The 72,089-nt window shown below is 36.7% G+C and overlaps 1 protein-coding gene across 2 annotated transcripts; it reads right to left on the reverse strand.

Annotated features, from left to right (window-relative positions):
- Positions 1 to 41,907: 41,907 nt before the first annotated feature.
- Positions 41,908 to 46,160, reverse strand: UBQLN2 (ubiquilin 2). Of its 2 annotated transcripts, XM_069462925.1 has the most exons (3): positions 44,689 to 46,132; positions 44,474 to 44,604; positions 43,859 to 44,341 (listed from the first exon to the last, which is right to left on the reverse strand). In XM_069462925.1, the coding sequence occupies exons 1-3, from the start codon at positions 45,906 to 45,908 to the stop codon at positions 44,034 to 44,036; spliced, it is 1,659 nt and encodes a 552-aa protein (XP_069319026.1). In that variant the 5' UTR covers positions 45,909 to 46,132; the 3' UTR covers positions 43,859 to 44,033. The 2 variants fall into 2 exon arrangements, with proteins under 2 accessions (XP_069319025.1, XP_069319026.1); XM_069462924.1 differs by having other exon boundaries at positions 41,908 to 46,160.
- Between the last annotated feature and the right edge of the window lie 25,929 nt (positions 46,161 to 72,089).

Consider the following 72,089-nt stretch of genomic DNA (forward strand, 5'->3'; position numbering starts at 1 on the left):
TTTTTCTGACATATGTAGTGCCCAACTTTGCTATTATCTTAATCTATCTGCCTGCATAAGCTAAATATTTTTCTGTGACAAACTTATATTCAGTTTCATTTTGTGTATTATTAACCAAGAAATCAAGGTTTCTCTTTGAGTTTAACATTTGTGGTAATGGAGTCCTCAGGGATTCAAAGATTCATCTACTACATTCTGCAGGTACTTATAAGAAAGCATACATAAGTTTTCCCACGTTAGGGTTCATGCTAATCTAATATGTGGAAGATTATTTTGATGTCTGCTAACACCTCACATGCTGTAAAGAAGACATGTTAGCGTTACTTTGTCTCTCAAAGACATAAAGTTTCCCTAAATAAATTATAATACTGTCAAACTGAAGGCTCGAATGAACTTGGGACAAGTGTTACCAACTGGAGGATGGAAAATAGTTCCATTTGAAAGTCAGTCTATTTTACAAATGAAACAGCATACCACAAGAAAATAACTCCGCCAGTTTGTGGGGGGTGGAGGGTTGGTTGGGTAATACAAGCAATGAATCTCTGACTTTCCTGAAAAGGTGTTACATGATACATCACCAGAATCTGCATTGTGGTCAAAAGAAGCCGAAGAAGACTTTCAAATCCTTAAGGTAACTATTGTTTCCCCAGTTGTATTAGGCCAACTTTGACAAACCATTTCACCTTTTCTGTCATGAGAATAAAGGAGCTACTAGTGTGCTTACTCAAAAATTAGGCCCTGATATAGGTCTTAATTTTCTGTTTTATTGAATTCTGTTGCTCTGGGGATACCAGGATGTTTACAAACTGTAGCAGCCTCCACTCTTTTGATTGAAAAGGCTCAGCCTTTGACTCTGGAATATTTCACTTACTTACATATACCTCATGCTATTACTGCTATTTTACAAGTTCAGAAGACAAAATCTTGTTAGTATGCCGACCAGACTAGCTTTATTGTCTAATGTTAACATTGTGTTAGGTGGTATAACCTTTTGAACCCAGTTATTCTTTTGCCAGCTCCTGACCAAATAGGCGAACATGAGTGTCTCACAGTCATAGAAGAGATGGTTGACCTCAGTCTGATTTATCTGATATTCTTCTTCTTCTTTTTTTTTTTTTTTTGACAGAGTCTCACTCTGTTGCCCAGGCTAGAGTGAGTGCCGTGGCGTCAGCCTAGCTCACAGCAACCTCAAACTCCTGGGCTCAAGCAATCCTCCTGTCTCAGCCTCCCGAGTAGCTGGGACTACAGGCATGCGCCACCATGCCCGGGTAATTTTTTCTATATATATTTTTAGCTGTCCATATAATTTCTTTCTATTTTTAGTAGAGATGGGGTCTCGCTCTTGCTCAGGCTGGTCTCGAACTCCTGAGCTCAAACGATCCGCCCACCTCGGCCTCCCAGAGTGCTAGGATTACAGGCATGAGCCACCGCGCCCGGCCTGATATTCTTCTTCTTAATTCTGAAAATATTATTCATTGATGAACCTTGTGTGAAAGGCACACAGGGAAACATAGAAATATTTTATGCAGTAGTCAGTCCTCATAGGGTTGTAGAGGCTTATGTTCTCAGAAATATAAAATCAGCTGAAATAGTGAAACTCATAACTGTATGTGAGCTGTTTTAGTTTAGACACCAGTTTCAAAGTGAATACTTACACCGACAGTAAACATGTTTGGGGTCTGTCATAGGCAAAATTAGAAAGAATAGATGTTTCTAGTGTCAATAGCAACTAAAATATCCATAGGAAACTAATTACTGATTTATTACAGTTGTTACAACTTCTCCAACAGATTTCTACAATTTGTTCTAGAGCTCATACTAGACAGCAACATGAAATATTTAAAGGTAATTAATTTGAAGATCAAGCCATGAAAAGACCTATTAAGTTTTATAATGGGGAAATTGAAGCCCATTATTTCTAGTCATAGTTTTATTCAAAGTTTCATAAATATGCAACCCTCCAAGAATTATAAATTTGGAAATCATACATGCTTAAGAGGATCACCAAAGGAATATGGGAACTAACCTATGGGATTATTTCTGCATGTCAATTGTTGTATGCTTAAGTGGCCTTTAAATGTCACCAACAAACTCAAACAAAAAGAATGCATTGAAAATCTTGCAATCTTACCACACTTGTAATAAGAATCAAATAATTCAGGAAGTAATACAAAGGCGCACTGTTTGTCATAATTTTTTTACAGGGAACGTCTAAGGTAAATTAAGAAAGCTCATTGAGGACAAAATTATCTGGAATCTGGTGGCAAATGGCAGATGGAATTTATAGAGCTTCCACCATCAGAAAATAAGACATATTGTTTAGCAATGGTGTGTATAATATCTGGATGGCCAGAAGTGTTCCCATAGGCAAAAACAGACGCTCAAATGGTGATCAAGGCCTTACTGAATTTTAGCAGTTCAACATTTGGAATTCGTGACCATCCAGAATCTAATAGGAAAGTTATTTTTTATGATAATTCAAGGGCTCTGTAAAAACCTACAAATAACAATAACTTAGTATATTCCATATCATCGCTTATCTTTTGGATAAGTGGAAAAAATGAACTGTACCTAAAGAATTCTTTGGCTAAATTATATTAAGATCAACTCTTGGTTCTATTAAAAATAAGGTCATTTCTCCCTTTGCATTAATGTTTAGGAGATTTGTCAATTTAGGTCTTACACCTAGCCTCTTATCTGATACAATGGAAAACATTCATGATAAAGAGTTTGTTTGTTTCCACAGGCTTATTGTGTGGCCAAACGATGAAAACATCTTCCCGAGGAGATGTATCAGTTATAAATATAAATCAGGATACAAAATCTACATCAAAGTATTCCAACAATAAACTGGATAATCACTGCATTGGGAAGGACCCTATCAGCTATTGCTGATCAGTCATACTGCTACCAAAATTAGGGAGAAATCCAAATAGATATATGCTTCATATGTGGAGACTAGAACCTATGACTGAATGGACTGTAACTTCTATTAGAGACTGTAAATGCTTGCAGTAACTTACATTAATATGCAAGCTACAGAAAAGAGATTCTCTAATGGACAAACAGCAGGAGAGATAAACTGTTTAAAAATACTTACTTTTTAGTTATCCTGACCATTATAATTTTGATATTTTATTTCATGCCAGTTTATACAAACTTGAACATAGAGCTTATAGTATTACTCTTCCTCATTTTAAGTATCTCAACCTCACACAATTTTGTATCAATTACAAATTTTCCTGAATATGGTTGAAGTTTTGAGAAACCCATTTCTTTGTCAATGATACCCCAGATTCACTGATTGGATGGTTCATATTTAGGAAAAATGAAAAATTCAATAAACATTACCTAACTATTAAATAATACAATCTTAATATCAACATCCAATCTTAAATATTGCCACTTCTTATGCTACAGAATATAATGGAAGGAATTATTAGCCAATAGAATTGAATATACTCAAATTGAAAGTTCCCAAGCAACACCACAGGACTTTAGTTGTTCTTTATCTTTTATAACTGTAGAGTTTACCAAAACTGAAGATGGATATAAAGATGAAGAACAAATATCCCATCCTGAATGGTAGTGTTGGTTTCTCCAAAAGTCCTGAAATATATCATCCATAAAAATGAGCCTACTCTGTTTAGAACCTAGTGATTTCCAGTTCTCATACTTCAGACCCCTAGGATAATTAAATATTAGTTAATATTACTGCTGCTAATATGAGTCAGTTCAATTCTACTTGTACAAAATGGATTTTACTACCACAGAAAAATTTTACATAGAGGCCAAAATGGCGTCATGATTGAACTAAAAGTCTTATTAAATACTATACTGAGGGAATAGGAACTGGGATTGGTATTGCAAACTCTTATGATATTAACAAATTTATTGCCTTGGGGGCAATTGCAGGAACATGAAATTCCAGTGTAAATAGGATGGACTCGAACCTAATATAGAATATACCAGTAGGAGCAAACTTAGAATGAAAGGGAAGAATTCTGAATTGGATAGCTTGGTATGAAATCCTGTTGCAAGAAAATATAGCTAAAGATTTCTCACAAGCCCTCACACATATAACCAAACAACTAGCTGTTCAACAACTATAGGATAGTACTGAAGTACAGTATAGAATTGTAACTACTTATGAGAACCATTAGGTATTGTTCATGGTACTATCTTTGGAGAGAATAAAGGGGGTGCATAAAGGTTGATTATATAATACACAGAAAAGATGAAACTTTGCATTATTGGATAGAAATTGCTGAACACTGAACTGATATAACTAATTTGACTGAAGGATGTAAATTTTCTCCCACATCAATATGAAACAATATGTTAAATGGGTGCCTGTCATTCAAGGAGATTTAATTGACTGTAATTTAAATGTTGCTACTGACATCGACAGATGTGAGAAATGGCCAGTTACATGGGTTTATTCCCAAGATTTGGAACAAACTAAACACTTGCTTACAATTTAATTGTTCTATATTTACTCTCCAAAGAGTACCCCATAATGGAACTTTAAAAATGGATAATGGGCTTGGTATAAGGTGTGTCTTATATTGCAAACATGACTTGGAAACATGAAATTATTTCTATTGGCTGTGGATTAATGTATAAAAATAATATGACTCACATAATTGATGCATATTTACAAGAAATATACTTAGCCATGCAAGAAAAACTTCAAATCAAAACTTTAGACTACCAAGCCCCACATGATGATTATATATTAGGTATGCATTGGGAAAAAAACAAACTAGAACTGAAGAATAACTCAAATTGTAAAGCACTTAGAAAAACAAGCTATTAAAACCAATCAATGAATCATCTAAAATTGTCATATGATAAAGGATAATTTTTGTGTATTGCTAATCAAGAATCTTCTCTAACTATCCATCAGTGGTATGTTTTCAAAGGCTATTCACCTATTTACATTTTAAAATCCACCTTGTCATAATATTAATCATTGGTTTATTTCAGCATGTTGCTTTGGATTTGTTGAATATACAGAAAATTAAGAAGAGCTCAAAGAGAAATCATCTCTGTAATGCAAATTGCATGGAAAATCTGATATTATCAAAAGGGGGAATGATTATGGGAAAACTAAACTAAACTTACTGAGGAATGTTGAAGGATATGACTAATCATATGTGCTAAATACACTGTCAGGAGCAACTGTAGGAGGTACTGATAAAGAATTATGAAGAACAAAATGTTAGCATAAGCCTGATAAAGAATTATGGAAAACAAGACATCAAAGTAAGCTCAATATAACTTGTGACACAAATTGAATACCTGCTGTTAACTAAAAGTATGAATGATATATAACAACTGTAATTTTAATTCTATATAAATAGAGCTGAAAATCTATTAAATACTACAGCTTTGTAACCACTTGCTGGCTACCTGCATACATTCAGGGTATTAGTTTTGCTAAAAATATAATTAGCTTAGTTAAAACTATTTTTTATTTCTCTCGAGAACCCTTCTTTTACCCAAGGTTTATTTATTTATTTATTTATATTCTTATTTCAGCATATTGTGGGGGTACAAAAGTTTAGGTTACGTATATTGCCCTTGCCCCTCCATCCCCCTGAGTCAGAGCTTCAAACGTGTCCATCTCCAAATTGAAATTCAACTTATAAAATTTATGGAATGTATTAATAGCAAAAGTTGTGCCAAGCAAAATTTGTAGCATTAGATGCATATGTTAGAAAACAATAAAGATCTAAAATTTAATAAAATAAAATTAGCTTAGTTCTATATCTATGAATTGGCATTTCCTTTAAGTCTCGATTTCTTTTCTTTTCTTTTCTTTTTTTTGCAACAAAGGAGAGGTCTACAGAACAGTTTGGATATATTTCCTCAGGAATCTATTTGCAAAGTTGAGAGTAAGAGATTAGAGAAATAGGAGTAGACAGTTATATAGCATTAATAACACTATTACATTATGCTCCTTCAGCACAATTGAGTTGGAAATTTAAGAGTGAAAATGTTTTGTGTAATAACTTCATTTTATCCCTGACATGTTAACTTAGTTTAAAATTACTTATTAGCTTTGCAGAGTGATAAATAGGCTAAATAGGCTACTGAGATGACTAGGCATTTCTAGATTGTATGCACCTTTAACCTCTGAAAATTTCCAAACTTTGTCTGTAATTAATCCTGCTAAGGGGCCCTGACTCCTAAAGCTGACCCACAAGACACTTCCTGCCAGGTGCAGCTGTCATGGTTAATAGGAGGTGAAGTTGGAGAATAGTTCAGAGGAGATATTTGCAGGTCTCTTCAGGGAGTCAATGCAGTGGAAAATCAAAACACTTGCCTATCACAATGGAATAAAGTGTTCTTCAGGATGGCTTCCCTGCTGCTGCTCCTGGCAGATAAGCAGGAAGATACCAAGCAGAGGATAATACTGAAGGGCAAACTGGAACTGATTACCATTTGGGTTCACTTAATTAGGCCTTATTTCAGCTGATAGAGATTTCCCAATCTCTCTGCCATCACAAATGTTTTCCACCTTGGATATGCACAGAAGCATTCTTTTGTGGCATGGTCAAACTGTGGAATAATAGCAATCCTTATAACGTACCTCTTATGGGCTCCACGCACTTTATATACTTTATTTTTCATTTAATCCTTCAATCATCCATTTCACCCTGTAAGACAGGTTTTATTAACCACATTCTACAGATGCAGAAACTGAGGCCAAAAAAAGGTATAGGAATTTGGCTAATGCCATACAATTAGTGAATAAAGGATCCAGAATACACACCCAGATATCTGACTCTATATAAATGTTTCTCTATGTGGTTACATATTAGAATCAGTGAGTGGAGCTTTTTAAATATTCGGGTGCCCAGACCAGCACCCAGATCAACCAAATCAGAATGGTTGTGGAGGGTGTGAATTGTGGGTCCCAGGCACCAGTTTTTTTTTTTAAAGCTCCTTAGATAATTCCAATGGGCAGCTGAAGTTGAGAATAACTTTTGTAAAACTGCTCTTTCCACTACACCTATTTTCTCCAAATTTGCCCCATCATAAAAATCACTTAAAGTGTTTATTAGGAATACAGATTCTTATTCTCTTTACTCAGATATTCTGATTTACTAGGTCTAGGTGGGGCCTGCCAGTCACGTCCTAGTTTTAACAAACACTCCAGGTGATTTGTATAATTAAGAAGGTTTGGGGAACTTTACAAAACACTCGCCTTTCTCCTAGCACAGGTGTTATGCACACTCACAGTTAAGAGAACAAGGGACAACCATTTGTCACACCATTAAACAAACAAGGACATTATAAATTCTGACTTGTGAGGTTCTGGATTTTTTTTTTCAATTTTTTTATTTCAGCATATTACGGGGGTACAAATGTTTAGGTTATGTATATTGACCTTGCCCCCCCCAGCCGAGTCAGAGCTTCAAGCTTGTCCATCCCCCAGACGGTGCTCACCGCACCCATTAGGTGTGTATATACCCATTCCCCCCTCTCCCTTCCCATCCGCCCAACACCCGATGTATGTTACTAGTATATGTGTACTTGAGTGTTGATCAATTAGCACCAATTTGATGGTGAGTACATGTGGTGCTTGTTTTTCCATTCTTGAGATACTTCACTTAGTAGAATGGGTTCCAGCTCTATCCAGGATAACACAAGAGGTGCTAGATCACCATTGTTTTTTGTGGCTGAATAGAACTCCGTGGTGTACATATACCACATTTTATTAATCTACTCATGTATTGATGGGCACTTGGGCTGTTTGCACATCTTTGCAATTGTGAATTGTGCTGCTATAAACATTCTAGTGCAGATGTCTTTTTTATAGAATGTCTTTTGTTCTTTTGGGTAGATGCCCAGTAATGGGATTGCTGGATCAAATGGTAGTTCTACTTGTATCTCTTAGAAGTATTTAAATAAAAATTTAAAAATTTAAAAGCCTGGGACAACACGTCTGGGAGCCATTCCTGACCTCACGGTAGGAGAATGTTCAAAATGCGAGTCTTCCTCAGGATGGATGTGACCTGAAACTGATGTAATATCAATAGATTGGGACTTGGCTGATGCCACACACCTATTTTTGGATTTCTAATCTGTTTAAAGGAATGAGTGAGTGAATTGGATCTCAAAGTATCATCAGAATAAACAAAAGCCATACCACGATAGTCTCCCTCCAACACCCAACTTGGTCTCAGCCTTCTTATAGTGCTATCCCCATCACCCCACTTTACCTCATTTTTATTCACCAGATAAAGGCATGCTTCTCCCCGGTCCTTCTTCCCTAAAGGTGTTATGTCAATGGGAGGTGAGGTGTGTGGAGGGGGTGGTTGGGAGGTTTCTCTCTCATAAGCACATTTCCACCAAAGACCCCAAAAGGAGAGGGAGATAAATACTTTCTGTTATATGAATAGTAGAAATTAAAAAAATAATGTTCTGGCTAGATCATACTGGCCATATTACTTTTGATACATGGTATAGTTTGAGCCAAAACATACTCACTCTTTTAACCCTGAATTTGTTGGTATACCATTTTGCTTCAATTTCTCTAAGGGGAGAAAAACTCTATCAATATATTTAGAAAAATCCTAATATAAAATTCCTATATTACCATTTTTACCCTCCAATCCCATTGTTAGATAGTCACAAACATAATTTTAAGAAATATACTATACAGACCTCAACCCATATTAGTGTCTCCAACACAGGCCCACTCTTGTGGCTCTCCATTAATTAAGTTAGCTGGATTTCTGCATAGTATCAAGCATTCATGCATGTTACACGTTTGTGTAAGGTAGCTATCAATACAAATCCTCTTTTCAGGCAGAGACCTCAGCTGCACAGAAGAGAGTAACTGACCTTATTCCTGAGAGGAATAGTAATGAACTGAGTTGTTTCAGGTTCTCAGATTATGATTCTCTGAGTCTGTCAATTCTATGAGCCCCTCTCAGTATCCTATTCTAGGGAAAAAAAAAAAAACCCAGAAATGATGGTTGCTTTGCCTTGAAACTGCAAAAAATATCCAACCCCTTTTATGTCATACCATGCATGCCACCCACACAAATGTCTCCAGTGAAATAAACCACTCCAGTAAATCCAATTAACAGTGTGTAATTTTTATGAAGATTAAATTTAGGGCCCGGGGAATGGAATTTTGCAAAACAGTGCCCGCTAACTTGGGATCCTGAAGCACTTTTTTAAAACAAAGCATTTTCCAGCTTCTGCTGATACTGTGGAATAGTTCCTATTGTACCGTCCTAACCAGATGCTTTGAATTGCTATTTCTTACAACCTTATATGGGGCACAGAGCCTTGATCCACCAATGTCATTACCACTATCTTTGAAGCATATTCTGAGGGCTTTCTGCTGAAAGGCCCAAAACCACATCTACTCAGGTATTCACCACTGTCTCTCACCTATGCCCTCCTGCTTAACCTTCTAGCAGTGATTAGGAGTTTATATAGCCTACATTTGTAGATGGGGAAACCTAGTCCAAAGTGTTATGCTCCTCATAGGACTCTGATGAAGTCTGCCAGTTTCCTACTTCTTTCTCGCCCATCTCTACATCTTCTCTTCATTTTTGAGCATAGATTCTTACACCATTCATTTTCTCTCATACTGGAACAAAAAAAATCTAATGTCCTCTACAGAGATGGCCATTAGCTAAATGGTATATGACCACAACATTTCATAACTCTAATTACCCTTAGCCTAATATGGTTAGGTGCAGCATGTCATAAAAATACTTCTTAGATTAAAATAAGAAAATAATTTGAGATAAATGAAAAGGAAAATACAATATACCAAAACCTATGAGATGCGGCAAAAGGAGTGCTCAGAGGGCAAAGGAAACTATCAATAGAGTGAAAAGACAGCCTACAGAATGGGAGAAAATATTTGCTTTCTGCACATCCGATAAAAGACTAACAAGAATCTATATAGAACTCAAAAAAATCAACAAGAAAAAAATCAAACAACCCCATCAATAAATGGGCAAAGGACATGAACCGAAACTTTTCAAAAGAAGACAGAATAATGGCCAGCAAACATATAAAAAAATGCTCAACATCTCTAATGATTAGGGAAATGCAATTCAAAACCACAATGAGATATCACCTAACTCCAATAAGATTAGCCTCTATAAAAAAGTCCCAAAACAACAAATGCTGGTGAGGATGTGGAGAGATAGGAACTCTCTTACACTGCTGGTGGGACTGCAAAGTAGTATAACCTCTGTGGAAAATAATTTGGAGATATCTCAAAGAGCTAAAAATAGAAATACTATTTGATCCAGCAATCCCATTGCTGGGCATCTACCCAAAGGAACAAAAGACATTCTATAAAAAAGACATCTGCACTTGAATGTTTATGGCAGCACAATTCACTATTACAAGGATGTGGAAACAACCCAAATGCCCATCAACCCATGAGTGGATTAATAAAATATGGTATATGTATACAATGGAATACTGCTCAATTACAGAAAACAATGGTGATCTAGCACCTCTTATATTATTACTCTGGATAGAGCTTGAGCCCATCCTCCAAAGTGAGATATCATAAGAATGGAAAAATAAGCACAGCATGTACTTGCCATCAAATTGGCACTAACTGATCAACACTAAGGTGCTCACATGGTAGTTATATTCATTGGGGGTTGGGGGGGTGAGGGTGGGTAAACTCACAACTAATGGATGAGGCAAGTATTGTATGGGGGAAGGACACGCCTCTAATCCTGGCTTGGGTGAGGCAAAGTCATAACATGTAACCAAAAGGTTTGTGTCCCCATAGTATCCTGAAATAAAAAAAGAAGAAAACTAATACTCAAAGAAATTGAATATCTTGCCATAGGGCACCAAACTGCTAACTGCATTCAAACACAATTTGTCTGTGCTTTTTCTACTCTGTAACTCTTCACAAACTATAAAGTCCTATTCAGATAAGAAATTATAATTTTCTATTTATTTAAATCTCATCTGCTAAAATTTGAATGTTTCCACTATTAATGTATTTAATAAAAGCTAAGATTAAAAAAAGTGCTAAGAGGGCTATTTGTAGCAGTAAACACCTACAGAATGGGAAAAAATTTTTGCATACTACACATCAGATAAAGGACTGATAACAAGAATCTATTTAGAACTCGGGAAAGTCAGCAAGAAAAAATCAAGCAACCCTATCAAAAAGTGGGCAAAGGACATGAATAGAAATTTTTCGAAAGAAGATATAAGAATGGCTAACAAACATATGAAAAAGTGTTCAACATCTCTAATCATCAGGGAAATGCAAATCAAAACCACAAGGAGATATCACTTAACCCCAGTGAGAATGGCCTTTATCAAAAAAACCCAAAACAACACATGTTGGCGTGGGTGTGGAGAGACAGGAACACTCATACACTGCTGGTGGGACTGCAAACTAGTGCAACCCCTGTGGAAAGCATTATGGAGGTATCTTAAACAGATTCAAGTAAACCTGCCATTTGACCCAGCAATCCCATTACTGGGCATATACCCAAAGGAAAAAAGGTCATTCTGTAACAAAGACACATGTACCCGAATGTTTATAGCAGCACAATTCACAATAGCAAAGATGTGGAAACAACCCAAATGCCCATCAATACATGATTGGATTAGTAAACTGTGGTATATGTATACCATGGAATATTACTCAGCTATAAGGAATAATGAAGGTACGACATCTCTATGGTTCTCCTGGAGAGAGTTGGAACCCATTCTATTAAGTGAAGTATCTCAAGAATGGAAAAACAAGCATCACATGTACTCACCAGAAAATTGGTTTCCCTGAACATCACCTAAATACACATCTGGGAACGACACCAATCGGATATCAGACTGAGGTGGGGGGTGGGGGAGGGGATGGGTGTATGCCTACACAATGAGTGCATGGCGCACTGTTTGGGGAATGGTAACGCTTGAAGGTGCTGACTCAGGAAGGGGGGGTGGGGAAGGGAGGGATATATACCTACATGATGGGTGCAACGCGCACTACCTGGGGAACAGACACGCCTGGAGCTCTGACTTGGGGGGAAAGGCGGTACATGGGCAAAGTATGTAACCTGCAATTCTGTATCCCCCATAACAATAAGATGAAATAAAAAAAAAAAGTGTTGGTTATACAGCACCAGAGAGACCAAGATGGTGGACCACAGATACCACCAGCCAGAACACCTCAATAAGGAGAAGTTTTAGATAAAAGAGAAAAGAACAAACATAGATCAGACGAAGGTCTAAAGAAAGGGTGCCAGAACCTACGAGAGATTCCATGGTAAGAGGTTGGTACTAGCGACGGTTAATCCTGAGAGGCTCAGAAAGCAGCAAGAAGGGTAGATGGAGTGGTTAGTTTCTCTCTCTCCTGTGTCTTGGACACTTGGTGGGCTCCCAAACTGCTGCAGAGACTTTCTGCCCACACGAACCCAGAGACTGCTGCCACCAGTGAGCTGGGAGCTTCATGCATACAGGGGACCAGGCTCCCAGGCTCCCTGTCAGGGCGCCTCCTATCACATAGACTGGAGCCTGGATGGCAGGCACCATATTGCTTCTCTACCCACCATGTGACTTTGTCATCCCCAGGGGGCTTCAACTCTTCAGGTTCCATCTTGCTTCTCCCCACACAGACATTTCCCAACTCTGGCCCAGACTGCAGGAGCCTCAGGGGTCCAGTAGATCCCAGGTGATCTGTGTGACTCCAGAGCCTGGTCATTATGGGCAGACTACCTCCTGGAGAGAGGGTCAGAGATGACCAGAGTGTGGAAATTCTTTCACCTAGAATCTCTTTCTCCACTTCTTCTCCGCACTCTGGCTGCTGAGAGAGACAATTGAGCTGCCACATGGAAGCTTTCACAGGGAATAGGGCTCAGACCTCTCCTTTTGGGGTCATGCAGTAGACAGAGGGGAGCTCAGATTGTGAGCTCCCTGCCTGCCAACCCTTACTGGTGGTGTTTGCTTGTTGGCCCCATCAGAGTGGGGCACACCGTGAGGTGGAGGGACATTGAACCAGCTTGGGCACCTTGTGGGTGACTCGGAACCTGCATGCTTTTCCCTGGCATGGTCAGAGATTGATTCCTGGGGCCCCAGGGATGGGCCTGTAGACCAGATCCCATACTGCCAGGTCTCGTTCACATTGCCCATGGGCACAGAGGGGATATTTATGAATAAGACTTGGGAGGTGTCAGTGCCAAAAGGGCAGATCAGGGGGGAAAGTGCAGTGTGGGTACTAGCTGTGGCATGCACGTGGGGCACCCCTCCTCCCACAAGAGGGCCACAATCCCAGCACAGGTAGGATCCTGGGCAGGGAACCTCCCAGTATGCATCACAGTGGAAGGGGAGCTTGGCTGGCATAAAGTCCTTCCTGCCAGCAGAGGTCAAGGAAAAAACATTGAATAAGGGAGGGTGGAAAGAAAGGAGGCCAGCTCCAACTGCCGGATTGTGGGTCTCAGTGCCACCTCCACACACACACTTTCTGGTTGACTGAGACAATTTCAGCCCCTCCTTGGTAGCTTTGCCCAGAGTCAGGGAATTCACTCTGAACCCTGCTGAAGCAGATCCTTTGGCAGCATTAGTGGTGCTTAAGGGCAGGCTCACCCAACCCAGCCCTGCCCAGCCTCACCCCCCAACACTCATCTGCTGTGGTTGAGTATAAAGGACTCCTCTGGAAGTTCCAATGTCCCATCCACCACTTGGGGCATCTGAGTGCTTCTCCTGAGGAACTAGAGTGGGTCACAAGACCCAAAACCAACATTGTAGCTTGTTCCTTCTGGCAAGCACCACCTCCTGACAGGGAGGTCAATTTACACACAGTTTACAGCATTTACTGATGAAATAATAAAGGGTGTAGTTGATTCTCACATACAAGCACCACCTACAGACTCAGATTAAACTGGGCAAGTCATTATCTAAATAGAATACAATCAAAAAGTAAGAAACAACAGCTGTTCCAGATGAGAAGGACTCAGTGAAAGAGCTCTGCAAGTATGAAGAATCAGAGTGAAAGGACACCCCCAAAAGGGAACACTAGCTCTCTCACAGGGGATACCAACCAAACTCAGAATATTGAAATTATACATGAAGAATTTGGGACATGGATTGTAAGGAAGCTCAATGAAACACAAGGTAAAATGGAAACCCAACACAAAGAAACCACAAAAAATGCAGAAAATGAATGAAAAATTCACTAAAGAAATTGAATTATTAAAGAAAAATCAAACAGAACTTCTGGAAATGAAAAACTCATGCAAGGAATTACAAAAACAGAAGAAAGCTTCGAAAATAGGTTATATCAAGCAGAAGAAAGAATCTCAGAGCTTGAAGACAACACCTCTGAATTAAATAAGTCAGTCAAAGAGATAGAGCAGAAAAATAAGAAGAATGACCAAAGTCTATCAGAAATATGGAATTATGTAAAGAGGCTTAACATAAGAATCATAGGCAGCCCTGAGGGCAAAGAAGAAAATACACAAAGGTTGGAAAAATTATTTGAGGGAATAATTGAGGAAATTTTCCCTGGCCTTACTAGAAATCTAGATATCCAAATAAAAGAAGCTCAAATGACTCCTGGGAGATTCATTGCAAATAGGCAAACACCAAGACACATTGTCATAAGACTGGCAAAAATAAACATGAAAGAGGCAATCTTTTGAGACAAAAACAGCAGATAACCTACAAAGGAAAACCCATCAGAGTAACTGCAGAATTCTCAACTGAGACTCTACAAGCCAGAAGAGATTGGAGTCACATTCTCAATCTTCTCAAACAGAATAGTGGCCAGTCAAGAATTCTGTATCCTGCACAAGTAAGTTTCATATATTAGAGAGAAATGAAGATTTATCATACAAACAGACACTGAGGGAATTTGTAAAGACAAGATCTGTTCTACAGGAAGTACTCAGAACTCCCTTACATACAGATTGGCACAGTAGACACCCAACAGTGTAAAATTTATGAAAAGCTGAACTTCAAAGCCCAGATACCTCAATGGCTCAAGAGACAAAACAAGGTAACAAAGTTCTACTCAAAAAGATGAATAGAAATCCACCTCACTTATCAATTCTTTCAATAAATGTAGATTCCTTGAACTTCCCACTGAAGTCATATAGGCTGGCTGAGTACAAAAAACAAACAAACAAACAAACAAACAAAAGCAAGTATCCACTCTCTCCTGGAAACACAACTAACACACAAAGACTCATTCAGACGCAAGGTGAAGGTATGGAAAACAATATTCCATGCAAATGGAAACCAAAAGAAAGATGATGCAGCAGTACTCATATCAGAGAACATAGCCTTCAAATCAACAAAAATAATGAAGGACAAAGAAGTTCATTATATAATAGTAAAAGGAAAATGCAACAAAAAAAATAACAATTCTAAATATTTATGTACCTAACACAGGCACACTCAGATTCATAAAGCAAATCCTACTTGATCTAAACAAAATGATAAATGGCAGCACTGTAATAGCCAAGGACTTCAACACCGCTCTGAGAGAACCAGATAGATCCTCCAAACAGAAAATAAACAAAGAAACAATGGATTTAAACACAAATCTAGAACAAATGGGCCTAACAGACATTTACATAACCTGCTACCCAAAAACCAGTGAATATATGTTATTTTCATCAGCTCATAGAAAATTCTCTAAGACTGATCACATTATAGGCCATAAAACATGTCTTAATAAATTAAAAAAATAGAAATTATACCATGCGTCTTCTCAGACCACAGTGGAATAAAAGCAGAAATAAACTCCAGCAGAAACATTCATCTCTACACAAAGTCATGGACCATAAACAACCTAATGCTGAATGACAGTCATGTGAAGGGGGAAATTAAGAAGGATATCAAAAGATTCTGTGAACTAAATAATATAGAGGACACAATTTATCAAAATCTGTGGGATACAGCTAAAACACACCAGGGAAGAAAATTTATATCTATAAATGCCTACATCCAAAAGACAGATCACAAATTTGCAATCTAATGAATCATCCCAAGAAACTGGAAAAGGAAGAGCAAACCAATTCCAAACCCAGCTGGAGAAAAAATATAACCAAAATCAGAGCAGAAATAAATGAAATTGATAAAAAGAACTATCCAGAAGATTTATGAAACAAAAAGTTGCTTCATTGAAAAGATAAACAATATTGATATACCTCTTCGTAGATTAACCATAAGCAGAAAAGACTCTAATAAACTCCATCAATAATGAAAAATGAGAAATTACAAGTAACAGGAGAGAAATACAAAACGTCATCTCTGAATATATAAAAATCTCTTTGCACATGAACTTGAAAATTTGGAGAAAATGGACAAATTCTTAGAAACACACAGCCTCCCTACACTCAAACAGGAAGAGACAGAATTTCTAAAGAGACCAATGCCAACTATCAAAATTGAACCAGCAATAAAAATACCTTCCTATAAAAAAAAATCCCAGACCAGATAGATTCAAACCCAAATTTTACCAGTCGTAAAAAGAAGAACTGGTGCATATGCTGCAGAAATTATTCCATAACATAGAGAAGTAAGGAATCTTCCCCAACACATTTTACAAAGTCAACATTATCCTGATATCAAAGCCTAGGAAAGCCCTCAATGAAGTCCTCTTTGAACTTTAAAAAAAAAAAAATGAAAGAAAACTACAGGCCAGTATCCCTTATGTACATAGATGCAAAAATTCTCAATAAAATACCAACAAATTGAATTCAGATGCTCATCAAAAAAATGGGCTTCATTCCACAGATGTAGGGATGGTCCATCATACGCAAATCAATAAATGTAAGTAAGTCACCACATAAACAGAAGCAAAAACAAAGACCATATTATCCTCTCAATAGATGTAGAAAAAGCATTATACAAGATTCAGCAACATTTTAGGATAAGAATGCCTAACAATATAGGCATAGATGGGACTTATCTAAAAATGATAAAAGCCGTATACAACAAGCCCACAGCGAACATCATACTGGATGGGGAAAAATTAAAAGCATTCCTGCTTAGAACTGGAACCAGACAAGGTTGCCCTCTATTACCACTTCTATTCATATGGTGCGGAAGTCATAGCCAGGGCAATCAGACAAGAGAAGAAAATGAATGACATCCAAATGAGGGTAGAAGAAGTCAAACTATCACTCTTTGCTGACAATATAATCGTATATCCAGAGTACCCCAAAAGATTCAGCCAAGAGACTACTGGAATTGATAAATAAATTCAGCAAAGGCTCAGGTTACAAAAATCAATGTAGACAAATCAATAGCATTCATATATGCAAACAACAGTCAGTATGAGAACCAAATAAAAGTCTAAATAACTTTCACAGTAGTAACAAAGAAAATAAAATACCTAAGAATATATTTAACTAAGGAGGTGAAAGACCTCCACAGGGAGAACAACGAAACGCTGAGGAAGGAAATAACAAAGGATGCAAACAGATGGAAAACAGTACCATGCTCATGGATTGGCAGAATCAACATTGTTAATATGGTTATACTACAGAAAGTGATCTACAGAATCAATGTAATCCCTATAAAAATACCAACATGATTTTTCACACGTCTAGAAAAAATAATTCTATGCTTCATATGGAACCAGAGAAGAGCCCATATATGAAAAGCAATCTTAAGCAAAAAGAATAAATTAAGAGGCATCAATTTATCAGATTTCAAGCTATAATACAAGGCTATAGTAACTAAAACAGCATGGTATTGGCACAAGAACAGAGACATAGACCAATGGAACAGAAATGAGAACCCAGATATAAAATTATCTTCGTATAGCCATCTACTCTTTGACAAAGGAGACAGAAACATACACTGGGGTAAAAAAAAATCCTTATTCAATAAATGGTGCTGGGAAAATTGGATAGCCACATGTAGAAGAATGAAACAGGATCCTCACCTCTCACCTCTCAAAAACAAACAAACAAACACAAACAAACAAACAAACAAACACAACTCACAGTGGAAAACAAACTTAAACCCAAGGCATGAAACTGTAAGAATTCTAGGAGAAAATATTGGAAAACCTGTTACAGCCTAGGGAAAGAATTTGTGAAGACCCAAAGGCAATCACAGTAACAACTAAAATAAATAAATGGGACCTGATTAAATTAAAAAGCTTCTACACAGCCAAGGAAACTACCATGAGAGAAAATATACAACTAACAGAATGGGAGAAAATATAGGTATGCTACATATCCAATAAAAGGTTGATAACTACAATCTATATAGACCTCAGAAAAATCGGCAAGAAAGCATCAAACAATGCCATTAAAAAGTGGGCAAAGGACTTGAACAGAAACTTTTCAAAAGAAGACAGACTAATGGCCAAAAAACATATGAAAAAATGCTCAACATCTCTAATCATAAGGGAAATGCATATCAAAACCATAATTAGATATCACTTAATTCCAGTGAGAATGGCCTTTATCAAAAATCCCAAAACAATAAATATTGGTGTGGATGTGGAGAGATAGGAACACTCATACACTGCTGCTGGGACTGCAAACTAGTATAACTGCTGTGGAAAATAACATGGAAATACCTCAACGAGCTAAAAGTAGAACTACCGTTTATTCCAGCAATCCCATTATGGAGCATCTACCCAAAAGAACAACAGACATCATATGAAAAAGACATCTGCACTTGAATGTTTATGGCAGCACAATTCACAATTGCAAAGATGTGGAAACCACCCAAGGGCCCATCAATCCACGCGTGAATTAATATAATGTGGTATATGTATACCATGGAGTACTACTCAGCCTTAAAAAACAATCGTGATCTAGCACATCTTATATTATCCTGGATAGAGCTCAAGCCCATTCTGCTAAGTGAAGTATCAGAACAATGGAAAAACAAGCAGCACATGTACTCACCATTAAATTGATATTAACTAATGTACACTTATGTGCATATATAGTAGTAACATTCATTGGGTGTCCAGCAGGTGGGTGGGGGGAAGAGGGGATTCATATATTCTCACTAATGTGTGCAGTGCACACAATCTGAGGGATGGACATGCTTGAAGCTCTGATTGTGGCGGGGCAAAAGCAATATATGTAATCTAAACATTTGTACCCCTGTAATATGCTCCAATAAAAAAAGAAGTAATATTATATATTTTAAAAATATTGCACATATGGATATAATATTTATCAGGGATCAGACTGATGGGAGGGGGGAGAGGGTGTGGGTAAATTCAAACCTAATTAGTTCAGTGGGTGCTGTCTGGTGGATGGGCATGCTTGCAGCTTTGGCTGGGGTGGTGCAAAGGCAATTTATATGACCAAAGCATTTGTAACCGATAATATTCTGAAATTTAAAAAAAAATCCCAGGTCAATAACCTAATGTTATCTCTTAAGGAACTAAGAAAAGAGGGAGGAAAAAGGGGACAAGATGGCTGATCAAAGACTCCACCAGCCAGAGTGTCTCTGTAGGAAGGAGAAATTTTAGATGATAGAGAAAAAATAAACAGACAAACATAGATCGGATGAGGGCCTAAAGGAACAGTACCTGAACATACAGGAGACTCCATGGGAAGAAGTTGTGGAGGAGAAATGGAAGGAGAAAGGCACTGGTGGGGATTAAGCTGAGAGAGGCTCAGAGACCAGAGAGAAGGGTAAACGTATTGGCTAACATCCCCCTTCCTCACATCTCAGACTGGTGGTTGGCTCCTGAGATGCTGCAGACACCTTCTGCCTAAGCAAGCCCAGACACTGTTGCAGCCAGTGAGTGGAGAGTTTCTTGCAGATAGGGCACCAAGCTATCAGCCCCCCAGGGCACCTCCACCCCACAGACCCAAGCCGGCGGCAGGTGCAATATTGCTTCTCTACCCACCGGTGCCTTTGTCTTTCCCAGGAGTCCTAGACCCCTCAGATTCTGTCTTGCTCATCCCCACACAGACTTTTTCTAACTCTAGCCCAGACTGCAGGAGCAACAGGGGTCCAGTGGGATCCAGGTAATCTGTGTGTCTCCAGAGCCTGGTTACTCTAGGGCCCTGCCTTCTGGAGAGAGGGTTAGAGATGACCAGAGTGTGGAGTATCCTTCCCCTAGACTCTTTTCTGCCTCCTCCTCTTCCCCCTAAAGCTGCCAAGAGAGAAAATTGAGCTACCACATGGAGTGTACCAAATGGAGGTTTCCACAGGCAGCGGGGCTTAGACCTTTCCCTTCAGGTCCTGCAACAGACTGAGGAGTACTTGGACTGTGAGTTCCCTGCCCTCTGGCCCTCCCTGGTGCTGCTTGCCCAGCAACCCCAGCAGATCAGGACACACCCTGAAGTGTAGGGACATTGAATCAGCATAGGCACCCCATGAGAGAGACTTGGGACCGGTATCCTTTTCCCTGCCATGATCAGGGGGACGGACCCACAGGCCAGATCCAATACACCCATGTCTCGATCACATTGCCTAGGGGAACATAAGGAATATTTGTGAATTAGTCTCAGGAGGTGTGGGTGCCTGCAGCAGCAGAACAGGGGTGAAAATGCAGAGTGGGTCCCAGCTGTGGTGTGCTTATGGGGCACCTCTCCTCACACAGGTGGGCCACATTCCCATCTCAGGCTGGGATCCTGGGCAGGGAACCTCCTGACCCACATCACGGTTGTGGGGGAACTTGGCTGGCTTGAGCTCCTGCCTGCTGGCAGAAGTCCAAAAGAAACCACAGAATAGGGGAGGATGGAAAGGAGCAAGGCCTACTCCCACTGCCAGACTGTGGGTCTCAGACAGCCCTGCTTCCACATGCAGTCTTCTTGCTTAAATCTGGCCACTTCAGCCTCTCCCTGGCAGCTTTGCCTGGAGATTGGGAACAGACCTTTTTTTTTTTTTTTTTTTTGAGACACAGTCTCGCTCTGTTGCCCAAGCTAGAGTGAGTGCCATGGCGTCAGCCTAGCTCACAGAAACTTCAAACTCCTGGGCTTAAGTGATCCTACTGCCTCAGCCTCCCAAGTAGCTGGGACTACAGGCATGTGCCACCATGCCCAGCTAATTTTTTCTATATAGGTTTTTAGTTGTCCATATAATTTCTTTCTATTTTTAGTAGAGACAGGGTCTCGCTCTTGCTCAGGCTGGTCTCGAACTGCTGACCTCGAGTGATTCACTCGCCTCGGCCTCCCAGAGTGCTAGGATTACAGGCGTGAGCCACCACGCCCAGCCTGGGAACAGACCTTTGACCCCTGCTAAAAGCATTTCTGGAGGTTGAGGGCAGGCTCACCTAACCCAATCCTGCCCTGCCTCACTCCCACTACCTGCCTCTGCTGTGGTGGAGAATAAGGACAAACCTGGAAGTACCAGGGCCTCACTCAACACCTGGGTCATTAGAGTGCTTCTCTTGAGGAACTAGAGGGGGTCACAGGACCCACAAACAGCAGTGCAGCTTGATCCCCCTGGCATGGGCCACCTACTGGCAGGGAGATCAATTTGCATGCCCTTTTACTGTATTTACTGACTCATCACACAGGGTGTGGTTGATTCTCACCCACAAGCACCACCTACTGTCTCAGATATTAAACTGGGCCTGTCATTATCTAAACAAAAGAAAATCCAAAGGTAAGAAGCAACAGCTGCTCCAGATGGTAAGGAATCAGTGAAAGAACTCTGGAAGTATGAAGAAACAAAGTAAAAGGACACTCCACAAAGGAAATACCAGCATTTTAGCAATGGATAATGCCAATGAAAATCAGAACATTAAAATGACATATGAAAAATTTTGAACATGAATTGGAAGGAAGGAAGGTCAATGAAATGCAAGATAAAATGGAAAGCCAACATAAGAAAATCACAAAAACAATGCAGAAAATGAATGAAAAATTCCCTAACAAAATTAAAATATTAAAGAAAAATCAAACAGAACTTCTGCAAATGAAAAATTTATTCAAGGAATTACAAAACACAGTGGAATTCCTTAAAAATAGGTTAGATCAAGCAGAAGAAAGAATCCCAGAGCTTAAAGACAACACCTTTCAATTCAATGTTGGTTAAAGCAGGCCTGAGAGGAAAATTCATAGCCTTCAATTTCTACATCCAAAAGACAGAAAGATCACAAATCAACAATCTAATGAATTGATTCAAAGAACTGGAAAAAGAAGAGCAAATCCAGCAAAAGAAAATAAATTACCAAGATCAGAGCAGAACTAAATAAAACTGATAAGAAAAAGAAAAACCATAGGAAAGATTAATGAAACAAAAAACTGGTTCTTTGAAAACATAAACAAAATTGCCATGCCTCTGACTAGATTAACCAGAAGCAGAAAAGAAAGGAGTGCAATAAACTCAGGGATGAAAAGGGAGAAATTACAACTGAAGTCACAGAAATACAAAATATCATCTCTGAATACTATAAAAATCTCTGTGCACATATACTTGAAAACGTGGAGGAAATAGACTAATTCTTTGAAACACATAGCCTCCCTAGGCTCAATCAGGAAGACATGGAACTCATGAAAAGAACAATATCAAGTACCAAAATTGAAGCATCGATAAAAAACCTTCCAAAAAAATAAGTCCCAACCAGATTGTTTCACACCCAAATTCTACCAGAGCTACAAAGAAGAATTGGTACCTAACCTGCAGAAATTATTCAACATTGAGAAAGAAGGAATCCCCCCTACATGTTTTATGAAGCCAACATCACCCTGATACCAAAACTAGGAAGGGACTCAACAAAATGAAAACTATAGGCCAATATCCCTTATGAATATAAACACAAAAATTCTCAATACAATCCTAGCATATCAAATTCAGCTGCTCATCATAAAAAAAAATAATAATAATCCATCATGACCAAGTGGGCTTCATCCCAGAGATGCAGGGATGGTTCAACATATGCGAATAAATAATATAATTCACCTCAAAATCAGAAGTAAAATCAAAGAGCATATGATCCTTTTGATAGACACAGAAAAAGCATTCGACAAGATTCAGCACCCTTTTATGGTAAGAACGCTTAACAAAATAGGCATAGACAGGACTTACCTCAAAATGACAAAAGCCATATATGAGAAACCCACATCCACAATCATACTTAAAGGGGAAAAATTGAAAGCATTCCCACTTAGAACTGCAACCAGACAGGGTTGTCCTCTATCACAACTTCTATTCAACATAGTGCTGGATGTCCTAGCCAGAGCAATCAGACAACAGAAGGAAATCAAAGGCATCCAAATGGGGGCAGAAGAGGCCAAACTATTGGTCTTTGCTGATTATATGATCTTATATCTAGAAAACCCCAAAGATTCTGCCAAGAGACTACTGGAATTGATATATAAGTTCAGCAAAGTATCAGGTTACAAAATCAGTGTAAACAAATCAATAGCATTCATAGACACCAACAACAGTCAATCTGAGAAGCAAATAAAATACTCAATACCATTCACAATGGCAACAAAAATAAAATAAAATACATAGGAATATATTTAACTAAGGAGGTGAAAGACCTTTACAGGCAGAACTATAAAACATTAAGGAAGGAAATAGCACAGGATGTAAAAAGATGGAAAACTTTACCATGCTCATGGATTGGCAGAATCAACATTGTTAAAATGTCTATACTACTCAAAGTGATCTACAGATTCCATGCAATCTCTATCAAAATACCAACATAATTTTTCACAGATCTAGAAAATATAATTCTGTGCTTCATATGGAACCAGAGAAGACCATGTATAGCTAAAGTACCTTAAATAAAAAGAACAAATTGGGAGGCATCAATTTACCAGACTTCAAGCTATACTACAAGACTATAGTAATAAAAGGAGCATGGTACTGGTGGAAGAACACAAACATAGACCAATGGAACATGACTGACAATCCCGATATAAAACTATCCTCATATAGCCATCTCATCTTTGACAAAGCAGGGAAACATACACTGGGGAAAAGAGTCCTTATTCAGTAAATGGTGCCGCGAAAATTGTATAGCCATATGTAGAAGACTGAAACAGGTCTGCACCTCTCACCTCTCAAAAATATCGACTCAAGATGGATAACACTTAATCTTAAGGCCTGAAACCATACGAATTCTAGGAGAAAACATTGGGAAAACTCTTACAGACATCAGCCTAGGCAAAAAATTTATTGAGAAGACCCTGAATGCAATCACAGCATCAACAAAAATAAATGGGACTTGATCAAATTAAAAAGCTTCTGCACAGACAAAGAAACTACCCCTAGGGCAAATATACCACCTACAGAGTGGGAGAGAATATTTGCATGCTATACATCTGATAAAGGGCTGACAACTGGACTATATGGAACTCAGGAAAATCAGCAAGAAAAAAATCAAACAACCCCATTAAAAAGTGGGCAAAGAACACAAACAGAAACTTTTCAAAAGAAGATACACTAATGTCCAAGTAACATATGAAAAATTGCTCAACATCTCTAATCATCAGGGAAATGCAAATCAAAACCACAATGAGATATCACTTAACTCCAATGAGAATGGTTTTTTTCAAAAAGTTCCCAAACAACAAATGTTGGCATTGATGAGGAGAGACAGGAACATTCATATACTACTAGTGGGACTGCAAACTAGTACAACCTCTATGGAAAGTAATATGGAGATACCGCAAAGAACTAAAAGCAGAAGTACCATTTGATCCTGCAATCCCACTACTGGGTATCTACCCAGAGGAAAAAAAGAGTCTATAATAAATACATTTGCATTTGAATGTTTCTAGCAGCACAATTCACAATTGCAAAGATATGGAAACAACCCAAGTGCCCATCAATACATGGGTGGATTACTAAAATGTGGTATATTTATACCACAGAGTAGTATTTAGCCACAAAACCCAATGGGGAACTAATACCTCTTATATTACCCTGGATGGAGTGGTAGCCCATTCTCCCAAGTGGAGTATCACAAGAATGGAAAAACCAGCAATCTATATACTTACCATTAAATTGGTACTAATTGATCAACACTTACGTGCACATATGGAAGTAACATTCATCAGGTGTCAGGCAGGTGGGGGGGAGGAGGTCATGGGTATAGTGTGCATTGTCTGGGGGTTGGGCATGCCTGTAGTTCTGACTCAGGCGGTGCAAAGGCAATATATGTAACCTCAACATTTGTTCTCCCATAATATTCTGAAATTTAAAAAAATAAATAAAATTAAAAAATTAATAAATAAGAAGAGAAGAAGGAAAGAAATTTTGAAGATTATAGTAACAAAATAGTTAATAAATTAATAAAGAAAATCAAGGGAAGCAAAAGTTGATTCTCTGAAAAGGTTAACAAAGTTTAAGCCTCAGCGTTAACATTAGGAAAATGGGACTAGTACTAGTATCTGCTTTGTAAAATTTTTATGGTGATTAAATGAAATAATGCATACACAGTGGTTGATACAATGTTTGATCATCCAGTAAGCTCTCAATGAACATTAGCTTTTGTTAGCGTCATTATGTTATTATAGATTCAGACTATTATCTCCCAGCCAATAAAGAGAAGAAATAACAACAACAAAAAAACCTTAGCTATACTGACTAATAAAAAAGAGAGAAAATTTAGGTATAAGAAACAATGGTGATATAGCACCTCTTGTATTTTCCTGGCTAGAGCTGGAACCCATTCTACTAAGTGAAGTATCCCAAGAATGGAAAAATAAACACCACATGTACTCATCATTAAATTGGTTTCACTGCTCAACACCTAAGCGGGGGAGGGGATGGGTGTATACAGATGTGGAGGGGAGGGGATGGGTATATACATACATAATGAGTGCAATGCGCACCATCTGGGGGATGGACACACTTGAAGCTCTGACTCGGGGTGGGGATGGGGGGAAAGGGCAATATATGTAACCTAAACTTTTTTACTCCCATAATATGCTGAAATAAAAAAAAGAGAGAGAAAATTAAAATTGTTAAATCAGAAATGAAATTGTGGATTCTGCTCCCAACTTTAGAGAAATAAAAAGGATTATAACAGATTACTATTAATAATTTTATGACAAAAATTAGATAACTTAGATGAAATAGACTATTTACTGGAAACACAGGAGCTACTACAACTTAGGAAGAAATAGAAAATTTAAGTAGATCTGTAACAACAACAAATTAATCTTCACTGTTAGTAAAGATTATAGGTACAAGATTTTATGTCAAAAACCTATAACAAGGAATTAAAACCCTCACGACAAAATGAAAAAAAAAATTAAACACAGGATCAGATGGCTTTACCAGTAAATTCTGCCAAATATTTAAAGAAAAATTAACACCAATTCTCAAACTATTATAAAAATTGAAGCAAGAAGCATACTTCCTAATTCATTCTGAGTCTTGCATTACTCTGATACCAAGGCCAGGCATATATAGCCCAAGGAAAAAATAACTATACCAATATCTCTGATGAATGTAGATGCAAAATATCTTAACAAATTACTAGCAAACAAAATCCAGCAGCACATTAAAATAATTATACATCATGACTGAGTGTGATTTATTCCAGGAATGCAAAGGTGTTTCAACATACTAATACCAAAAAACAAATCAATCAATGAAATATACCATTAGTAGAATGAAGGGAAGAAAAGATACATGGTTGTCTCAATTGATACAGGAAAACATTTGACACACTTCAACACCATTTGATGGTAAAAACACTCAATAAATTAGGAATAGATGGGAATTTTTTAATATCATAAAGGGTATATATGAAAAATCCACAGGCAACATCATACTCAATGGTTAAAGTCTGAAAGCTTTTCCTCTAAGATCAGGAACAGGACAAGGATGCATGCTTTTACTACTTCTATTGAACATTATACTGAAGCTCTAGCCAGACAAATTAAGTGAGGTAAAAAAGACAATGAAATTGGAAAGGAATAACTAAAACTATCTCTATTTATAACAGCTAAGAGCCTATATATAGAAAATCATAAAGAATTCACATGCAAAAAAACCTCTTAGCACTAATAAACCAATTCAGCAAAGTTGCAGAATACAAGATGAACACAAAATAACTGGTTGCATTTCTAGAAATTAGTAATGAACAATACAAAAAAATTAAGTAAAAAATGTCATTTACAATAGCATCAAAAAGAATAAAATACTTAATCCCAAGGTTTTTTTTTTTACAGAAATGAAAAAGCTGATTCTAAGCTTCAGATGGAATTGCAAGGTAACCTGAAGAGTCAGAACATTCTTGAAAAAGAGGAACAAAGTTGGAAGACTCAAACTTTCCAACTTCAAAATTTACTACAAAACTATAGTAATAAAAACCATGTGATACTGGCATAAGAATAGACATATAGATCAATGAAATGGAATGAGAGTCCAGAAATAAACCAATTTACCTATGGTCAATTGATATCCCATAAGGGTGCCAAGAGAATTCAACAGAGAAAGAATAATGTGAATGAACGAATAATTTATTATTGGTGCTGGGAAACAGCATATCCACATGCAAATAAATAAAGTTGAAACCTTATCTCACAGTAGAAACAAAATTAACTCAAATGAACAAAAGACTTAAGTATAAGAGCTAAAACTATAAAATTCTTACAAGAATACATAGGGGTAAATCTTCATGACTTAGGTTTTGGCAATTTTTAAAAAATATGGCTCAAAATCACAAATAGTAAAAAAATACATAAATCGAACTTCATCAAAATTGAAACTTTTGTCCAACAAAGCACACTGTCAAGAGAATGAAAAGACAACCCACAGAATAGGAGTAACCATTTGCAAATAATTTTTTAATTTTATTTTTAATTATTATGGGTACATAAATGTTATATATCTTTATAGGGTACATGTGATGTTTTGATGTAGGCATACAACATGAATTAATCAAATCAGAGTAATGGGAGTATCTATCACCTCGGACATTTATTATTTCCATATACCTGATAAGGGTCTAGTTTTTAGACTATATTTTAAAGCCCCTTTAAATTCAACAAGAAAATCACAAACATTCCAACAAAAAAAATGGACAAAGAACTTGAAGAGATACTTCTCTAAAGAAGATATACAAATGGCCAACAGGCAATATGAAAAAATGCTAAATGTCATTTTTTATTAGGGAAATGCAAATCAAAACTACAATGAGATACCACTTCACACCCAGTAGGATGGCTAAAACTTAAAAAGTAGAAAATAACAAACATTGGGAAGATGTGGAGAAATGAGAACCCTTGTACATTGCTGGTGAAAATGTTAAAGGGAAACTATTTTGGTGGTTCCTAAAAAAGTTCAACATAGAATTTTCATATGAGCCATCAATTCTACTCATATATACAAAAATAATAAAAAATAAGTGTCCAAATAAATGCTTGTACATGAATATCCATAGCAGCACTATTCACAATAGCTAAAAATGGAAATAAGCCAGATTTCCATCAATGGATAAATAGATAAACAAAATGAAGTATAACTATAAAATGGAATACTATTTATTTATAAAAGGAATGAAGTACTGATACACGCTGCATGAATATCAAAAACATGCTGAGTGAAGAAAAGCCAAATCCAAAAGGCCACCTATTGTATAATTCCATTTATATGAAATATTCAGAACAGGCAATTCTATAGAAACAGAAGGAAGATTTCTGGTTTCCAGGAGCTGAGGGAACAAGGAATGGGGAGTGACTACTTAATGATTATGGGGTGATAAAAAAGGTCTGGAACTAGATAGTGGTGATGGTGGCACAACATTGAAAATGTACTTAATGTCAATGAATTTTACATTTTAATATGATTAAAATAGTAAATTTTATGTTACGTGCATTTTACCATAATAATAAACAGTACAGTAGAGTACTTCATTTTTCTGCAGTTCACACCTTAGGTTTAAGTCTGTTACCCACCGCGATTTGATTTTTGTGAGAGGTGAAAGGCGTGGGTCCTCTTTCAGTCTTCTAAATGTGGCTATCCAGTTTGCCCAGCACCATTTATTGAATAAGGATTCTTTTCCCCAGTGTATGTTTTTGTCTGCTTTGTCAAAGATGAGATGGCTATATGAGGATGGTTTTATATCTGGGTTCTCAGTTCTGTTCCACTGGTCGATGTCCCTATTCTTGTGCCAATACCAAGTTCATTTAATTACTATGGCCTTGTAATATAGTTTGAAGTCTGGTAAATTAATACCTCCCATTTTGGTCTTATTGCCTAAAATTGCTTTTGCTAAATGGGGTCTTCTCTGGTTCCACATGTAAGCGTAAAATTATTTTTTCTATATCTGTGAAAAATGATGCTGGTAATTTAATAGGGATTGCATTGAATCTGTAGATCACTTTGGGTGGTATAGACATTTTAACAATGTTGATTCTGCAGACCCATGAGCGTTGTATGGTTTTCCACCTGTTTACATCTTCTGCTATTTCCTTCCTCAGTGTTTCATAGTTCTCCCTTTGAGGTCTTTTACCTCCTTAGTTAAATATATTCCTAGGTACTTAATTTTCTTTGTTGTTATTGTGAAGGGTACTGAGTCTTTGATTTGGTTCTCAGTTTGATGATTATTGGCATATATGAATGCCTCTGATTTGTGTGTATTGATTTTGTAACCTGAGACTTTACTGAATTCATTTATCAATTCCAGGAGTTCTTGGTTGAATCCTTGGGGTTTTCTAGGTATAATATCATATCATCAGCAAAGAATGAGAGTTTGATCTCTTCTGCCCCCATTTGGATGCCCTTAATTCTGCTCTCTTGCCTGATTGCTCTTGCAAGGACTTCCAGCACTATGTTGAGTAGAAGTGGAGATAGTAGGCAACTTTGTCTGGTTCCAGTTCTAAGTGGGAATGCTTTCGATTTTTCCCCATTCAGTATGATGTTGGCTGTGGGTTTGTCATATATGGCTTGTATCATTTTTAGGTAGGCCCCGTCTATGCCTATTTTGTATTTTTGCATATGGTGTGAGAGAAGAGTCTAATTTCATTATTCTACATTTGGATATCCAGTTGTCCCAACACCATTTATTGAGTACTGTCTTTTTCTCATCATGTGTTCTTGACACCTTTGTTGAAAATCAATTGACCATAATTGCATGGATTTATTTCTGAGCTCTGTATTCTATTCCATTGGTCTATATGTATATTGATACCAGTACCATACTGTTTTGATTACTGTACCTTTGTAGTACATCTTGAAGTCAGGCAGTGCGATGCTTCCAGCTTTCTTTTTGCTCAAGACGGTTTTGGGTATTTGGAGTCTTTTGTGGTTCTATGTAAATTTTAGGATTTTTAAAAAAATTCTGTGGAAAATCTCATTGGAATTTTGATAGGGACTGCAATAAATCTGTAGATTACTTTGGGTAGTATTGTCACTATAACAATATTAATTATTCTAATTCATGAGCATGGGATATCTTTCCATTTAATTTTTTCTTCTTGAACTTCTTTCATTAGTGTTTTATAGTTTTTCATGTATAGGTTTTTCACTTTCTTGGATAAATTTATTCCTAAGTTATTTATTTATTTTTTATGTTTCCAGCTATTAGAGATGGGATTGTTTTCTTGATTTTTTGGATAGTTTATTGTTAATGTACAGAAATGCTTCTAAAATCAATTGTATTTCTATACACTATCAATGAAGAATCCAAAAATGAAATTAAGGAAACAATTCTTTTTACAAATGCATCAAAAAGAATAAAATATTTAGAATAAATTTAACCAAGTTGGTATAAGACTCATACACTGAAACTACAAAACATTGCTAAAAAAAATATAAAGAAGACTTAAATATATGGAAAATGTTCTATGTTCATGGATTTAAAGGTTTAATATTAAGATGTCTATGCTACCCAAAACAACCCACAGATTCAACGTAATTCCTATCAATCCCAATTACATTTTTTAGCAGAAATAGGAAGACTCAACATAAAATTCATATGTAATCTCAAAGGAATGAATAGCCTAAACAATCCTGACAAAGGATAACAAACTTGGAATCTCATAGTTTCTGATTTCAAAATTTACTACAAAGAAACAGTAATCAAAATAGTGTAGTGCTGACATAAAGACCCACATATAGACCAATGGAATAAAGCATAGAAGAGATAAATAAAGCTGACACATATATCTAATGGTTTTTGACAAGGGTACCAAAATAATTTAATGGAGGAAAGAATAATAATTTCTTGTGCTGGGAAAACTGGATTTCCCCAGGCAAAACAATTGACCTTAAACTTAGACCATATGAAAAAATTAACTATTAATGGATCATAAACCTAAACATAAGAGATAAAACTATAAAACTCTTAGAAGAAAACATAGATGAAAACTTCTTGAATTGTACTTCATCATATTTTCTTAGATATGACATCAAAAGCCCAAGCAACAAAAGAAAAAATAGATAAGTTGGACTTTATTAAAATTAAAACATTTTGTGCATCAAAGGACACTATCAACAGATGGAAAAAGCAATCTATGGAATGGGAGAAAATATTTGCAAATCATATATCTGATAAAAGATTATATTCAGAATACATAAATAACTCCTACAGGTCAGCAATAAAACAACAAATAACCCACCTGAAAAATGGGCAAAGGACCTGAATAGACATCTCTCTAAAGATACATAAATAGCTAATAAGCACATGAAAAGATGGTCAACATCCCTAACCCTTAGGAAATGTAAATCAAAACCAGGATGAGGTACTATTTCATACCCATTAGGATGGTTATTATCTAAATAACATAACATAACAGATGTTGATTAGGATGTGTTGAAATTGGAACCCTTGTCCATTGCTGGTAGGAATGTAAAATGGTGCAGCCACTGTAGAAAACAGTCTAGTGTATTCTCTAAAAATTAAGCATTGAATTACCATATGATCTAGCAATTTCACTTCGAGGTGCATACCGAAATGAATTGAAAACAGGAATTCACAAATATTTATACACCCATATTCACAGCAGTATTATTTATAATAAGTAAAAGGTGGAAGTAACCTAAGAGTCTATCAACAAATGAATGGATAAATAAATGTGGTATATACATACCATTGAATATTATTCATTCTTATAATGGAAAAAAATCTTGACACTTCGTACATGAATGAACCTTGAAAATATTATGCTAAGTGAAATAAGCCAGTCACAAAAGGACAAATGTTATATGATTCCACTTATATGAGACACATAGCATAGTCAGATTCATAAAAACAGAAAGTAGAATGGTGGTTGCCAGGGCTGGAGGGCCGAGAAAATGGGGAATTATTTTTTAATGGGCTAGGAGTTTCAGTTTGGGAAGATAATAAAGCGCTAGCAATGGATTGTGGTGATGGTTGCACAACAATGTGAATGTACTTATTGTGACTGAATTATACACCTAAAATAGTAATAATGGTAAATTTACATTATCTATATTTTATCACAATAAAAAAGAAACTATGTGCATGTATAGGAGAAAAATGAGGACATGAACCTACCAAGAAGGGAACTATGTTAATGAAACAGATATATACTAGGAGACAAGATATGAGACTTTTATAAAGCAAGGTTTGGGATTATGTACCAATTAATATCATATAATAAAGCCATGACATAAACAGAGCTTGTTTAACCTTCTACATCCTGCAGCTTCACAGAAGGTGATATCTAATCTCCAAACTGAAATAGATGATCATGCTTACTGCAGCCTATTACATTTTAGGCTGAAGATTTGTATTAATATGACCTTGCCTTTATACATGGCTTTACAAAAGAGAAGGAACCTTTCTGTTAATAAGGAAAAATAAATGCATTATCAAAAAGTCTAGGCAAACAAACAAACTACTAAAAATACACAGTAACCAGAACATTGTAGCACAGGTGTAAAGAGAGACATTTAGACCAATGGAATAGAATAGAGAACCCAGGCACCTGGGTTGTTTCCACATCTTTGCAATTGATCAACACTTAAGTGCACATATAGTAATAACATTCATCGGGTGTCGGGCAGATGGAGGGAGGGGTATATACACACCTAATGTGTGCGGTGCGCACCATTTGGGGGATAGACATGCTTGAAGCTCTGACTCAGGTGGGGCAAAGGCAATATATGCAACCTAAACATTTATACCCCCGTAATATGCTGAAATAAAAAAATAAAAAAGAATAGAGAACCCAGGAAAAAATACATATATCTTATGCATAATTGATATTTGACAAGTGTGCCAAAACCATTTAATTGGGAAAGGATTATCTTTTCAACTAATGATGATGGGATACCTATATGTTAATATAAAAAGAATTAAACTGGACCCTTACACTATGTATAAAAATTAATTCAAAATGGATCCAAGATGTAAATACAAGAGCCACGACTATAAAACTCTTAGAACAAAACATGATGATAAATCTTCATGGAGTTTGGCAATAGAATTTTAGATATGATACCACAAACACAAGCAACAAAAGATAAATAGAAAAATTTGACTTTATGAAAATTAAAATCTTTTGTACACCAAAGGATTCTATGAAGCGAGTAAAAAAGACAACCTATGGAATGGGAGAAAACACTTGTAAATCACTGTGATGGGCTTGTGTCCCTCCAAAATTCACATGTTGAAAACCTAATCCCCAGTATCTCAGAATGTGACTATATTTGGAGACAGAGCCTTTGACAAGGTAACTGTGTTAAAACAAGGCCCTTTGGGTAGGCCTTAATCCAGTCTTGACTGTAGTTCTTATAAGAAGAGGAGATTAGCATACACAGAGACACCAAGAATGCCTATACAAGGGTGGGGCACAGCAAGGAGGTGGCCATCTGCAAGTCAAGGGGAGAGGCTTCAGAAGAAACTGGCTGACACCTTTATCTTGGACCTCTAATCTTGAGAACTGTGAGAAAATAAATTTATGTTGTTTTAAGCTACTCAGTCTGCAGTATTTGTTATGGTAGCTCTAGCAAGCTAATGCAGTCATATATCTGATAGGAGTCTTGTATTCAGTAAAAATATAAAGAATGCTTACAACTCAAGAACAAAAGACAAACAATCCAATTAAAAAAATAGGCAAAGGACTTGAACAGCATTTCTTCAAAGACAGAATACACATGACCAATAAGCACACGAAAAAATGCTCAATATGATGCAAATCAAAACCACAGAGATACCACTTCACAACCACTAGGATGGCTATGGCTATAATCAGAAAACAAAACAAAAAAATAACAACTGTTCGTAAGAAATGTGGAGGAATTGGAACCCTCTTACATTACTAGTGGAAATGTAAGAGGGTATAGCCAGTGTGGAATAATTTGGCAATTTCTCAAAAAGTAAAACACAGAATTTCCATATGACCTAGCAATTCCACTTCTAAGTATATATTCAAAAGAATTAACAGCAGATGTTCAAATAAAAATGTTCATATCAGCACTCACAATAGCTAAAAGGCAGAAGCAATCCAAATGTGTGTCAGTTGATTGATATATAAACAAATGCCATACATCCATACAGTGGAGTACTATTCAGCCATAAAAAAGGAATCCATGCTATAACATTGATAAGTCTCAAAAATATTATGGTAAGTGAAAAAGCCAGATATAAGAGGTCACATACTGTATTATTCCATTGATATTATATTCCAAAATAAGTAAGTCTATAGAGACAAGATACACATTAATAAATGGTTGCCAGAGGTGAGGAGAGGGGAAGGCAGAGAGACTGGTTCATGGATACAGGATTTCTTTGGGGGCTGATGAGAATGTTTTGGAATTAGATAGGGGTGACGGCTGTATAACACTGAATAAATACTAAATGCCACCGAATTTTACAATTTAAAATGGTAAATTTTATGTTATATGAATTTCACCTCAATAAAATAAAGGCAGCAAATTCCAACAACATAGATGAATCCCACAAACATAATGGTGTGTGAATGAAACCAGACACAAACGAATATACAATTGATTATTCCATTTATATGAAGGTCAAAAACAGGCAAAACTTCTATTCTGTTAGCAATCAGAATAATGGTTACCCTTGGGAGATAATTACTGGAAGGGGACATTAAGAGGCTTCTAGGGTGCTAGTAATGTTTTGTTTCTTTATCTGGGTGCTAATTACACAAATCTGTTCTTTTTGAAAATTCATTGATTTGTAGAGTTAGAATTATGATATATATACTTTTCTGTATGTATGTTATACTTCTATTTTAAAATGTACCTAAATAAGGACTGTGAGTTACTTGAAATTAGAGATATTCAAGTTGTGTGGCATAGAATTGAAGCATCAGGTGGATATTTTAAGATGATCTTTCTTAGCCCAAGGAAGCTGTGAGTCTATGACTTGCTCCAAATCACAAAAATAGCAAGTGTAGCAGTTTGACAGAAAGAATTAGGGCGAGGTATGCCTGTCTTGAGGGAAGGCCAGTTGGTCTGCTACCACAAGGCTTCCCAGATTCGCATTATCTAGGTGAACACTCCATGCTCAACAGCCTCTTCCTTTACCATGTAAGTTTAGATATTTGACTGAATGAGTCAAACTTATAGCTCTAGGTTTCATGATCCTTAGAAACCATACCAAGCTGACAGAACCTAGAAGGTAGTGATGTCTATTTTTAAATTTACTGTGTGCAATATAGCTCACAGGAAAGCATACCTTTTGCTCCAACATGATCAGTACATTTTTTCCTAGTAGGAAACCAAATTATCTGAAAGCTTCTTCCAGAATATGAAGTCAGGCCGGGCGCGGTGGCTCATGCCTGTAATCCTAGCACTCGGGGAGGCCGAGGCAGGTGGATCGTTTGAGCAAGATCCCATCTCTACTAAAAAAAAATAAAAAGAAATTATATAGACAACTAAAACTATATATAGAAAAAATTAGCCGGCCATGGTGGCGCATGCCTATAGTCCCAGCTACTCGGGAGGCTGAGGCAGGAGGATGGCTTGAGCCCAGGAGTTTGAGGTTGCTGTGAGCTAGGCTGACGCCACGGCACTCACTCTAGCCTGGGCAACACAGTGAGACTCTGTCTCAAAAAAAAAAAAAGAAAAAAAAAAAAGAATATGAAGTCAGAGCTAGGGGAGTTAACTACAGACGGTCCCCAACCTATGATGGTTTGACTTTATGACGATGTGAAAGTGATATGCATTCAGTAGAAAACATACTTACAATTTGAGATATTCAACACTTTATTCTAAAATAGGCATTAGATGATTTTTACCAACTGTAGGCTAATGTAAGCATTCTGAGCATGTTAAGGTTGTACTAAGCTATGATGTCCAGTAGATTAGGTGTATTAAATGCATTTTTTGATTTAACAATCTTTTCAATTTACAATGGGTTTATCCAGACAAAACCCCATCATACGCTGAGGAGCACCTGTATATGATTCTAACATCCCATGGCATTAGGGTCAAATATTAATAACATCAAGTGCCAAAACAGAGATTTACAGATGAAGGTACTGTCGGCCCCTGATGAACAATGTCTTTTGCATCAGTACCTCTCTTTTTCATGCTTCTTTCACTCAATAACCCATCTGAGCAATATGTTACACATTCTCTTTATAGACATGGTAAAGACTTCAGTTAATTGTAGCCTTGGAATCTTTAATCCTATTCAATCTCACCCCTTGTGTTTAAATATGATAGCTTTATCCCTTAGAGTAACTGTTTCCCAAGCAGGGTGCCCTAGTACCCGGGCTTGGATCCTAGGGGGTACAGCTGAGTAACATAAACCATTTACCCAGTAAGAGCAGAATTGTGATAAGCCATGATTAAGGAAACACTACAAGTTAAACTGGGGATGTCAACTTCTTTCCTCAATAAAAATGTTTTATACAGGGTAGGAAATGGCAAAATAAGAACCCCTCTCCACTTGATTCCTATTGGAAAAAAAACCTGAAGAATTCAAAATAGAAAGGAAAATTATATCTACTGAACTACAGAAGGTAATAAATGAAAATACTATTAAAACATCCCACTGATTTCCCTAAGTGAGAGGAGGGAGAGCTGGAAGCATGAGTAAGCTTCCAGAACAGAAAGAAACACCTCATTTGATGTCTGACAACATTTTCCCCTATGCCCCTCCTCAGCCCCAGTGATGTTTTCCAAGAAAAGTTGAGAATAGAGGCTGGATAAGAGTTTAAAAGAGAAAGCACTCCACTAATCAGAGACATATTTTTGCCTTCCCGGAACTAGCCTGGGAACAAGTCAGGGAAGAAAAAATCTCAGGACTCCAGGAACACCATTAAAACACCACATGCAGAGTAGCAGATCATGGTATACTCTCCTTTGGTCTCAATTACTTATGTCGAGTTCGTTGCCTAGAATACTGCTGCCTAGATCAACTGGCTGGATTCCAGGGAAGGAGGGAGAAGGGTACTAAACACTGACCTTTGTCATTTCTAAGTTCCCCATACCAGCTACATACTGATCAACCTGGATGTAAAAATATAAGAAGTTGTTTAAAAAAACGCTGAACATGTTTTCAAGAACGATTAAAAACCAAACAAAAAATTCTAAATAAAATATTAGCAAATCAAATCCAAGAGCACAAGGATGAGTCAACATACTAATAATGTAATTCAACAAATTAGTGTGTCAAAAAAATTTAAGAATGGTTATTCTTATAGCTGCCAAAAAGCATTTAATAAAATTCACTATCTATTCCTGACTTGAAAAATGTAACTCTGGAATTAAAAAACTCAATTTTCTTAATTTGAAAATTAAACAGCATTTATAAGAAACCAGTGGTAAAGATATTTAAAGTTGAAACATGAAATCCAGTTCTAATAAAGTCAGGAACAAGACAAGGATGTCTCCTATTTCCTCTGCCATTCAACATTATTCTGAAAGTTCTAGCTAATGCAATACAAAAAGGAAAAGAAATAAGAAAGAGAGAGATTCAGTAACTGAGCATCAACTTTTCTATATACTAGCAATAATCAATTAGGAAGTGTAATAGGGAAGAAAGTTTCTATTAACAAGAGCTATAAAATATCTAGAAATAAACTAAGAAAACTTAACAACAAAGGTACCATATATAAAAATATTATAAAACTTAACTGAAGGACATCAAATAAGACAAATGGAGAAACATACCACATCCTTTGATTAGAAAACCCAATTCTGCAAAAATGTTTGTTCTCCCTACATTAATCTACAAATTTAATGTAATTCCTCTCAAAATCCAATGGCATTTTAGGTGGTGTATGATATATTTGTTCTAAATTTATTCTGGAAGAAAAAATGCAAGAGAATGGCCAAAAGGCTTAGCAAAAGAACTACCACTACGAGGGGGCTTCCCCTACAAGATATCAAAAATACTATTACAGTACTTATAATGGTCTGCAACTGGCAGAATAGATATCACTGGAAAAGAACAGAGACTGAAGAAACAGACACAAGTAAATAGAGGACAGACACATGTAAATAGAATTTTGTATAAGATGATTATAAGATTTCAAATCAATGGGGAAAAGATAGGTTGTCCAAGAAAGGATGTTAGGAAACTTGGATATCTGTTTGGAGCAAAAATTAAATCCCCACCTTTAACCGTAAACAAAAACAAAATCCAGATGAAGCAAAAATTTAAACATAATAAAGTACTAACCTAAATGTAGAAGACTATTAATATTGCTACAACTTGGAGTGGGAAAGGACTTTTGGAATTTTTGTTTGGTTTTTTTAATGTGATATAAAACCTAGAAGCTCTAAAAGAAGAGACTGAGGGATTTGTACACAAAAAACTAGAAAACTAAGTGGCAACTTTCAACAAAGTTAACAGCCAGTTGATTAACTGGGGTAAACAAGGTATGGAGCCAATATGAAAGACAAAGAACTGATACATTTAATACATGAAGATCTCTTTGTATCAATGCAAAAAAAAATCTAATGTAAAAAAAAATCTAATGCCCCAATAGGAATATGGACTAACTCTGAACAGTTTATTTATATAACAAATAAAAATAGCCATTAAAGATGTAGGAATTTTTAACCCCACACATAAAAACATGGAATATAAAACAATAAAGATATATTTTTTTGCATACTAAATGGTCACAGATGGGAACAGAGACAATTTTGAGAAAGAAATAGGAATTCTACATTTTTTGTAGGGGTCTAAATGGATACAACTTTTCTGGAAGGCAATTTAGTATTATCTATTTATATTTTAAGTGTGCAAACTTTTTTACCCAGGATTCCACTTTTAGGAATTTATTTTACAAAAGTAACTGAATAAGTGAACAAAGTTAAATGTACAATTATGATAACCAGAGCAATGTTTATAAGGAAAAATAGAGAACAGTCTAAAGACCATTAATAGAGATTAATAAATTATAATATATACATACATTGTAATGTTATGTAACCATTGGAAAGAATAAAGTAAATCTCTGTTTACCAACTTGGAAAAATTATACATATATATTAACTAAAGTGTTAACATGTTCCCTCCACCCTCCCTTTGTCCTGGGAATTGAAATGTGGGTGAGGAAAGGGCTTTCATCTTTACTTTATACATTTCTGAAATTATTTTTTGTTTTTATAAGAAATCTATGCCACTTTTTATACTTGGTAAAAATCTGGGAATGAAAAATAAAATGTTTGTAATACAGAGTTAAATTTAAAAGGAAAGATTTAAAAAAGAGTATTTACAGTACATTTTTAAAATGTATATATGAAAAATGCATCAAACTGGGGGAAAATGCCATATTTATAATAGTAGTTATCTCTGGTTATGAGTGTTTTTATTTTCTTATGTTTTACATTTGAAATTTATTTTATGAGTATATATTGTTTGTATAATAATTATCATGAATTGGAAAATGGAAGATCAAATCAAAGAGGCTACCTGCATGTGAACATTTATGGCAACTTCATTCATAATCTCCAAAACTGGAAGCAACCAACATGTCCTTCAATAGGTGAATGGATAAACAAGTTGTAGTATACCAATAAAGTGGAATATTGTTCAGTGATTAAAAAGAAATGAGGTATCAAACCACAAAAAGACATCAGTGAATCTACCATCCCCCCACTACCCCCAGTCCATGGAAAAAAATGTCTTCCATGAAGCCAGTCCCTGGTGCCATATAGGTTGAAGACCACTGCTATATGATACTGGTAGATACATGATACTATGCATTTATCAAAATCCATAGAATTTTACAGCACAAAGAGTGAATCTTGATACATACAATTTTTCAAAAAAATCATTTAGGAGACTGAGGGACACTAGGGATGGAATGTAGAATATGACAAAACTATTTAATTGTATTAATATGTATAAACAACCTCACTAAAGGGTGTGGGAAGAAAGGTGCTGACCTAAGTAACTTTGGAAATCAGTGGAGTCTGTAAGACTAAAGGGAAAAGAAACTGTACATAAGCTCTCTACTTTATTGGATAAAGTTGTTTCCCATGGGTAACAATTCTTATACTGTCATTCACATGTACTGGAATTGAACAATTAAGTAAATGGATGGCAGATGGTGGAAGCCAGGTTTCTCACTGCTGCAGGTGAGAGGTTACAGCTAAGTAAGGGCAGGAAGCTTGTATGAGTCCCCTGGTAAATGTGAGACACAGGCCAAATGGACCTCCTAACACCCCAACCCAAATCTGATCCTTGGGCTAGGCCCTGACAGGAATTACTCCATTTATTCCTATTTTGAAAGTGCAGATCAACAGAATTTGGAGCAGGCTGCCCCCTCTCAGAGGGCAAGCTCAACCACACCCAAATAAATACAGGTGTCTCCTGATCATGGTTTCTCAACTAATATGTCAGTCTCAACCTGAAGCAAAAGTCTCCTTTAATGAAACAGCAGGGTTTGTTTCAATGTTGTATGTCTGCTCCCTCTTCCCCCCACCCCCACAAGTGGTAAAAGTATATATGATACCACATACCTGAAGTAGAGGCCAAAAGAGCAAATGAGGAAAGCCATCTTGGGGGTGAAGTTCTCCTGCTGGGCTTACCCCTGGCCCTAGCTCCCTTCCCACTACCTCATCCTGTTGGCTCACAAAGCCAGTGATATAAACTTACCCCACTCAGCCGTCCAGTATAAGTTTAGAGAGAGGACAACAACCCACTGAACAGTGAAAGGATACATGAAATAGCTCCACTTTTATTAGAGGGGTTGAGATAGCAGGTCAGGGTATACCCTTCTTGATTCAATGATGAATAAATGGATAAACTGTGGATCAATAATAGATGAAAAAAATCCAAAACAAAACAGAGCCTGTAAAAGCAACGTGCAACATAATAGGAGGAAATTACATCACTAAGAGATTGAGGAAGAACAGTTAAAAGTAATAAAAGAGGCCAAAATAGTTATAAACACCTATTAATAAATAAGAAAGCAGAGAAATGGTAGACTTAAAAAAATTAAAGACCTGTATCTTTTCAGAGAGAAAACAAAATATATTAAAAAGTAGATAAACGTTTGGCAAAGCTAATTAAGGAATTCTCTTCCTTGAATGCTGGAAAAATTCATCTGCCAAAACTCTCTAATCCAGGCCTTAGACAGTACCCAGTTTCTCCTATGGCAATTGATTTATTGCTATTTTCTATGGTCCAGTTTTAGTATTTATTTTCATATCAAATCACCCATGTTATTAAAAGTCTTAATTTATGATGGCAGATATTGTCTTTGTGATTATGTCAAACAAGCAGCATCATACAACAGTAAAATAATAAATCACCATTTCCTAAATTAGGGTTCTGAGGAACAATAATAGGCCAAATGCTATTGTGTTTAATAGAAAAAAAAAAGTGGCTCCTTACTCAAATAAGTTTGAGAAATGCTGAGTTAGACAAAGTTAGTATTTTTTTATAACTGAAGAATCTACTCTTTTTAAAAAATAATACAAGCCAACATTTATTGCACACTGAGTCTCCAAGAGGGATTTTAGTATACAGCATTTTGCAAACTTATTTGCCGATCTCCCAGAGGAATATTTTTTCACAAAACACATTTTTGAATTGCTACAGCAAACATATTCTGGTTAAAATGAGAAACAAGACAAAAATGCCACTGCCACTTTTATTACTTAGCACTGTTGTTGAAATATTTAACCTATGTAGTCAGAAACTATGGTATAAATTTTGAAATGAAGGAGAACATATAATTATAACATCATTGATACGATTGCTTACCAGGAAAAACTCAAAAGGATCAACTGATTATCTCTGAAATAGATTTCAATAAATTGCCAATTTAAAATAATCTTTGAAAATAAATTCTTCTCTTACATAGCAAAAACGACCACATAGGTAAAACACTTAAGAGCTCCCATTAGCAGTATCAATGTGTTCCCTATATGTATTACCTAGAAATACATTTGTTACAAAGTATATAGGATTTAAATAGATAAAATTCTCACGAAGGATATAGAAAGTTTTTTTTTTTTTTTTTACAATGCCACAACATACCATGTTTCTGGAAAGTAATGCAATTCTGTAGTTCTCACCATCATACCAACTTAAGACAATCCCAATCAAATTCCCAATTTATTTTTGGGAAAACCCTATTAATTGTAAAGTTCATCTGGTAAAATAAACATGTCAAAAATTGTAAAAAAATTAAAATAAAAAAGATCAGTAGGAGGATTCACCCTAACAGATATGAAATCATATTTCTAACTCAGTAACTACAGGCTGGTGTACTGGGGCTACATTGTTCACTGGAACTAAAAAGAATTCAAACACAGAATAAAGCATATATATGCATGACATTTCAAATGTAGGGGGAAGAGATAAATATTGGCTAACAACTGGCTAACGCTTTGGGGCAAAAAAAAATTTAGAATACCAAAATCAAAATAATTCCACATAGAGCAAATAAAATTTTTAAATAAAACCATAAAAGTTAGAGAAATACAAGATAACATTTATATAATCGTAGGGTGGGATAACCCTTCTAAACATGATCCTAGGGCCAGAAGGCAAAAAGGAAAAGATTTATCCATTTTTAAATTTTTTATTTTTTTTAGCCATTTTTAATGCATTTTTCCCTGTGCACAAGAGAAATAACTGATGAAGTCAAAAGATACATTTTCCTTTATACATAGCAGTTAAAAGTAATGCAAACATCACATGACACTTTCAGTGAAAGTTACATTTCTAATTACAAATCAAAATGCATATTAGGATCTCTTTATGGGAGAAGTTGAGAAGGAAGTGTTAGGTAAAAAGCACTTTCCTGGCATTACTACACTGATCCTTCAGGCTGCACAAAGATTAAGGTCATATACAGTCAATCTGCAAATGTTGACACAATATTACACTGTAAATTTTCTGTACAATTAAATGTATACTTAGAGATACCAGGATAAACATTTCTACTATATTTTAACCGAACTTGCCTAGCCAACATATTCACTGAGTTTATCAAAGATGCTGTAAGATTCTACAACATTGTTAGACATACCTAGCTCCAGAAATATTTCTTGTATTCTTTCTCGTTTTGGTTACACGTTATGCTCAAAGATTCTATTGTAATATTTTTAGATGTACAGTTCCAATTGTGCTTACTGTACTGTGTACAAATATAACAAAAAAGATCAGTGAATGGTATAAATCTTACAGCATTTTGCTAGCAAAAATACATGCCAAAGTCACAATAAGCAATATTGTACCACAAATTAGAGAGTTTCAAATAATTTGCTTCTGTTTTTAATATCTTCATTCTACATTAAATTACTATCATAGGCTAATGTTTAAAATGCAAATAAATTGGACATCTGTAGGACAAAACTTATTCACCCAACTGTGAAAGTTGATACCTGTTTCCAAAAATCACAATAAAAGCAGAATAAACAGAAGTGTTTGCATGCAACACCTTTGAGTGAAACAGCATTGATTCCCATCATTCAAAACAGAGAGGGAAGGAAACCAAAGAAAAGGAAGGAAACAAAGAGGGAGGGAGGGAGGGAGGGAGGAGGAAGGGAGGGAGGGAGAGAGAAAGAGGCAAAGGAGGGAGGGAGGGAGGGAGGAGGAAGGACTCCACCTTAAAATGCATCATATTAGATTTATAACTAGACAGATTTAAAAGAATCAAAATGAAAGTAAAGCACGATTTTGTGTGTGTGTGTTTAAAGATTTAAGAGCCATTATCAAAAATAAGATACATTTTTTTCAAGGTACAGAAATGTAATTATGATGGCTGGGAGCCCAGCAGCCTCTCAATGGCTGCATTGATGTCGCCTCCTGTTGCTATTAGGGCCTGTAAGTTTGCTTCACGGTTTAAGAACCCCATTGCGTTGAGCTGTTCCAGTTGTTGTTGAAATCTGACTTCCGGATTCGGCAGCTGTGGAGGATTTGCTCCAGCCAGAGCCTGCACCATTTGCTGAATGAACTGCTGGTTGGGTCCAGATTCTGATGTTGGACTTGTGGTTTCACTGGGTGCAGAGCTGGTCACGGTGGGCCCAGTGGGACCACCAGAGCTGGTGGAACCAGGGGGGCCTGCAGGGCCAGTGGGTCCTATGGGCCCAATGGGGCCTATGGGGGTAAAAGGAACTATAGGGCCTATTGGGCCTATGGGAGTGACTGGGCCTACAGGACCTATGGCGGTTCCCAGAACCCCCACCCCTACACCTGGAGTGAAGCTTGGAATGAGGCCAGGTGCTTCAGTGGCTAATGTCTGTAGCCCCTGCTGGATCTGCATTAAAGCCTGCATTGCTCTTGGATTTGACATGGCTGATAGTGTGTCTGGATTCTGCATCTGCTGCAGGAAAGCCGGGAGCTGTGGACGCATCTGCTCCTGCAGCTGAGGATTTGCAGTAAACAGTGGGCTATTCAGCATCATCTGTGCAGCCAAATCTGGATTCTGGCTCAGTGACTGCATCATGCTTCTCATGTAGGGCGCAGACAGCATATTCTGAATCAGCTGGGGATTTTCAGTTATCTGTTGCAGCAGGCTTTGCATTCCTGGGGTACTGAAGATGCTGGCAACATAATTAGCTGCAGCCATGGTGTTCCCAGTAGCACTGCTGGAACTACTGCCAGACCCACTGCCAGGGCTCGTGGTTGTGCTGGTGGTTGCAGGACTCTGGGTAGCCGGCGGTGGCGCCCATGGATTGGGTAGTGGATCTCGATTTTCTGTACGGGAAGGCTGTGTACCTTCCCCGGAGGAGGAACTGTTCCCCACCGAGGCAAATGGATTACCCCCAAACTGCTCTTGTGCAGCATTCAGCATCGGTTCTTGAATGTCAGTGTACATGCGCCGTAAAGCATTATAACCACCTGGGATGCTTTCGAGATTGCTAAGAGCCAGGTCTTGATTTCTCATCATCTCTTGCATCATGGCTGGATTCCTGGCGATTTCGAGGGTTTGCCTCATTATATCTGGGTTGTTGAGCAGGTGACTAATTTCTGGGTTTCTCTGAATCAATTGTTGCATCTGTGGATTGGCCATAATGAGCTGCCTCATCAAATCGGGATTTGAAAGCATGCTCTGAACAAAGGGATTTTCCATTATTTGGATCATCATCTCTGGGCTGGCCATGAGCTGCTGCTGCATCTGGCTCTGAAGCTCAGAGAAGTTGGTAGAGCTCAAGCCCAGGCTGCTAAGGCCTGCAAGTCCTCCCAGGCTCCCCAACCCAAACGGGTTGCTATTTGTGGAAATAGGTGTGGAGTTACTCCTGGGAGTTGACGCAGAGGTAGTATTAGTTCCTGCGGCATTGCTAGGCTGCGTGGACTGGCCCTGAGGTCGGTTCTGGCTTTTGATAACAAGGTGAACCGTCAGTCCATCATGGATGCCGTGCTGGATCAAGGTATCTTGATCTTTTAAGATTTTTCCAGCAAAAATCAGCACTAGCTGATCGGTTTGCGATTTGAAGCGTTTTGAAATCGCTTCCTTAAACTGCTGGACCGAGCTATTCTCGGGCACTGCGAATTCCTCTTTCTCTTTGGGGGTCTTCACAGTGACTTTGATGATTTTGGGCTCAGCTGGTGCAGCGGCTGAGCCTTGGGCCGAAGCAGGGCCGCGGGAGGGGCGCGGGGGGCCGCTGCTCTCGCCGTTCTCAGCCATGGCGGCCGCAGTGACGCAGGCGGGCAGGGAAGGCGCGGGCGAGAGAGAGCGAGCGAGGGAAGGAGGAAGGAAGGAGGCGCCGCCGCAGCGGGCTGGGCCGGACCAGACGGGGAGCGCGGAGCACTGTACCTCAGTGATGAAGACTGCGGTTCCCTGGTCCTCCAGTGAAGAAAGGGCTGGGCGTAGGCCGCAGGCTGAAATCTCCGCGCTCAGTTCTCTCGGCCGCCGCCGCCGCTGCCGCCGCCGCCTTGTGATCAGACCGCGCGCATTCCCAGCAACTCCCGCAGCCGCTCCGCCCGCTCCTCCCCGCCCCTGCCCCTCCCCCACTCCGCGCTTCCCTCCCCGCCCCCTCTGCTGACGCGGCGCCAGGCCCAGATTGATAGATTTGGCTTGGTCAAAATCAAAAACTTATGCACTGCAAAGAAAAGAGGGAGAAATGGAGACAGACAAACAAAGAGAGAAAGAAAAGAACAAAACAGTACAAGACAGGCGAAGCAGAGAGGGTGGGAGGGAGAAACGGAAGAGGGAGAGAGCCAGCTTCTGTAATCGACTTTGAAAGACCAATGGAGAATATATATTAGCAATCTGTAGGGTAGCGAAAGGATGAAAGCCTGAATGGAAGCGATCCCACGTCAAAGGCAAAAAATGAATGATAAAGAACTCCGACAAAGCAAAAAGGAAAGAGGAACAGCCCCAATGGGGGAAGGGGAGAAGACCGGGCAGGAGAGTGCATTTTACAAAAGGACTGCAAAAGGCAAATAGACATAAAAAAGGATAATTAATCTCTCTAGTAATCAAAGAAATTCAAATTAAAACAATGGGATTCCACTTTTGGCTTATAATATTGACAAAGATGAAAAATAATGAATGATAAACGTTACTGACGAGCTGAGAAAATGCACTCTCAGGCTAGTTGAAGTGTGAATTGTTATAATCATAGGGGAATTTGAAAATATGTATCAACATTTTAAATGTTTCCACCTTTATTTAGACATACTTCATCTAGACACTTCACCTAAGAAAATAATCAGAGAAGGATGCAAAAGTATGTATGTACAAAATATATATGCACTGTAGCATATAAAAATATTTTTTAAATACTTTAAATGTGTTTACATGGGTTTAGACAAACACATGATATTACCATACAATAAAATAATATGCATTATGTTTAAAAAAATGAATGGTTGATATAAAGTATCTCTAAAGGTATACATGAAGTAAACTGTAGTTACAGGTAAATCACAGAGTATTTTCACATTTTGCTTTATATATTGCTGTACAGTTAGAAACTATACAAGCATGTACGTTTTAAAATCAAAAATACAATAAATATAGTTATATTTTAAAGTTAATTTTAGAACAGTTGGTTGTATATATAAACTATGTGCATATGTAAAAAATCTGGAAGGCATTACACCAATATGCTAATGGTGGTTATTACTGAGTGCCAAAATTATGAATAATTCTTATTTTCTATTTTATAAGATTTTTAATTTCCTGATGTTTTTTATAAGTATGCCCTGCGGAAAGGTATTTTAGGAGAAGAATATAGGTAGAAATTGACAGGCACACAATAGTAGCAGCAGACATTGACATATTTACTTAATTTCATTACAGATTAAGTAAGAGCAACAAAGATATAGCAGTCCTGAGAAAGAGAACTTGAAACATGGAAGAAATAATTTCAAATGTACCTATATTTTTCTGAGTATACAGAAAATCCTTCCCCTCCCCCAAGGATCCAGGGAACATTTAATACCATTTCCAACACATTAGGTGACAAATAGCTTAATAAATTTCAAAATAAGAAAAAAATACAGGTATATGATATCTATCAATAGGGGAATGGATTAATATAGTATGATTACTATAATTAATAGAATACAGAGGTAAAAGAATGAACTAGCTTTAAATATATTAATATAGATCTCAAAAACTCAATTAATTAATAGCACATACCGAACAACATTCTAGTGGTATTTATAGATGTATTTATATGTATATGTGAAATATTCTAGTAGAAATATGCCAAACTTGCCCCTATGAGGAAGAGAAAAATGGAATAAAATATAGGACAGTCATTAAAGAGAACTTGAATTAAATCTGTAAAAATGCATTTTTATCTTTAAAATGGAAGCAAATATGGTAAAATATCAGCAATAGTTAATTCTAAGTGGTGAAAATATGAGTATTTGTTATAATATTGCTGTATTTTCTCAAAAATATAAATAAAATATTAAGAAAATATTATGGGCCGTGTTTAATTTCAGTAGAATAAAACTAGATATTAATAATGAAAGCATGAACAAAAAATCCCAACCATTTGAAAATTAAGACAAAACTGAATACTGAAACTAAACAAAGTCCAAAGTAAAGTCCTTTTTAGAAGTGGGGCGTGGTGGCTCATGCCTGTAATCCTAGCACTTTGGGAGGCCAAGTTGGAAGGACCACTTGAGACCAGGAGTTCAAGACCAACCTGGACAACAGGGAGACTTCATCTCTACAATATATTTTTTTAAATTAGCTGGGCATGGTAGCACACACCTGTAGTCCCAGCTACTGGGGAGGCTGAGGCAGGAGGCTCAAATTCCCTTGAGCCCCGGAGTCTGAGATTGCAGTGACCTATGATGGCACCACTGCTCTCTAGCTTGGGCAACAGAGTTAGACCTTGTCTCAAAAACAAACAAACAAACCACAAAGTTCTTATTAGAATAAATTTACAAAAATTACAAAAATAAAATTTACAAAAAAAAAAAATAACAAAAATAAATTTCCCAGCCGGGTGCGGTGCCTCAAGCCTATAATCCTAGCACTCTGGGAGGCCGAGGAGGGAGGATCGTTTGAGGTCAGGAGTTCGAGACCAGCCTGAGCAAGAGTGAGACCCCGTCTCTACTAAAAAAATAGAAATTAGGTAGACAACTAAAAATCTATAGAAAAAATTAGCCGGGCATGGTGGCACATGCCTGTAGTCCCAGCTACTCGGGAGGCTGAGGCAGAAGGATCGCTTGAGCCCAGGAGTTTGAGGTTGCTGTGAGCTAGGCTGACGCCACGGCACTCTAGCCTGGGCAACAGAGTGAGACTCTGTCTCAATAAAATAAAATAAAATAAAATAAATTTCCCTATTCCTGATGTGAGCACTTTGTTAAGAATATAGATTTCTAGGCCTCCACCTGAAACCTAGTGAAATAAACGGTGTGCAGGAATCTGTATTTTTATCAAGCTCCAGTTTAACAATATTTGATTTATGTAGTAGTATGTGGATGAACTCAGAGTCAAATTTATACACTCAAAGACCTTAAATACCAAACAAGAAAGAGTGAAAATAAGCAAATTCGGTATCCAAATAAAGAGGACAAAATAAAAACAAAAAAAGGAGGGAAGTGGAGTGTCAACTACGAAATGATAAAAGTAAATGTTAATAAATTAACAGGAAAAGTAAAATTTGTTAAGTAAATCTAAGAAATTATCTAATGAAATAAGCCATATACATAAACCATTATTATTAATAGCTGGTGATTCTCTTAGCTTACAATTCATTTACCGAAGTACACAGCAGGAGGGCAAAAGCACACTCACACACCCCTCCTTGCTGAAACCTCACACAAGCACATTTCTTTGAATTCTTTTCCTTTATGCTATAAATCATGTGTTTTTTTTGACATTTTATTACAAAATATATCCATTTTAATGTTTTAAGTTTTCAATGAAATAAAATTAACATTCCAGTAGTTGAACATACATGCCTTCACTTAGTGAAAAGCACAGCATTAATTAGTTGAAATTTAAAGAAAAAGCAATAAGACAAATATAAAAACTAGTATTGTGTAAGTATATTTAATCACAGATATACGGTATATTTTTAAAAAATTATGAGAAAATACTTTGTATAAATATGGGCTAATAACAAAGAAAAACTGCTGACTGTATTACTTTGCTAGGAAGATACTGTCATGTGTCCAAAATATATTTAAAAATTAGAAAACCTTAACAAGCCACATCAAAGACATATAAGAAAATGAACAAGAAATTAAATAATTAGCTATTTTTTTTTTTTTTTTTTTTTTTTTTTTTTTTTTTTTGAGACAGAGTCTCACTCTGTTGCCCAGGCTAGAGTGAGTGCCGTGGCGTCAGCCTAGCTCACAGCAACCTCAAACTCCTGGGCTCAAGCGATCCTCCTGTCTCAGCCTCCCGAGTAGCTGGGACTACAGGCATGCACCACCATGCCCGGCTAATTTTTTTCTATATATATTTTTAGCTGTCCATATAATTTCTTTCTATTTTTAGAGGTGGGGTCTCGCTCTTGCTCAGGCTGGTCTCGAACTCCTGAGCTCAAACGATCCGCCCACCTCGGCCTCCCAGAGAGCTAGGATTACAGGCGTGAGCCACCGCGCCCGGCCAATAATTAGCTATTTTTAAAACCAGCTTTCCTGTTCATGGTGGCAGCTGAGCTTATGTTCTTACCAGTTCTCTTTACCAAATCCCACTGAAGTGACAGAAATAAGAAAAGCAATAAACCCCTAACAATGTTGGAAAGGTGGAAAGAGTGCCATCAATCATCATGTCAAATATTAAAATAAATTCTAGATTAAAAATAAAATCATAAATAGTGCAGAAAATATTAGAGCAAGTATTTATGTAACTGAGGCATGGTGACAACCTTTCTAAAATAACAAAAAAAAATCACAAATGGAAAGATTAATAGATTTCATCAAATAAGGATCTTAAACTTCTATATGTCAAGAATACAAGAAAAATTAAAAGGTTAAAGACAAACTAAAAATATTACAACATATATAACACGTGAGTTCTACCCATGACATACACACATTTCTTACAAATTAAGTTTTTACAAATGAACCCTCTGTGATACAAATAGAAAAAGGACATTAACTAGTGTCTTACAAAAAGGAAAAAATGTCAGAAAGAACAAGAAAGGAAGGAAGGGAAGGGAAAAAAAAAGAAAAAATATTGTTTTTTTTTAATTTCAACATATTATAGGGTTACAAATGCTTAGGTTACATATATTGCCTTTGCCCCACCCAGGTCAGAGCTTCAAGCGTGTCCATCCCCCAGACAGTGCACACTGCACCCATTAGGTGTGTATATACCCATTCCCTCAACTCATGGTGGATAACAGACTTAAACCTAAGGCATGAAACTATAAGAATTCTAGAAGAAAATATTTTATCTTCTTTAAATAAATAAATACAAATTAAAATATCTGGGAAGCTTTTTTTGTCTATAAAACTTTTAAAAATGTATAATATCCGGTCTTGACAGTCAATCCATACTGCCTAGGTTCAAATTGTGTTTCCATTATCTCCAATCATTAGCTACATTATGTTGGCAAGTAACCTAACTTTTCTATACCTCAGTATTCTTCATCTGAGAATAAATGAATAGCTGCTTTGAGAATCAAATAAATTCACATATTTTAAGCTCTTAGAAAAGTGTCCTCCTCATAGTAAGCACTATATGAGTATTATTATTACTATTATTATTTTTACGGGAAACAAGTACTTCATACTCTGCTGAAAATTAAGTTACTTGGTAGGTACATCTTATTTGAAGGGAAATTTGCTAATAAACACTAACATTTTAATAAAATGTGCAATTTTACTGAGCAATTCCACTTTTAGGAATTTATCCTGAGGCAGCGATTTCTGCTACTGAGTTCTTGAGATGATTTTACTAATTAAATGTTTTGTCTTCCAGGACTGTATCTTCAGATCCTAAGGGAAATCCTATGATTGTTCCCTACTTCTATTTATGCACACAGGAGCAAATAATACAGTCAAAACTAGAGAGATAATATTGTAGAATAGTGGCAAGAGTGTAGACTTGAGCTAAACAGACTAAAATTTCAAGTCCAGCTTGGTCCCTTGTGGTTGTGTGACCTCAGAGCAGTTCATTCACTTCTCTGAACCTCAGTTTTTTCATCAGCAAAAGTGGGACTAATATGCACACCCTTCAGGGTTGTAGTTACAGGAAGTACATACATGAGATAGACAATAATTTCTCTGACACACACCCGTCTTTGAAAGTAAAGCAAATGAAATAAGTTTACTGTTGGTAAATTAAAGTATGAAATCAAAAACAAAACATAACAAAAATCACAAAACTAGTAAAGGATCAAAGCAGAGATAATAGTCTATCTGGCAAATCTGTATTCTGTTCTGGTGATGTACTTTTAAATTACCTATCATTCTTGTTCTGACCCCATGCTCCCTATAATCTGCTAATAATTTTGCTTTTTCATTTAGTTTGTGTATTAAGAAAGAATGTATAAGTAAGGCTTTCTTGAATGTCCAGAGATTCTGTTGTCATACACCCACTTTAACCTCTAGAGCTATGACATAAATTACAAGCTGGCAACTCCTAGGGTGGCTTTGACCTGCCAATACCTAAAACTTGGCAATTTTCTCATGCAAATCCATATTTGAAGTTTCTCTTTCAAAATTAAATGATCTGGCTTCACTGGGCTCATACACTTGAGGGGCTATAATTTGACTGAAGCTGAATAGTGGATGCCTCCTTTAGATAAGGCATGTATTCTGATCTGCCAATCTCCAACAGTTCTACTTCATTTATTTCCTTATCTAGTTGGCGCCCTAAGCATGGGAATTTTTGATCCTTTAAAGGAGAAGCTCAATAAGCTTTCCCTTCCCTCATTCTATCTCCTGAAGAGATGGAGGCACTGAAGCACTGAGGTGAGTTGAAAAAGACCAGGAACATAAATTGGCTCACTTTCTTTAGGGTGGAGTATTCACCCCAGGAGGAGTATAGCCTGTACTGGGGCAAATACTCCTATTCAGATGATGATGATTATGATGATGATAGCTAATAATTTCCCTTCAGTTTATCTTTCCATGTCTTTTACCTTCAGAGTTATATGATCTGAGGGACTTACAGTTGAAAACTGGGGCTTGAGAAAACATGAGATGAGAGTGAAAGCCTCACTGTGCTATGTAGAATGTGATTTTATATTATAAACTATACCATAAGTTGCATCTCATGAGTGCCTTTCAAAAGAATATAGAAGAACTAAATTCCTTCAGGATTTGTAAAATCAACAGAGAGAGAATTAAGACAAAAATCAGAGGTAAAAGAAAAATGTTCAGGTACAATTAAAAATGGGCAATATACGTCACCTAAACTTTTGTACCCCCACAATATGCTGAAATAAGAAAAAAAAAGTAATATGGAGGACTGGGCATAGAAAAGAAAAGTAGAAGAGTGGGTGTTTTATCCAAAGGTAGAAATGAGCAGAATAACTGCTGTTGTCAATAAATCTAATTCAGACCATTAAGGTAGAAATGACTGACAAAATAGAAGTGTCAATAGAAGATGAATATGAGGCCATCAAGGCCTAATCCCTTTAAGAATAGAATGGTGGCCACAGGGGATTTTGTAGCTATTAAAAATGCTCTGGGACTGATGCTATTTTATACACACACACACACACACACACACGCAGACACACACACACATACACACACACACACACACACACTCACCTAAAGCAGAAGATAACTTTTCAGAACAGCCCTATGAAGCCTATTTAACTTACAGCATAGTTAAGAGTTGACATTAGCTCTACTATAGTCAAATGGAAATGTGTCACCATTGAATACAAATCAGAATACCAACAGAAATTTACCAAAATGTAAATCAGAATACCAACAGAAATATATCTGGCAGCAGTGGGAGGAGGCGCTTTCTCCACATGCATCACATGTGGATTCCCAAGACTCTACCATCAGTGGAGAAAGTCATAAAAAAGAAAGAAGATACTTGGGAATCCCCAATGGCAATAGAGAAATAAAGGGAGTTGAATTTTAGTTGAATTGTAAAACAAGCACTCTGGGAGGCCAAGGCGGGCGGATTGTTTGAGCTCTGGAGTTTGAGACCAGCCTGAGCAAGAGTGAGACCCCATCTCTACTAAAAATAGAAAGAAATTATATGGACAGCTAAAAATATATATAGAAAAAAAAAATTAGCCAGGCATGGTGGTGCATGCCTGTAGTCCCAGCTACTCGGGAGGCTGAGGCAGAAGGATTGCTTGAGTCCAGGAGTTTGAGGTTGCTGTGAGCTAGGCTGATGCCACGGCACTCTAGCCCGGGGCCACAGAGTGAGACTCTGTCTCAAAAAAAAAAAAAAAAAAAAAAGAATTGTAAAACAAATCTCTTTAAGGTGACTGCTTTCAGAAGACAAATCTATATGTGTGATAAATATGGTGGCTGGTTTTTACTTTTACATAACCTGATGTCTTCAGATTGGCATCTGTAGATGGCACCTATTAATGAGTTACGATGTTGCAGTCCAGACTCATCAGCCATTGAAAATACCCAGGTACAAACTGAAGGAGAATGCAATATTTATTGGAAAAGTCTTGTGGTCTATGGATGGTGAAGGGTAAAACAGAGATAGTGTGCTAGAATTAGGAAAGTTCAAACTCTTATGTTGATGGTAAAAATCAGTAGTGACAATAGATATGGAAGTGGTTGCAGTATTATCTAAGGCAATGATCTTTAAATTTTGTCTACACAGTCTTTTCAAACAGTAGGAGGATAAAGATAGTTTAAAAGGAGTAAATTTTTAAATACTTGATTTCTATATATCTTCTTTCCTAAAACTGATCTACCAAAAAATGTCCCTGAGGTCAAGGCATCCTCTTTCATAATTGACCCTTCCTCTCTTTACAAAATGAATGCATACGTCTGTCACATACTCAGGATTTTACAATGATACATTGCCCATTGCCCCTGGGTGTAAAAACCTTGAGGCAACAAAGGAGTAATTTGAAATGTATGTTACTGTTCATATTGAGAAACTGATTGACTCTAATGACTACATAATAAATCCTTTTGCAAGTCCGTGATTTCCAATTTTTGCCTTGGACAAAACTGAAGAAGGACCTAATTGAGTTGTCAGCTGATAGGTCATTAAAATAATTTATGAAGATAGATTATTATGTGATTTTGGCATATTATTTGTAAGGAATTCAAAGATCGAGGGAAGTATTGTAACAAAGTCCTTACATTCCTATTTATTCATTTATTTATTAAAAGATTTCAGTGCTTATATTTATAAAAACACAGAAAAGCAAAATAGGTGTTAGCAATGAGTAATTTTCATGTTTAGATAAATAAACTAATAGAAAACAGCTCCCAAATTAATTTCCAATTAAACTTTATTTTTATATTTAATATGTATCAAAGTTGGTAATATATTTATGTTCTTGATCAACTGTGTACTGGCAATAATTGTAATGATAATACAGAACAAGTTCTTCAACAATTTTTTCTTTATTTCTTTGGTTTTTTAAAGTCATTTTTAAAATTATTTTTAATTGACATAATAATTATACATATTTATGAGGTACAGTGTGATATTTTGATACATGTATACAATGTCTAATAAATCAAGGCATAGCATATCCATCACCTCAAACATTTATTACTTCATGTGGTGGGAACATTCCAAATTCTCTCTTCTAGCTATTTGAAAATAATACAGTAAATTATTGTGAAATATAGTCACCCTGCAGTGCTATAGAACACTAGATCTTATTCCTGCTATCTAGTTATATTTGTGTATCCCTTAAGCAACCTTTTCCTTTCTCCCCCTCCTTCCCACCTCTAGTAACCACTATTCTACTCTCTACTTCTACAAGATCAAATTTTTTAGTTTCCACATATACGTGAGAACATGGAGTATTTATCTTTCATATGGAACAATTATCCTTTAAAATTAATTTTAATTTCTATATTTTTTGTGGTAGAGAAGTCTGAACAAAGTGATCAATGAAAGGCTTTTTAACATAAAATATATAAAATTAGAACAAAAATTCTGTGTAGAAAATTAATAGAAACATACATCAAAGGAAAGAAAGGAACAATATAAATTTTCCAACTGTTAGGAAGAGTCTATTATTGTATTTTAAACATGAATGAGGTGGATCTCAAGTTGCTACAGTATTTAGAGTCTGTTGGATACATTTAAGAGAGTGACATAACAGTTTAGTTCAAAATGTCAATATTCATAATATCACAGAAATTACATACTTGCAATTATTTAAATATATGATGACAAAGTTTAGATGTGAACTTAAATATGTGTGAGGGGGTATGTAGTTGTTTAAAATTCTTGTAGACGGTCCATAAGCAAACATGTTTGAAGATTCAAGTGTTGCCTTGCTGGCTTTGGTCATTTGCTTTGCAGGTTGAAAGGCTCACTTTTACCAGTGTCCAGAATAGTTCAGGCCTGAGAGACTGACTCAGGCAAGTGAAAAAGCAGATAAGACTGAGATAGCCACGAGAAAGTCAATTTATTAGTTTTCAATAAGAAACAGCACTGTGACGCCTACTGGAAGTACTCACGCCTATGCATTCAGTACAATTTCCCCTTGAAAAGCTAAATAGAAAGCCAAATAAAAATCAGAACTAGAAAATTAGAGCTATTTGATTGTCCTTTGAATGTAAATTATAAGCCAAGCACATCATTAATCAGAGTAGACAAAAGCAAAATCATCTGAAAGATGTGTGATGGGATATAGTAAGATGGTTGTTAGGTAAACCATGATTCATAAGATCATAAACTAAAAGTTTAATGGCATAAATTCCAACTAGTGCAGTGCATCCATCTCCCAACAGAGATGGCCTTGCTTATGGGATTGGAAATACTAGAAGTCAATTGGCTAAGACACCATTTTCTACTGGGTACTGCCAATATTCACTCCAGGGATCCAATTTTACCTTTGCTTTTGTGGCTCATTCTTTCTTAAGTTGCTAATACAGTCGATCATATTACAGTATACTTATGCTTCAGGGGCCTGAGAGTCACTTTGTCTCTTCAGATAATTTCACATCTGTGTTCTTAGATTAGCGATGTGTTGATCTACAATTTAATTTTCAAAAGGGAATCAAACAGCTCTCATTTTCTAGTTCTTGAGGTGCAGTTCAGTGGAAAAGAACCTTATTGTAGTCTCTCACTGACAATGTTGCTCAGGGAGAGCAACATCAATGAAATAAGCAAGTACAGCTTATTTCCAGTGAAAATTAATAACTTAGAAATGCATTGCTGTGGGAGAAGTTCATAGGGTTGTGATGCCAGACAGAATACATAGGCACACACATATACTCACCACGTGTAGGCAAAAATTTAGTGTATGGTGTAATAATCACTGAAAATATACAAAAATAATCAAGAGAGAAAAGCTGGTAACACTGAAGTTGGAAAGAAAATTGGAAAGGAGATAAATCTGACTGGATGAGGAAAAACTATAAAGGACTAAAATGAGAAGTCTGGAAAAACAAGCTTTTGTGAAGAAATGCAGCCAGGGAACATCAGCCAAAGAAAGAACTATACTGGATGATGATGATATAGGCAGAAAAGTCTGGGAAGTACATACCAAGAGTCATGAAATGAAATATGAGACAAAGAGTATTTTAATGGTAGTAACATTCTACCACTTAGAACTGGTACCAGACAAGGTCGCCCTCTGTCACAACTTCTATTCAAGATAGTTCTGTAAGTCCTGGCTGGAGCAAGCAGGAAAGAGATGGAAATTAAAGGCATCCAAATGGGGGAAGAAGAGGTCAAACTATCACTCTTTGCTGATGATAATATCTTATATCTAGAAAACCCCAAATATTATGCCATGAGACTACTGGAATTGATAAATTCAGCAAAGTTTCAGGTTACAAAATCAATGTACACAAATCAGTAACATTCCTATATGCCAATAACAGTCAAACTGAGAACCAAATCAAAGACTCAATACCCTTCACAATAGCAACAAAGAAAATAAAGTACTTAGGAATATATTTAACTAAAGAGATGAAAGACCTCTACAGGGAGAATTATGAAACACTGAGGAAGAAAATAGCCAAGGACATAAACAGGTGGAAAACCATATCATGCTCATGTATCAGCAGAATCAACATTGTCAAAATGTTTATACTAGACAAAGTGATGGACAGATTCAATTCAATCACTATTAAAATACCAACATCATATTTTGTAGATCTAGAAATAATAATTCTATGATCCGTATAGTCAAAGAAACATTAAACAAAAGGAACAAATTGAGAGAAATCAATTTACAAGACTTCAAGCTATACTACAAGGCTACAGTAACTAAGACAGCATGGTACTGGCACAAGAACAGCGGCATAGACCAATGTAACAAAACTGAGAACCCAGATATAAAACCATCATCCTCATATAGCCATATAATCTTTAACAAAGCAGACAAAAACATACACTGATGAAAAGAATCCTTATTCAATAAATGGTGTAGGGAAAATTGGATAGCCACATGTAGAAGACTGAAACCAGATACCTACTTCTCACCTCTCACAAAAATCAGCTCATGGTAGATAACAGACTTATACCTAAGGAATGAAACTATAAGTAGTCTACAAGAAAATTTTGGAAAAACTCTTATAGACATTGGCCTAGGCAAAGAATTTATGAAGAAGATCCCAAAGGCAATCACAGCAACAGCAAAAATAAATAAATGGGACCTGATCAAATTAAAAAGCTTCTGCACAGCCAAGGAAACTATCATGAGAGCAAACAAACAACCTACAGAATTGGAGAAAATATTTGCATGCTACACATCTGATGAAGGGCTGATAACTAGAATCTATATATAACTCAGGAAAATCAGCAAGAAAAAATCAGACAACCCAATTAAAATGTGGGCAAAGGACATGAACAGAATCTTCTTGATAGAAGACAGACTAATGGCTAAGAAACATATGAAAAAATATTCAGCATCTCTAATCATCAGTAAAATGCGAATCAAAACCACAATGAGATATCATTTAACTCCCGTGAGAATGGCTTTTCTGAAAAAGTCCCAAAGCAATACATTTTGACATGGATGCAGAGAGGAAGGAACACTCATACACTGCTGGTGGGACAGCAAACTAGTACAACCTCTATGTAAAGTAATATGGAGGTACCTCAAAGAGCTAAAAGTAGAAATACCATTTGATCCAGCAATCCCATTACTGGACATCTACCCAATGGAAAAATAAACATTCTATAAAAAAGATATCTGCACTTGAGTGTCTATAGCAGCAAAGTTCACAATTGCAAAGATGCAGAAACAACCCAAGTGCCCATCAATACATGAGTTGATTAATGAAATGTCATATATGTAGACAATGGACTGCTACTCAACCACAAAATATATAGTGATCTACAACCTCTTGTATTATCTTGGATAGATCTGTAGCCCATTCCTCTAAATGAAGTATCACAAGACTGGAAATCTAGCACCACATGTACTCACCACCAAGCTGTTATTAGTCAATCTACACTTATGTGCACATACAGTAATAACATTTATCAGGTGTCAGGCAGATGGGAGGGGGTGGAAGGGATGGGTATATTGATACCTAATTGGTGTGGTGGGCACCGTCTTGGTGATGGACACACTTGAAGCTCTGACTTGTGTGGGGCAAAGGCAATATATGTAACCTAAACATTTGTTTGCCCATAATAGGCTGAAATAAAAGAAAAGTCACTAAGGAGCTACACGATATAAGAAAGGATACCATATAATTTGTAGAAATAAATGAATCATTTAGAGAATTTCAAAACAAAGTAGAAAGTTTCAACAGCAGACTAAATCAAGGAAAAGAAAGAATCATTTCAGAGCTGGAGGACAGGGCTCTTGAGATAACCCAGTCATTTATAGAGGCAGAGAAGAAAATATAAAAGCCTGAGCAATCATGAGAGAGATATGAGACTATGTGAAGTGAACTAACATTCAAATTACAGGTATCCCTGAAGGAGAAGAAGAAAGAGCTAGATGCATGGGAAACCTATTTGAGGTAATGATTGAGGAAAACTTCTCTGGTATCACCAGAGATTCAGACATACAGATACAAGATGGTCAAAGAACACCAGGAAAATTCATAGCAAGTAGGATATTTCCAAGACATGTATTAATAGCAATCAACCTGTCCAAAGTCAAACTGAAGGAGAAAATTCTGCAATCAGAAAATCAAAAGCAGCAAATAACCTACAAAGGAAATCACATCAGGCTAACTGTAGACTTCTCGGTAGAAACCTTACAAGCCAGAAGGGATTGGGGCCCTATCTTCTTTTTTTTTTTTTTTTTTTTGAGACAGAGTCTCACTCTGTGGCCCAGGCTAGAGTGAGTGCCGTGGCATCAGCCTAGCTCACAGCAACCTCAAACTCCTCAGCTCAAGCGATCCTCCTGTCTCAGCCTCCCGAGTAGCTGGGACTACAGGCATGCACCACCATGCCCGGCTAGTTTATTTCTATATGTATTTTTAGCTGTCCATATAATTTCTTTCTATTTTTAGTAGAGATGGGGTCTCGCTCTTGCTCAGGCTGGTCTCGAACTCCTGAGCTCAAACGATCCACCCACCTCGGCCTCCCAGAGTGCTAGGATTACAGGCGTGAGCCACCACGCCCGGCCAGGGCCCTATCTTCAATCTTCTCAAACAGAAGAACTGCCAGCCTAGAATTTTGTACCTTGAAAAACTAAGTTTCACAATTGATGGAGAAATTAAGTCTTTTCCAGATAAGCAAACCCTGAGGAAATTTTCCATGACCAGACCTGTCCTGCAAGCAATACCCAGAACTGTTTTGTTGTGTGCTTTCCTGAGTTTGATATCAAGGTGATACTGGCTTCATGGTATGAGTAGGAGAGAATTCCCTCCTTCTCAATATTATCGAATAATTTCTTTATTATGAGTACCAGCTCTTCTTTATAGATCTGGTAGAATTTAGCTGTGAATCCATCTAGTCCAGGGCTTTTATTTGTTGGAAAATTTTTTAGTACTGTTTCAATTTCACTGCCTGTTAGGATCTGTTCAGGAGTTCTATTTCTTCCTAATTGAAACTTGGGATGTTGTGTGTTACCAGGAATCAGCATAACAGATACCACAAGTATAAATTCACCCAAAAAACTTCTAAAACTCATAACTCTTATAAAACAATTGCACATGAAGGAAAACAAAGCAATAAAGTACTAGCCAAAATGATGAACAAATCGACATCTCATATATCAATTCTATCACTCAATGTTAATGGTCTGAATGCTTTCTCAAAAGACATAGGCTGGCTGAATGGATGAAGAAACACAACCAAAGTATCTGCTGCCTCCAGGACACACATCTAAACCACAAGGATTCCATTTCATGCAAATTGAAATCAAAAGAGAGCAGGAGTAGCCATTCTCATATCAGATAAAATTGACTTTAAACCAACAAAGGTAAAGAAAAACAAATAGGGCCATTACATAATAGTAAAGGGAGAAATTTAACAAGAACACCTAACAATCCTGAATATATATGTACCTAACAAAGGAACTCCCAGACACATAAAGCAAATTTACTTGGAGCTAGGCAAAGAAATAAATAGCACCACTGTAATCGCCAAGAGCCTCAACACCTCACTGTGAGAGCTGGAAAATCATCAAACCAGAAAATAAAGAAAGAAACAATGGACTTAAACCAGACTCTAAATCAAATGTACCTTACAGACATTTACAGAACATTTTACTCAAAAAATATTGAATATATATTCTTCTCATCAACACTTGGGACATTCTCCAAGATTGATACTATCTTATTACACAAAACAGCCATCAACAAATTCAAAATAATTTAAATCATGCCATGTATCTTTCTCAGACCACAGCAGAATAAAACTAGAAATCAATCACAAAAGAGACACTCAAACCTTCACAATATCATGGAAATGAACAACCTGCTGATGACTTAGTATTGGGTGAAGAATGAAATTAAGAACAAAATCAAACGATTCTTTGAGATGAACAATAAAAGGGACACAAGCTGTTGAAATCTATGGGACTCAGCAAAAGCATTCATCAAGGGAAAATACATAACTGTAAATGTGTACATCAAAAAGACAGAAAGACCACAAATTAACAACCTAATATAACATCTAAAGGAACTAGAAAAGGAATGGCAAAGTAAACCCAAAGCCAGTGGAAGAAAAGCAATAACAAAATTCAGAGCAGAACTAAATGAATATAAAACAAAAAATAATACAAAGGATCAGTGAAACAGAAGCTGGGTCTTTGAAAAGATAACTATAATCAACAGACCTCTTGCTATATTAACCAAGAATAGAAGAGAAAGAACCCAAATAAGCTCAATTAGAAATAAAAAAGGAAATATTACAAGAGATAGCACAGAAATACAAAGCATCATCTGTGAATACTATGAAAATCTCTGTACACATAAATTAGAAAATGTAGAGCAAATGGAAATATTCCTGGTAACACACAACATCCTAAGCTTCAATTAGGAAGAAATAGAACTCCTGAACAGATCCTAACAGGCAGTGAAATTGAAACAGTACTAAAAAATTTTCCAACAAATAAAAGCCCTGGACTAGATGGATTCACAGCTAAATTCTACCAGATCTATAAAGAAGAGCTGGTACTCATAATAAAGAAATTATTCGATAATATTGAGAAGGAGGGAATTCTCTCCTACTCATACCATGAAGCCAGTATCACCTTGATATCATACTCAGGAAAGCTCACACCAAAAGAGAAAACTTCAGAGCAATATCCTTTATGAATATAGATACAAAAATCCTCAATAAAATTCCAGCAAACTGAATTCAACAGCACATCACATGTACTCACTATCAAATTGGTATTAACTGATCAACACTTATGTGTACAGATAGTATAACATTCATTGGGTGTCAGGCAGGTGGGAGTGGGGAAAAGGGGATGAGTATATTCACACCTAATGGGTGCAGTGCTCACTGTCTGGGGGATGGACATGCTTGAAGCTCTGACTTGGGTGAAGCAGGGGCAATATATGTAACCTAAACATTTGTACCCCCGTAATATGTTGAAATAAAAAATAATAATTTGAGGCCGGGCATGGTGGCTCACGCCTGTAATCCTAGCACTCTGGGAGGCCACGGCGGAAGGATCGCTCGAGGTCAGGAGTTCGAGACCAGCCTGAGCAAGAGCGAGACCCCGTCTCTACTAAAAATAGAAAGAAATGATCTGGCCAACTAAAAATATATATAGAAAAAATTAGCCGGGCATGGTGGCGCATGCCTGTAGTCCCAGCTACTCGGGAGGCTGAGGCAGGAGGATCGCTTGAGCCCAGGAGTTTGAGGTTTTTGTGAGCTAGGCTGACGCCACGGCACTCACTCTAGCCCAGGCAACAGAGCAAGACTCTGTCTCAAAATTATAATAATAATAATAATAATTTGCAGCTCAAAAAAAAATCCAGCACAATGAAGCGGGCTTTATCCCAGAGATGTAAGGATGGTTCAACATACATAAATCAATAAATGTGATTCACCACATAAACAGAAGCAAAAACAAAGACCATAGGAGAGCAATCAGGAAAGAGAAAGAAATAAAGAGTATTCAAATTGGGAATGAGGAGATCAAACTATCACTTATTGCTGACAATATGATATTATTTCTAGAAAACCCTAAAGATTCCACCAAGAGACTCTTGGAATTGATAAATAAATTCAGCAAAGTCTCAGGTTACAAAATCAATGTACATAAATCAATAGCATTTCTATATATGAATAACAATTAAGCTGAGAGTCAAATCAAAGTCTCAAAGCTATACCCAGTAGCTACAAAAAATAAAATACCTCGAAATATATTTAACCAAGGAGGTTATAGTTCTCTATAAGGAGAACTGTGAAACATTGAGGAAAGAAGTTGCAGAGGACAAAAACATATAGAAAAATATATCATGCTCATTGATTGGTAGGATCAGCATTGTTAAAATGTTCATAGTACCCAAAGTGGTTTACACATTCAATGCAATCTCCATCAAAATCCCAATGTCATACCTCACAAATGTAGAAAAAATAATTTTATGCTTTGTTTGGAGTCAGAAAAGAGCCTGAATACAGAAAGCAATGTTAAGCAAAAAGAATAAATCTGGAGGCATCTCATTACTAGACTTCAAAGTATACTACAAGGCTACAGTAACCAAAACTGCATGGTAGTTGTACAAATATAGAGACATAGACCAATGGAACAGAATAGAGAACCCAGATATAAAACCATCTACCCACAGCCAACTGATCTTTGACAAAGCAGACAACAATGTACACTCAGGAAAAGAAGCCCTATTCAATAAATGGTGCTGTGACAATTGGATAGCCACATGTAGAAGAATGAGAGGGAACTCCTGTCTCTCACCACTCACAAAAATTAATTCAAGATTAATAAAAGACTTAAATGTAAGGCATAAAACCATAAGAATTCTAAAGGAAAATGTAGGAAAAACTCTTTTAGATATTGGCCTAGATAAAGAATTTATGACTAAGATCCCAATGACAATTGCATCAACAACAAAAATAAATAAATGGGATCTGATTAAACTAAAAAGCTTCTGCATAGCTAAGGAAATAATAAACAGAACAAGTAGACAACCTACAGAATGGGAGAAAATATTCACAAACTATACATTCAATAAAAGGCTAACATCCAGAATCTACAAGGAACTCAAGGAAATCAGCAAGAATAAAATAAACAACCCCATTAAAAATTGGGTGAAAGACATGAAAGATACTTTCCAGAAGACGATAGAAAAATGGCCAATAAACACATGAAAAAATACTCAACATCACTAATCATCAGGGATATGCAAATTAGAAGCACAATGAGATCTCTCCTTACTGCTGTTAGTATGGCTTTCATTAAAAAGCCCAAAAAGAAAAATGCTGGTGTGGATTTAGAGAGAAAGGAATACTTACATGCTTTTGCTGGGACTGCAAATTAGTACAACCTCTATGGAAAACAGTGTGAAGATTCTTCAAAGAACTAGACATACCATTTGATCCAGAAATCCCACTATTGGGTATCTATCCAAAGGAAAAGAGATCATTTTATCAAGAGACACCTGCACTCAAATGTTTATTGCAGCACAACTCATAATTGCAAAGATGTGGAATCAACCCAAGTGCCCATCAATTCATGAGTGGATTGATAAAATATGGTATATGTATACCATGGAGTACTACCCAGCCATAAAAAGGATGAATTAATGCCTTTTGCAACAAATTGGATGGACCATTGTCTTTAGGAGACCATTATCCTAAGTGAAGTATGTAAGGAATGGATGGAAAAACAAGCACCACATATACTTACTATTAAATTGGAACTAACTGATGAACACACATGTGCACAGAGAGAAGTAAAATTCAGTGGAAATCAATCAGGGGAATGGGGGAGGAGGGCAGGGGCAAAAACCTACCTAACAGGTACAATGAATACTATATGGGTAATGGGCACACTTATAGCTGTTAGTCAAACATTGGAAAAATGATCCATGTAACCAAAAACTTTTGCACCCCCTTAACATTTTGAAAGATAAAAATGTATACAGATTGAAAAGCAAGAAGTAAGTCTATCCTTATTTGAAGATGACATGATTCTCTATGTAAAAATACAAGGAATTTATTAAAAAATACAATGAATAAGAGAACTCAACAAGGTTGTAGGATAAAAGATCAACATAAAAAAGTCAACTGTATTTATATATATTGGAGACATAAACATTGCATATTGTAATTGAAAATTTAATATCATTTACAATCATCCAGAAGAATGAAAAAATTGGATATATATCTAATAAAACACATACTGAAGTTGAATGGTGAATATGACAAACGGCTGATGAAAGAAAAAGAAATCAAAGGCCTTAATAACTTGAGAGATATACCAAGTTTATGAGTTGGAAGGATCAACATAGTAAAGATATCAATTCTCCCTATAGGTTTAAGGCAGTCTCTATCAAAATGTCAGCAATATTTTTTGTAAGCATAGATGAGATTATCTTAAGATTTATGCAGTGTCATTGGTTAAATTGTGTTCTTCTTCCCCAAAAAGATATATTGGAGCCATACCCCTCTGTACCTCAGAATGAGACCTTATTTAGAGATAGGATAAAGTTAAAATGAAATCATTAGGGTGGAACCTAATCCAATATGAGTGATATCTTTATGGGAAAGTTGGACACAAAGGTAGACATATATTGAAGGAAGATAATGTGAAGATGCAGGAAGAATGTCATCTATAAGCAAGGAATGCCTGAGGCTACTGGAAGTTGGGAGAGAGGCCTGGAACAGAGTCTCTCCAACAGCCCTCGGAAGGAGTCAACCCTGATGACACTTTTATTTCAAACTTCAAGTTTCCAGAACTGGGAGACAACACATTGCTGTTGTTTTAGCCATCTAGTTTGTGGTACTTTGTTATGGCAGCCCCAAGAAACTAATACATATGGAAAGGGATATGTATTTGAATATTAACATTTGTACTTATATTAGCTAAAACAATTTTGAAAAAGAAGAATACAGAAATCACTCTACTCAATTTTAAGACGTATTGTATAGCCATAGTGATCAAGACAGTGTGGTATTAGTGAGAAGATAGACACATAGATCAATGGAACAGACTACAGAACCCAGAAATTGATCCACATAAATATGACCAATTGATTTTTTTGACAAAGAAAAAAATACAATTAAATTCAGAAAAAATAGTCTTTTCAACAAATAGCATTAGAGCAATTGGACATTCACTGGCAAAAAACGAACCTTCATTCTCGCCTCACACTTATACAAAAATTAACTGAAAATCGATAGTATGATTAAATGTAAAATATAAAACCAGAAAACATTTAGAAGAACACATGGAGAAAATCATCCGGCCCTAGGACATGGTAAAGGTGTCTTAGAGATGACTCTCAAAGTAGAGTACATACAAGAAAAACTTGATAAATTGGACCTCATCAAAACTAAAAAACCTTTTGTTCCGTGAAGGATCCTGTTCAAAGGATAAAAAATGGATTACAAGGAAATATTTGCAAAATACTTATCAGACAAAAAACCACTATACTGCTATCTAGAATATATACTAAAACTTTAAAATTTCAACAGTAAATAATTTTAAATGAGCATAGCATTTCTCTCCAAGTAAACAGGGCAAAAGACATGAAAAGACATTTCATTGAAGGTGATATCATGGTGACAAAGAAATACATGAAAACATGTTTAACATCACTAGTTTTTAGAAAATGTCAATTACAACTACATGAGCTAGCAGTATATAAACTATTAGACAATCTAAAATTAAAAATAGTGATAATACCAAATTCTGACAAAGATGCTGAGAAATTGAATCTCACATGTTGATGGTGGACTACAAAATGGCATAGCCACTTTGGAAAACAGATTGGCAGTTTCTTAAAATACTAAACATATACTTACCACATGATACACCTATTGTATCCCTGGGCATTTACCCCAGATAAATGAAAACTTACATTTATACAAATACTGACACACAATTGTTTACTGCAGCTTTATTTATAATAGCCCAAAATTGGAAACAGCCAAAATGTCCCTTAAGAGGTGAATAGCTAGTTAAACTGTGGTAGAAATGTACCATGGAGTAATCCTCAGCAATAAAAAGGAACACACTATTGATGTAAACAACAACTTGGATCAATCTCAAGCTATTAAGCTGAGGGGAAAAAAAAGCCAATTTCAAAAGTCATATACTGTATGATTCCATATATATAACATTCTGCAGTCAAATGCTCTACCACTGAGCTATACCCCCACACCCATATATATAACATTCTGAAAAAAATAAAATTATAGATAGTGGACAGATTAATCGTTGCCAGGGATAGTGGTGTTTTTGGGATTGTGTGATTGTACCAGGGTCCCTGAGGCAGACCTGTCGTGGTGATGGAATAACTCTATGTCTTAATTGTAGTAATGGTTACACAAATTTACATATGTTTTAAAATAATGTAGAACTAAACACACACATTATACCAATGTTGAGTTACTGGTTTTGATATTGTACTATAGTTATTTAAGATGTGAATTTGGGAAAGACTTGGTGAAGGGTATGTGCATCTCTCTGTACTAATTTTGCAACTTCCTGGGAATCTATAACTATTTTCAAGTGAAATAATTTTCCAGTGCCTAACATAGTTCTAGCACCTAGTAGATACTTGGTACTGTTTATTGAATTAATTAAGAAGCTTTAGCAGGGGAAGGGGCCAAGATTGCAGACTAAGAAGCAGCCTGCACATGCTACTCTCACAGAGATGATTGAAAGTGGTGAGTGGACATTCACCTTCAGATCAATCATCTAAGAGAGAACATCGAGAATCAACAGAGGTGAGAGGAGGCACCCAAAGTGAAGGAGAGGAAAGAGAGGTGACCTACTCTGTGGTATCAGAGGTACATGGGGAAGGCACTGACATATGGATAAGGGACAGAGGAGAGAATCTCGGGGCTGCACACTCCCTCCACGGTCATGGCTATCTAAGCTGGAGGAGGGACCCTCCACTGTAGCATGCTGCAGGACTGACAAAAGGAGCTGACTGGAGGCTGTGCAGTGGCATTGCTCCAGAGAGAAGGCACAGTGGGGACCCACTGGCTTGCAAACCCTGGGCCCTGTGGCTGGCACCATTTTGAAATCCCATACCCAGATAGCTGCCTCCACCAGGGGCAGGTCAGCTCTGTTGCTATTGCCTCCCCATCAGCCCTGCCAGACTGAGGAGGGAGCAGGGAGGCTGGGCACTCTTGTGAGTCCCATGGGCAGGAGCTGCATGCCTCCACTGCCACTGGAGGAACTTGGCAGTGAAAACACTTGGTTTGCTGCAGATCAGCAATTGCTGCTGCCCATGGGGCTGCACTGAAGCCAGCATAGGCCCACAAACATCATTCCCCATTGCTCTGAATGGGGACGCTCTCAAGGTGGCTCAGGCCAACAATCACTGCCACAGAGTCTTGGGCAGGGAAACACTCAAGCCCCCAGTAGCCATGAAATGCCATCACCCAAAGATATGAATGGGGCAGTGCTCAAGGCAGCATGCACCAACAATCACCACTGCTGACAGAACTAGGTGAGGCAATCACACTACAGCATGTGTACTACTAGTTACAACCACAGGGGAACAGTGAGACAGGAGACAAAAGATGCATGAGAATAGCAGTGTTAAATGCTCACTACCACTTTCCTGCAGGGTCAATTCTCTGGAGTAGGACACAAGTGCACCATCGAAGAACCTCTACTTCTTTGCACTAAGTAGGAGAGTTCCCAGCAGAGTAGAACAGATACACCACACACTTATCTGTTTCCTGCTTAGGGAAGAGGTTTCAGATGAGAAGGAAATAGCATAACAACTTGGTCAAAATGGGGGAAAAAAAAAAAGCTGTTTCAACACCTCCAAAGCATTACAATAGGTCTCCAGCAATGGACCCCAACTAAAGGAAATTGATGAAATATCAGATATGGAATTCAGATTATTGAAGGCAAATAAGATGAATGGGATGGATGAGAAACTGGGAAACCAACACAAGGAAACAATAAAAAAATTCAAGACATGAAGAAAAATTCTCTCAAGAGATAGATAGGAAAAAAGTTAAAACAAAACTTAAATGAGTCACTAAGGGAATTTCAAAATACAGCTGAAAGCTTAAACAGCAAACTAGACCAAGCAGAAGAAAGAATTTTGGAACTTGAAGACAAGACCTTTGAATTAACCCAATGAGTCAGAAATCTAGAAGAAAGAATAATGGAGAATGAACAATAACACAGAGAAATATCAGACTGTATAAAACAAAATATAGGTATCTCTGAAGGAGAAGAGGAAAATACAAAAAGGAGGAAAAATCTATTTGAGGGAATAATCAAGAAAAGTTTCCCTAGTATTGCCAGAGATTTAGATATCTAGATAAAAGATGGTCAAAGAATACCTGGAGGATTCATAGTATATAGGACATCAACAAGACACATAGTTTTCAATCTGCCCAAAGCCAAAATGAAGGAGAAAAATCCTACAAGCTGAAATATGAAAGCAACAACTAACTTACAAAGAAAAACTCAAAAGAATAACTGCGGGCTTCTCAGCAGAGACCTTACAAGCCAGAAGGGACTGGGGTCCTATTTTCAGTCTTCTTAAACAGAATAACTGCCAGCCAAGAATTTTGTATCCTGTAAAACTAAGTTTCATGAATGAAGGAGAAATAAAATTTATTCCAGAACAGGCAAACACTAAGGTAATTTGTCACCACTAGACATGCCCTATAAAAAATACTCAAAAGTTTTCTATGTATGGAAGAGAATGATTGATACCCACCAATGAAAAAACATCCAAAAGTTAAGGTTCACAGTTGTTATAAAACAGTAGCACTAGGGGAAAATAAAACAACAAGGTATCATTCAACATGATGAACAGAACAGTATCCCACATGTCAATAATAACACTGAACATAAAATGATGTTAATACTCCCCTTAAAAAGTATAGACTGGCTAAATGGATTTAAAAAGAAGCCACCCAAAGTATATGTTGTGTCTAAGAAACCCATCTAAACCACAAGGACTATCATAGATTCAAGGTAAAGGGATAGAAAAAAATATTCCATGCAAATGAAAGTAGACTTTAAATCAACAATGGTAAAAAAAGACAAAGATGGTCATTATATAATAACAAAGGGAGAAATTCAGCAAGAATATATAACAATCTTAAATATATATGCACCAAACACAGGAGCTCCGATTCATGAAGCAAATTCTGCTAGATCTATGCAAAGAAATAAAGAGTAGCATCATAATTTATGGGCACTTTAACACTCCACTGACAGAACTGGACAGATCACTGAAGCAGAAAGTTAACAATGAAACACTGGACTTAAATGGGATTTTAGAATAAATGGACCTAACAGATATTTACAAAACAGTCTACTCAGAAACTATAGAATGTACATTCTTCTCAACACAACAAAGGACATTTTCCAAGACTGATCATATGTTAGACCACAACACAAGTCTCAACAAATTCAAAAAATTTAAATCATATCATACATATTCTCAGAGCACAGTGGAATAAAAGTAGAAAGCAATTCCAAGAGAAACTCTCAAATCTACACAAAATCACTGAACTTGAACAACCTGCTGCTGAATGATCTTAGGTCAATTATGAAATTGATTGAAATCAAAATATTCTTTGAACTGAATGTTAAAGGGAACACAAGCTTGCAAAATCTATGGGATATAGCAAAAGCAGTCCTAAGGGAGAAATTCATAGCCTTAAGCGTATACATCAAAAACACATAAAGCTCACAAATTAACAACATAATATCACATTGCAAGGAACTAGAAAAAGAAGAGAAAACCAAATCCAAAGACAGAAGAAGAGAAGAAATTTTAAAAGCCCAGAATAGAGTTAAATGAAATGGACACCAAAAAAAGAAAAAAAAATACAAAGGATCAGAGAAAAAAAAAAAAAAACTTGGTTCTTAGAAAATATAAGCAAAATCTGCAGACCACTAGCTAGATTAATCAAAAATAGAAGAGGAATGACTCAAATAAACTCAGTCAGAAGTGAAAAAGGAGACATTATAACTAATAACACAGAAATACAAAATATTATCCATGAGTACTACCAAAACCTCCAAGACAACTATGAAAACCTCTATTCACACATACTGGAAAACCTAGAGGAAATGAATAGATTCCCAGAAGCACACAACCTCCCAAGCCTGACTGAGGAAGGAATAGAAATCCTAAACAGATCAACAATGAACAGCAAGATTGAAGCAGCAAGAAAAAAATCTTCCAACAACAAAGGAAGCTCCAGACCAGAAGGATTCAACCAAATTGTACCAGACAAACAAAGAAGAACTGGTACTGATCCCACTGATATTGTTCCATAACATCAAGAAGGAGAGACTCATTCATAATGCATTCTATGAAGCTAGTATCACCTTAATACCAAAGTCAAGAGGTGACACAATATAAATAGAAAACTACAGACCAATATTCCTTATGAACATAGCTGCAAAGATCCTCAACAAGTATACCTGCAAATTGAGTTAAACAGCACATCAGAAAGATAATTCACCATAATCAAGTGGGTTTTATCCCAGGGATGCAAGGATAGTTCAATATACCCAAATCAATAGTTGTGATTCACTATATAAACAGAATTAAAAGCAAAGATCATATGATAATCTCAATATATGAAGAAAAAGTATTTGATAAATTCCAGCACCCTATAATGACAAAAACCTTCAACAAACTAGGCATAGAAGGAATATACCTCAAAATAGTAAAATCCATAAGTGACCAATACATA

Source organism: Eulemur rufifrons, chromosome 30 (genome assembly GCF_041146395.1).
Source record: "Eulemur rufifrons isolate Redbay chromosome 30, OSU_ERuf_1, whole genome shotgun sequence".
Lineage (NCBI taxonomy): Eukaryota > Metazoa > Chordata > Mammalia > Primates > Lemuridae > Eulemur > Eulemur rufifrons.

Bases quoted from the DNA above. Each gene is read 5' to 3' on its own strand.
- UBQLN2 (XM_069462924.1), bottom strand. From the start codon at position 45,908: ATGGCTGAGAACGGCGAGAGCAGCGGCCCCCCGCGCCCCTCCCGCGGC.